Source organism: Artemia franciscana, chromosome 14, assembly GCF_032884065.1.
Source record: "Artemia franciscana chromosome 14, ASM3288406v1, whole genome shotgun sequence".
Lineage (NCBI taxonomy): Eukaryota > Metazoa > Arthropoda > Branchiopoda > Anostraca > Artemiidae > Artemia > Artemia franciscana.
In genome coordinates this window covers 32,242,132-32,303,079 of record NC_088876.1, presented here as the reverse complement: position 1 = coordinate 32,303,079, position 60,948 = coordinate 32,242,132, and the positions used below count along the sequence as shown (strand labels likewise).

Here is a 60,948-nt window from a genome sequence, read left to right as displayed (position 1 = left end):
TTTATAGTAGTATTTGTCTTTTGCTACTTTTTCAGCAAAGCTAATTCTAGAGCTCCATGATGATATATCTTTTTCGGTCTTTTTTTCTGATTTTTCAAATAGGTTCCTTATTTTCAAACTTGGTGCCCGCTAAGCGTAAGACTACATAACTACATATGGAGGCCTTTTTCACTAAAAAATTAAGTATCTGGTTTTTCGAATTTTTAAAGGCGTATATGGTTGTATAATTTTCCACTAAACCAATTTGAATCAGATTCATTTCCTTGGTAAAGGAAATGTTGTATTACGCAGACAATAGGCTAGTTACCGACATTTATAAATAATATAAACCGTGACAGAGGCGGTTTTAGGGAGGGGAGAGGGCACTTGCCCCGGATGCAGAAAATGAGGGACGCAAAATTTCAAATAATAATCTAACGGTTATGATGATTTTGCAATTTTTGGAATTTATTTCTCTTAAAACCAAGCATTCGTTGAAAATGAAAGTAAGTAGAGATTTAATAAATTTATTTTTTTTTCATATTTGAATTCAAACCTGTTCGTATTTTACAGGATGTCGAGATAATTAATAATTTTGCACAGGCTAAAATAAAAAGTCAGATTTAAATAAATGGAAAATATTGTTAATAAATGAAAATTTTGTTAAAATTTGTCTTGGAAATTTCTGGGAGATAGAGGGGGGGGGGGCTAATAAAAACCCTGTCCCGGGCACAAAAGAGGCCAGAACAGCCACTGTTACCGTGACTGATACTGAATTATTAAGAATGCGAAGAAACACATGCCCCCCCCTAATATGAAGCATCAGCAAAAGAAAAAAAACAACAATATAATGAGTTGCCATAAAAAATGTTAATAAACAAGAATCAATTTATTTTCACTGAAACAAAATTAAATTCAAAAATCCAGAAACCCAGCTAAAAGCAATAGTAATTGAATTAAGACTGATCGGAAGGGGAGAACATCCTGGAAAGACGATCAAATTCACGTTCCTTGGCGTCCAAATCGGAAAGAAACCAGTGTTCAGGATGGGCATCCCTTAACAACCGTTGGTATCGCTGAGATTCCTGGAATAAACGTATGTCATATTTCAAATAAACTAATCCATAAAAACAGGGCTTAATTAAAAACCAAAAAAAGCGTTTCTGAAATAGTGTACCTCTACTACTACTGCTACTAGCAACTCACTGCAGGACCAAGCCACCTGAGGCCAACACAGCTACGCACGCCCTTCCATCCCAATTTATTCAAAGCCTCCCTCTTTACACCCTACCAAAATGTCACGTAGGAGTTATTCATGTAAGTTGCAAATAACGCGTGAAATTATTGCGTGAAAAAAAAAACAGAAGAAAAAAAAAAATCATCATATCAAAAATAAATAATTTATACATAAAAAACTAACGACTTAACGCTACTAAAAATAAAGCGAAACGTCATTTTGGAAGCCTCACTAATAATTAAAACCCTAAGTGATTGGCACAGAACGCACTCTTTCCCCTCGGCAACTTATTATTTTTAAGATTTTATTATAATTCATTCAATTTGCTTAGTTCTGCAACCTCGAAGAATTTTTCCTAGAATCTATTCAAGGAAAATCGAAGTCTTTAATTAAGATCTTGGAAAAGGAGTGCCCTTCACAGCTTTCACGAGCATTTATATTATCCAGACCAACTGCAGTTCACTATCACGAAGTCCCACAATATTTCTTTTTGTATTATTATTTCGACACGATGGATTTTCCCATAGAAATTAAGAAATTAATACACGATTTAAGCCTAAAAATAACTGCATTACTGAAAATCTTAAGATACTAATGATAAGAACAATTTTTTTTTGTTCCCTGTGCCTATTTTGGGCGTATTCATGCCTGAAAACCGTCATTTAAAAGATCTATTTTGATTACTTCAAAATTACGAAGAAATTACCACATTTTTTTCTTTCTTCGAAATTACCACATTTTTGTCTTTCTTACGACGTTGAGCCGTGAAAACAGATTAAATCATTTAAACTCGAATCCGGCACTTGCCAAACAAATCAAATTACCAATAAAGAATCTGTCACTTGCCAAACAAGACAATTTCTTGTAACTGACAGCAAAAATAACTAACGTTGATACTTTTTAATCCTTTTATGTTACCGAAGAAGTTATTGCTTGATAATTTTTTTTTTCTTCCTTTTTTTTACTAACTCAACATTTACTCTTCTGAAACAGTCTTGATTTTGACACTGACAAAAAGTTAGTCAGTGTCGATCAATTATTTAAATTTGGCAACGCTTTTCGGCCGTAAAAAATTCAAACGTTGACAATTTTTTTAATTTCCAAAGACAACTACGCCTTCGCAAAAAAAAAAGCTTCTTAAGCTTTTACTGCGTTAGGTTTTTAGCTTATTTTTGTTAAATTGTCACCCACGTTTCTTTTTGGCACCTTTCCAGGCACCAGTGCTACCAAAAACTGGATAGCTGAAAAAGGGAGGTCTTTTTCATTGAAAGTCGAATTCCCGATTTCTCTAGAATTTTTTTTTTATTTACGATTTTGTAAGTATCCACTTAACCAATTTAAACAGTCGGATTCATTTTCATTGTCCTTGGTATTTAAATGATTTGAGATCATAAATTTATGCTTAGAGAATTAACAACCTTCACTCTATGTGTGTCAATGGCAAAACCTATTTATCATATATGTAGCACAAAGTAACCAAAGGGCTTTGTTGAAATTTAATCCCAGATTATAAACCAGGACGTGAATGGTCTAAACAAAATGTAATAGGGCTGTTTAACGTTAAATTTAACCTACTTTGTTGGATTTACAATAAGTAGTTTGGTGATAAGAATAAATGGGGCCATTTATTGTTGAAGAGGACACGCCCTAGTTTCCCAGTTTCACATCAGGAGAAGAAACTTATGCAAGAAGGGTTACATTCAAATCATTAAAATTTCTGGAAACAACAGTAAGGCCTTATTCGGGATTTTTTTTTGAGGAGGAGGATTGAAAAAAAGAAATCCAAAATGCAACAAAAAATTGTGTATTTTTATTCCTTTTTACGAGTCAGGCTAAAATTTCCAGGTACCCTCCTCCCTTGATACGGCCCTGACAAAAGTGCTTCTATAACAAGATGCGTTTCTATAACTTGATTGCAAAATTTGATTTTGCAATCTTTCTTTATTGGATATATTCCCTTTGAATAACGTGAGAACAACTTGAATAAGTAACAAAATATTAGCTTAAAAAGTATAGCAGATAAGTAAAAACTTGCAGCAAAGACTGAAGTAGACAAAATAGCTGTAAAGCAGAAAAGAGAGCCTAGTTTTTTGTTGAATTTCAGGGAACCAGAAAGATTAGGTTACATTCACATTAAAGGGGACTAGCCGCTAAAGTCTTTAAAATAATTTCCTATTCATTTTACGATTCTAAAGTATTTGACAGTTTTGCAGATTCTAAACTTCTAGGCACGAGTATACTATCGTGCCTTTGATTACGTTTATACATAATATAAAAATTTAAACGCATTTCACAAAAAAAAAATTCAACATTACAAGTTGAATGTTGAAAAAATTCAACAATTCACAAAAATTTCAACATTATGTCAGTTTAGTAATATATATCATATTAATCGAGCCCTGTTCATGGGGCAAATCTTCTTTTTATGTTTTTGATTGAATCTTTAAATAAAAACAAAAAGATCTTTAAGATAACTCGAAATTTTTATTAACTAGTAAATTTGTAAGAATTTTTTTTAATACTAAAATTTAGCGATTTTTGGGAAACTGGATCATTTCTATTCAAAAACTCACGGTGAGTATCAAAAACTCACTCGTGAGTATCAAAAACTCACCAGCTAGCGTTCCTAATGACAATCACTGAAGGAAAAATTTAGAAGCCTAATGCACACTAATTTCAAGGTTAGTGAATATTTAATACAATAAGAATAAGTGATTGAGTCACAGCCTAATTCTTTCTCAGAATCTATATCCATTAATATTCTTTCTGTTTATTTTAAGTTTAGCTTAGGATGAGGTCAGTGACGATTCAAGGCCTAGGCAGAGGGGAAGCTCCCCCTCCCTCCTCAAGTTTTTTAACATCTGACGTTGAATTCATTTAATTTTATATTTTACACTCATGTGGCATACCCCACCCCCCCAGGTTATGAGGTCTAAAGCGGCTACTCGATGAGCTTCAAACCACTTCCAGACAATAGAATAACCTTATATTACACTTGTGTTCCCATTTCTTTCTTTCTCCTGTTGCTTATAAATATGTATTTTGGGCTGAAACATTTTTTCCACATGTAAGCGTTGTTAATTATTCCACATCCCTCATAGTTCAGAAGTAGTAATCCAGTAATCCAGAATTTGGATAAAACAAACAAAATTCAACGAGTACTTATTTCTATTTAAAATGTTACTGACACCTTATATGTCTCAAATAATATCTTTTAGGTATTATCAATTTATACCTGAAATAAATACTTAAAATATTTATTGTTCCACTTTTATTGCAATTCTCAAAGTAGGCTTTTTGACGGTGTCAATATGCCCTATATAGATGCAATTCTTTTAGTAATTTAAAGAAAATATTTGAAATAGGTGAATAAAATAGCATAATAAAATCCAGGAAAATAATAGATTTTATAAATTCTATAATAATAAAATTCTAAATAAAATAATTAAATTAGGTAAATAAAATGCCATAATAAAATCCTGGAAAATAATAGATTCCATGAAATTCTATAATGGTAAAATTCTAAAGAAAATAATTGGAATAGGTGAGCGAAATAACACAAAAAAAAATCCTATAAAATAACCGATTCTATAAAATTCTATAATAATAGAATTCTAAGAAAATAACTGAAATATATATTAAATACCATAGTAAAACCCCAGAAAATAATAGATTTAAAATTCTGCAATAATAAAATTCTACAGAAAATAGTTAAAATAGGTGAATGAATACCATAATACAATTCTAAAGAAAATAATTGAAATAGGTAAATAAATAGCATAATAAAACCCCGAAAAACATTAGATTCTATGAAATTCTGCAATAATAAAATTCATAAGAAAATAGTTGAAACAGGTGAATGAAATACCATAATAGAATTCTAAAGAAAACAATTGAAATAGGCAAATAAAAGCATAATAAAACCCCGGAAAATAATATTCTATAAAATTCTGCAATAATAAAATTCAAAAGAAAACAGTTGAAATAGGTGAATGAAATACCATAATATAAAAAGCAATTGGAATGGGTGAATGAAAAAGCATAATAAAATCTTGGATCAGCTCAAATATTGATTCCTGGAAATTTCTTCTCGTTAAACCGCCTTTTTACAATATAAATATCTGAACATCCACGTTTTCAAGATAGAAACTTACAAAGTTCAAATACCTGTAAAGCAGTGGAGAATCCAGGTGGGGGCCTGCGACTCCCCCTAACGTTTGGGATAATATCATGTTCCCATATTAAATACTATATTTTTCGCAGAGGGCGAACAGCATTTCATTTTTTTATGGCCGGATGGTTTCTATAACTTACAGTTTTTTGTATCAATATTTTTACATCATTTTAATTTCAACAGATTTATTAGAACTTTAATCTTCAGCAGATTTTAAATTAAATTTACAATCATTTCTACAAATTACCTACGGCGTGTAATCGTTGAGGTTCCCTTTAAATTGCTGGTATTTCTTTGTTCGTAGGTTTATGGGAGTAAAATATTTTGCGCTCCCCGCTAAAAAAAAATCTTGGATCCGCCCCTGCTGTAAAGTCTATGTCCTTACCTCCCGGCTTACAAAGCTTAACTTATTAAAAATATTAGGTTTGAGTCAAATAGTAATTTATACGCATGCCTTCCCCTCTCCCCTTTGAGTTGTAGTCTTAATAATGAGGAAGATAACCAAAAAAAACATCATTGGGAGGTTACCAACAGGGCCGGATTTAAATTTTTGACGCCCCTAGGCCCAAGCTTTTTGGCACCCCCAGACCAAAGCATTTTTTCAGGGTGACACAGAGATTTAAGAGGAAATCACAAAAATTCAGGAATAGCGGAAGCCCTAAGGAGAAGGCACCCGATGAGTAATGAGCCAAAAGTAATGCAAGAGAGAGGTGATACCGAACTCTCAGCTGTCATTTTTGGGATACACCGAACAGTTTATAAGCGACTACAGAATTCCTGTGTTCTTTTAAAATCACTTTTCTGAGAATAGGCAGCGCAGCACCAAAGTTCACTTGACATTTTGACGACAAATCACGTCGGTCAAGTTTTTGTTATGCGTAAATCCTGACTTGATTAACAATCACATATTATAAATTAGTTACGCTTATTACGTATACTCAAATAGAAACATTGTCAAGGCACTTATTAAATCTTCATGCTGAGTTGTTATTAAAGAAACAGTTCCTAAAAAGCGCTTTTTATCTTATCAAACTTTGACACAATTAAAAATTATACGCAAATTCAGTAACTGAGGTTTCAGTATTGACGATCTAATGCCTGAAAGAGTTTGGTAAAAGCTAGTTTTAAAAGCATAAGTGTAATCCTTCCATCGCCAAAGGTGTAATGAAACATATCAAAATATATTAAAGGATATTTACTAAATTATTTAATATTGTAATTTAAAATTAAATAAACTAAAATTACCTAAATTATTTAGAATTTAATGAATTATTTAGCCCTGGTATTTAGGCAGAAAATTTAAAATTTACCAAGCCAGAAAACTAAGAAAACTAACTCGAAATCCACAAAATAAGGAGTGCAACTTCTGCTTCCAAACAGCTCACACGCAAAAAAAGTTAATCTTTCAAATATGGAGAAGTACACTTACTTTTAACCGGTCGCTCCTTTAGCCCTTTATATCAGTAGTACTTTCACAAGAAGCAATTTTGTCGAATTTTGCCAAATTTCGCCTTAAGACGATTGGATTCGTCGAAATATCCCAGAAAATTAAGGCTTCAAAGAATCAACGATTTTATATTTCGCTTTAAAATTCACGAGTTCACAAACGTTGAGGGAGATTGCACGGAAAATAATTTTTATAAAGCTTAATTCGGGAAGCCTTGAATAGTCGTGAGATAGTGAAAGCACTGTATGAAGGTATGTCTCAAAATGACAGTTGGGACAAGGTAGTGCTCAAGGACAAGGTGGTACACAAGGTCAAGGTGGGATAATGCACTCAGGTGGTTTTTACCAACCATCTGTGATGTAAAAAAATAAATAAAAAACTGAGATTCAACAAAGAAACTAATAAAGGGTAAATTATTTGATAAGAATAACAAAATAGAAAATTGAAAAAGCAATACATCAAAATTACGATGCTATATATTAGATTAACTCTATCCTTTTTTATGGGATAACAGGGGAAGGAATATTCGCAATCGCAATTTTTAAAATTATTAGTTGTGACAAAAACTCAACGCAATGCATTGTTTTGCATCCCATATCGGCTTTAAGTTTCTATTGTGCGTTTATTGTGTATCTGTTTTGTTCATTGTGCTTTATGTTTTTTGTTGTACTAAATCCAAACAATAGTCAAATATACGCATTTTGCCCGGCCTCATAAACAGGCTTATCAGACATAAGAGGCTAAGCCGGCTCTCGGACTTTCCGGCCCCATAAACAGGCTTATCAGACATAACAGGCTAAACAGGCTTTCGGACTTTCCGGCCCCATAAACAGGCTTATCAGACATAACAGGCTAAACAGGCTTTCGGACTTTCCGGCCCCATTAACAGGCATATCAGACATAAAAGGCTAAACAGGCTTTCGGACTTTCCGGCCCCATAAACAGGCTTATCAGACATAAAAGGCTAAACAGGCTTTCGGACTTTCCGGCTCCATAAACAGGCTATACAGGCTTTCGGACTTCCCGGCCCCATAAACAGGCTTATCAGACATAACAAGCTAAACAGGCTTTCGGACTTTCCGGCCCCATAAACAGGCTTATCAGACATAACAGGCTTTCGAACTTTCCGGCCCCATAAACAGGCTTGTCAGACATAACAGGCTTTCGGACTTTCCGGCCCCATAAACAGGCTTATCAGACATAACAGGCTTTCGGACTTTCCGGCCCCAAAAACAGGCTTATCAGACATAACAGGCTAAACAGGCTTTCGGACTTTTCGGCCCCAGAAACAGGCTTTAAAGATCACTACAGTGAAGCAATAATTTGTTAAGAAACCTAAGAATTATCAAAGGACTGCTCGAGTAAATATGTAGAATAAAAATTAAGGTAGCTCTAGGCCTCTAGCCCTGAAACACTTTTTCTCACAGGAATTCGAGCAGGACTAGTGGTTTCCACTTATAGGCAGAACCTAAGAGTCCTTCGAAATACTAAGAAATAGAAGTTGCTTCCGTCCTACTGCCGCTTAAAAAATTAAAATAAAAATTAAAAAAAACTCACTTAATCTCCTAAAAAATTAGTGATTCTACTAATTTTTAAGATTTTGTAAATTTACCTTGAAAATTTGTAAATTTACTATGAATATTAGAAAATGCTATGATCAAAATTAATAATTCGGTTTAAAAAATAAAATTATTACGTAAAAATGTACTGATTTACCTCAACTCACTGAAATCATTCTAACCAAACTTCTAGTAAGTTTACAAAATTTTGGTCATTATACTAAATTTACACTAGAAATGTTACTAAATTTGTGAGCTTTTCTACGATTTTTGGATGTTCACAGGTTTTTAATAAAATTTTAAAATGATTAGGCCTCAATTTGACGTTAATTTAAAAAAATTAATAAGTAAAAAAATCTTGAAGTGTACCAGGCTAGTATATAGCTACTAATAATAATGCGAAAATTAACTGGAAAGACGAACCGTCCAAGAAAATGTAACTTCCAACTACTATAATGACAACCTCCTTTAACAGGCAGAAGTCGTCAAGTTCTTTTAGATATGCCCCGTGCACGCCAGCCGGTTTACCCTAGACTGCCATATGACCTTACCAAGCTCGACTTGCCATTATGCTAGGCCTACCCCAACAACATAAAGATTTAAAGACAAATCATTTTAATTATAATCCTAGGCTTAAAACATATACGAAGGAAATGGCTCAGCCATCAATATCGATAATATTCAAAATTCAAACTTATTTAGTGCACACTTTTCCAACCAAAAACTCTCTCTGAATTTAAAAAGAACAACAGATCGGGTATTCATTTCAAATGAAATAAGGCGTATTTGCACGGGGCGGTAGGGAGAGTCAGGCAGTGGCGGAATCACAATCTTGGGAAAAATTAAACAGAAATGTAAAAGGGGAAAATTACAACAACAAAAAAGGAAAAATTACATCTTCATTATAAAACTATAACAAATTCAGAATTGGTTAATCAAAAGAATTCTAGGATTTCCTGCTATACAGATATGACCCTGATAGAAGTACGGCCTGAAGGGCCTGGAAAATACGGTCCTAAAACCGAAATATGGTTATATAGCCTGATTGCAGGATTTGATTTACAGTCTTTCTTTGTTGGACATGTTCCCTTTTAACAACGTAAAACTAAGTTGAAAAAGCTAAAATATTAGTTTAAAAACACAGTGGATAAGTAAAAACTCAATCAAAATAGTATAGACATAATTTTAGCGAAGAAAAGTGAATTTAGGCTACCTGTGCTGACTTGCCGGTAAGCTGAGAAAGAACACTCAAATTTAAAAACGTTTCAGCATGACTGGAATCAACATGCTCTGCCTCTTGGAGAGCAGACTCTGCTTCAGGATATCTCTCTTGACAAATATGGACAGCGGCCAGACCATTCAAGATTAAAGGAGTGATGACCTCTTTGTCAACCAGCTCTTGGAAAACGTAGAAAGCGTCTTGGAGTTTTTCACCACCCTAAGAGAATACAAACTGAAAATATTTCGTCTTTCTTTCTTTAGTTGTCACATTGAATTTTTGAATCTTTTTTATTTTCGGGCGTTTTGTTTAAAAATCCCTTCCAATCCTCCCAGTTACGAACTATGTAGCCCTTCGAGATACGTTTTTTGCTCATTTGATGGAACTCCGAGTAAGTAAAAAAAAAAGAAGTATGTATGATGGCACTAGATCCTCGAGGTCCAAACTGCCAGTGATGATCTCCATTTTGTGGCCCTTCAGCCACGAAGTGCAATGGGGGGTTAAGGGACCAGCCATCCTGTGCTTTCGCACACCCTTCCGGCTTACCTTCTCCAGGTTTCTCCAGGTATCTATTTAGAGCTGGTTCGATTCTGGCTGAGCTTACAGTCACACCAATGACCCCCATCACAACCAAAATAGCCGACCACGCCAGGAATCAAACCCATACCCCTCAGACAAAGGATCACCAACCCAGTTTTCCTTTTTTTCCCATGGTGCACTTGTTTTCAGTATTTCTTTTTCATATTGTTCATAATTATGGATAGAGAAATTAAACTTAAGTAAAGTCTGTGTCTGTACCTTCGAGACATCGCAATTTTTCGCATAATTTTTAAAACGTTACCTCATAACCTATGTATTTTATGCAATTTTGACGAGGCACGGCGAGCCCTTTTCTCTCAAATTAATTGCTGCGGATGTCATTACCCCAAATCATTTTACTAAGCTATCAGCTGTTTAATTTTAAGATCGACGGTCAAGTCCATTAAATCATTTTCAAAGTGCTGACACTACAACATCGAAAGATTTTCAATGTTTTCTTAAACTTATTTTTAACAGATCCATTTCCTAAGATATCCCTGTAGTGTCTAAAGTCCTTTAAAAATATATGAATTCCTCTCATAGCAACAGGGAATAAAATCTACTAGGCTATGTTTTGGCTTTTTTTGGTCAGAAAGTTTTCATACTTAACTTTGGAAAATGGGTTTACAATTCAGTAATGGTTCTTGGAAGACACCAAAGGGGATTCAGTTTTGGTGATTTAACTGGCGACAGTGGCGTCAATTGAGAAGGCAGGAGCCTCATGTGCTCCTAACTAGATTTTTAAAAACTGTTTTTGGGACATTTTCGTTGGAAAAATTGAAAAAACGACACCCCCCCCCGAGATATTAAAAAACGAATTGTACCCCTCCCCCTAAATTTTCGAGAATTGACGCCACTGACTGGTGGGAGCCAAGTGTTGAAAGCTGTACATTTTTTGGACTCGATCTGCTTTTATGTAGTCTTCTATACGAAACTTGTACAACGAACAGACTATGTGAGCTTTTCATGTAAAGTTCTCAATATGTACCAATTTTTTAAGGCTATTTCATGTTAGCTTATATATTTCGTCTCGACCTACTTTCATAAACGTGTACCAATATCCTTGTTTTCTAAATTTAAGTACCAGAAAAAAAAAATTATTTTCGTCAATAGAATTTTGGGCACATGATAAAAAAATTGACACGGTTATCTCTGCAATATATGACAGCTAAGGTTGAATTAACAATAATATTAATTGGAAACTAATAATACATCTGCAAATAAATTAACTGTTTAATGAAGTTGCATCATAACTTGTACTATCTTTACTATTGTAATGAGAAAGAATACAAACAATTGGGTGGAAATATAATGGGAAACATTCTGGCTAATTGCGACCACACCTCTTTTGGATGATATCGCGGTTCTTATATGCATACCTTGTATATGAGAATTTTGGTGGAATTTATTTGAGAGGAAAAAAGTCAAGTAAATAAAATAAACCTCAATAACTGAAAAAAAAACTAAAATAGAAAAAAAAATCGAATGGTACAATTCAAACATTCGTCTTCACTCTATAACAGTAATGAAAAAAAAATATTTTGCATTAAATGCGGGGAAGGAGATATGTATTACGTACTTTCAAATGAAGGGAGATTCAACAATAAGTCTCCCTATCATACTGATTTTAAAGACCTTCCACGACAATTTTGGCCCCCAAATCACTTTTTGAGGCCTCAGGAAACCAAATATTATTGACCCCCCCCTACAAATTGATGTGCAACAGTATTTTCAAACTAGAAGTAGCTATTATAGGATCAAACCAAACCCAGCATAAGGCAGTCACCCTAAGTTGATGCTATATCCCTAAGATAGTATATATGGGCATTGGCAAAGAGACAAAGGAGTTGAACCCCTTAAGAGAAATTATTTACATTTTGAACAAACACTTTTAAATGTTACTAGTTTATATTTTATACCCCTATAATCCGTAGAAAAACTCTACCAACATCCTTTTCAATGCTCGGAGCCTATCAGTTTTGACCATTCTCAAAACTGATAATAATTAGTTTCTTCAGACATCAGAGACATCTGTGCTACGATGCCCTCATCCTCTGAAAATGTCCCTAAGTGAATCTGTTAGTTTAGGTTTACAAGTTAATTAAGTTAATTGCGATAGTTAGTTTAATTTCATTAAAGGTTTAGGTCAATAAAAGTTTTGCTTAGTTAGGTGAAAAGATTAAGAAAGGTGTACTGGTTAGTTGGATAAATGAAAAAGGACACTTTTCCTTCTTTTTTTTTTTTTTTTTTTTTTTTATAGAATGAAAGGCAAATTCTACGCAATTAAGGAGCTGAAATCATGGTTTAGTGGTAACTGCAATCTAGTAAGGAATGAACCATGGCCTATAGTAGCCAAAAATTAAAAAACAGGTTTAAAAAAACCGTAAGTGAGAAAAAATTGTCATTTCCAGCTGATACAGGAACGGTATTAAGGTAATACTATTATCTAAATTAGTCTTTGAGTAAAATGTTAGCTTGAAAACAAATTTAAGAAAATTTCAAAAATAGCCTGAAAACTCTTTAAAATGGCGTCAGATCGAAACGAAAAGTACATCATTGGAATCACCATGGCCGAAAAACCCATTCAGGAGACTTACAAATCCCTGGCTTGAACAAAAATGCTCTTCAAGAAGCGATAGGTCACTCATGAATGTAAAATTGAATATCCAACAAAATGAAAATGAAACCATAATGAAAATATAGCTACCATTGCTAAATGAAGCCACGCTTGAGACAGATTGGTTAGAACACTATCATCGTCTATCTCTTGCATCTTCTTCAATACTTTAGTCGCCATGTCCATTCTGTCCATTTTTATGTAAACTTGAAGCATCAGTGCATGACTGGAACAAAGATATTACTATTTAAAACCAGGGTTGCCACCTGTAGCACGCAAGTGCTATTATGAAACTATTTCATTAGGTGTAGCACTGTAGCACGTGCTCAGGATTGCCATTTTTAGCCCGAAAGTGCTATTTTAGCACAATAACAGTCAATTGTTTTACAAAATATATATTTTTGTAATTTGTGCAATGCTTATGCAGTGTAAACTAAGTAAATCTGAAAATTTTCATTTTATACTGCCAGGGCCCTAAGGCTTTAAGATCAATGATAAATAATAATTATGTATAGTTTTTATCTTTTTATGCTGTTTTAATATGTGTTTTAGTTTTTCTTCTTTTTCATCACCCGATAAATGTTTTCGGATATAAAACAAAAAGTACCGGGCTATTTTTTGTCTTATTTATTTGCAGAAAAAGTCTATAAGTTGCTACTTCAGGTTCATCAAACTTTATTTAATAATATTTTATTTAATAATTAAAAAAATTAAATAATTCCAAACTTTCTAACCTGTAAATTTTTTTTCAATAATGAGTTTTTACGGCCTTATCATACCTTGGAGTCGTGTTTGTCAGAACAACATCGATTTAGCCACTTTAATCTATATATTTTTTTTCAATACTACAACTACTAACAACTAACCCCAGAACCAAGCCCCCTGAGGCCAACACAACTACTCATGCTCCTCTTCCATCCCAATCTATTGAAAACCTCACTGTTTACACCCTCTAGGGAAGTTCCAATTCCCCAGAAATCTTTCTTTATAACATCCCCCACCCCAATCGCGGACGACCTGCTTTCTGTTTAGCCCTTGAATGTTGGTCAAAAGGGACAATCTTCGGTAATATGTCATCATTCATCCACAGAACCCGCACAAGCCTTCTCAACCTTTCTCTCATTATAGCCCTAGAAAGCGGGGTAGAACCACGTTTTTCGCACAGCCTACTGTTTGAAATACGGTCATTCAGCCAGATACCAAGAACAATCCGTAAGCGATTTCTCTGGTAAACATCTAGCAAATCTGTATCCGCTATTTTTTTTCTATCATACATTTTAAAAGCCTTTTGAACACTTAAGCCCTATAGTTCTGATATAATTCAAAGCTGCCCATGGTGCAACTTTGGGGCATTAGGCAGATCGTGACTTTGGGGTTAAATATATCAACATTACCAGCAAGGACCACATGCCCTCTTCTCACAATTAAGAGGAAAACAAATATAACATGCTACATCATTAGAGTCGGTTATAAAAATAAGCATGTTTTGTCTGAGAAATATTATAATCAAAAGTTTTTTGTGTTTAAGGCTTATGATATTCTAATCTGAATTCTGAATTTTAACCTGATATAGTGAAATTTTAGATTTAAATATTCTGATCAAAAGTTTTTATTTTATTTAGTGTTTATTTTAATTCAAGCCGCTGATTTTGAATTAAAATCGAATAGTTGTGGGCATCAAGCCATAGCTAATTGTAGAAAAAGCCAACACAGATAGTCCGATTGAGTGAGAGGCAAATCTGGCATTAACCCCCTTATTAGGATTGTATACAAATGAAGTTAGTTCATTTGTTAATAAATAAGTCTATTTATCAACTAAACTGTATTTTGACATTTGTTTTACATAGTTTTTTAGATAGAAAATACGTTGAATATTAGTTGAAAAGTATTGAAAAAAAGGACAAGTTTCCCAGTTTTTAAACAAGTTTAATTCCTTCTCCAAGAAAAAGTCGAAATAATATCATAGTTCTGATGCAGTGAAAGGATAGATATGAGACTATTAAATAAAACTGTGAAAGTACTGTTTCTTTTTTGTTTTGTTTTTATGCAAGTTACAGTGCAGGGTTGTCACAAGCTCGTTTTTTGTTTTGTTTTCTTCTTTTCTATTTTGTTATTACACGAAGTGCAGGGTTGTCACAAGCTCGTTTTTTGTTTTGTTTTCCTCTTTTTTGTTTTGTTTTCTTCTTTTTTGTTTTGTTTTTACGCAAAGTGCAGGGTTGTCACAAGCTCGGTTGTTTCAGAGGCAAGACATACCTTAAACTTTAGGTAAATATACACCCAAAATATAGTAAATACAAGCTGTATAAGCAAATAACTGGAAAAAATATCCATAAAATTATACGAAGCAAAAATACAGATATAATTGCACAGACTATAAAATAGGCCTTTTCTAGTACTTGTATAATATAGCCCCACCGCTCAAAATGTTTATTCATTGACGCATTATATAACCGGTTTTTTTTCGTTATTTTCTTTCAGCTTAGCTTGAGACAGGACAAATAGAAGCGACAGAATAAATGGAAAATATATAATTTGGGCCATATATTTACACATCAGGGGGGAGATGAAATTATTTGGACAGTGTGAAGTTAGAAAAGTATTCTTACTTCATAATATGCAGAATAATTATACCTAACACATTAGGGATGCAGACACGCTACACTTTACCCCATCCCCCTAATGTGCAAATATATGGCCCAAATTAGTTTCTAAAGTACTATATTTTTATCATACTTAGGTACATTTCATTAGGAGTGAGCATCAGAGAAACATATCAGAAGAATATTAGGTAGGGGCTATATAGTAAAAGTGACCCTTTTCTTGATCCAAACTCTAATCCACAGTAGAATCCTTAAAATCATAATTCAGCAAAAAACTCTGGTATCTAAGCTATCAAATACTTGAGTAGCTTGATTCCTTCCTCTCCAGTGCTCCACTTAAGAGACATTAAAAAGAGATACAAGGAAAAGGACATAAGCTTTGGGTTTAAGTAAGAATAATAAGTATACCAATAAGAATAAAACAATAATAATAATTTTAATTAGAATAATTATTGTAATTTTTTTAATTTTATTTTTATTAAAATTAAGTAAATGAAAAATTTCATTAAATGAAAAATTTCACCAAAATTTGTCCGGAAAATAAGAATATTAATAAGTATATAAGAATAATAAGTATAACTATAAAAAGTATGAATAAAAAGTAAGAATACCATTCTAGCAGCTTGGAGCCATGCAAAAGTCTTAAGGCAGCCTCATAATTCTGCTGCCATATAAAGATAGTCGCTCCAACAATGATTACTCCATAATTATCAGGATCAATGGGAGCATTCATTTGACTATTCAAGGCTTCCACAACAGTTGTCCTAAAAAAATTATTATTTTATTTTGGGGAATATGGCTGAAAATAGAACTCCTCATTCCGTCATGGACGTTAGAGGTCTTCTGCTAACTCTAATAACTGTTACTCATGGTCCTATACTTAAATAGAGAATCCGCTTTTTTTTTTTTTTAACTCCTTGAGAAACCAAAAAATATCATGATAGAAAACTATCATTTCGGTTGACATATTTTTTTTTCTAGAATTACTACTTTAAAACTTCAACAGCATAAATACTTTATAAACCACTACTGCAAGTGACCACTCATTGAAAACCGAGCCATCTGAGGCCAAAGCAGCTACACACGCTTCTCCTCCACCCTAACCCGTCGAAGCCTTTTCTCTTTAATCCCTCCCAAAAAGCTCCAGTTTTCTTCAAATCCTGTATATGACCTCTCCTATGCTTCAAATTGAGTCTTGGGGTAAAAAATGCATTACTTTTAGGGCGTAGATAGAGGGGGTACTTTCCCGGGCGCAGCAGAAATTTTAGGGACGCAAAATTTCAAACAAATTGTAATCATTATCGTAATTTTTTAAATTTTATTTTTATTAAAATTAAGTAGAGGGCAGAGTTGATAAAATTCTGTCAATAAATGAAAATAAATCGCTAAAATTTGGTCAGAAAATTTCGTGTAAATTTCTCATCAAATTTTGTCCTGGGCACAAGGGAGGGGTGCGAACTCCCACTGGGAGCAGATGCATGGGGTATCTCATGCAAGACATGATTTAGTCTCCATGGATAATTATAACTTTTATCTGTTGTATTTATGTCGACATAATTTGAATTTTTTAAGCCTAATGGTTGCTAATGATTTTTTTTTCTTTATCATCTATTCCTGTGCGTATAGCTAAATCATTCGGCGACTCTAATCTATAGCGTATTGTCGACTCGAAATTTTTGAGGCAGAGTTATGTTGATTTGGCTCTCTACTCTTCCTCAGATAATTTGCCAGTCGTAATTTTAGTAAAAAATCTTTCATTTTGAGTAGCGAAAACCGAGTGCGACAAAAAAGGTGAAGATCCGTGAGCTAAAAAAAAAAAAACAATAAAGGTTTTGGTATGATTTAAGTTGTATTTTAAAGATTACGCTTTCACAACTACTATATTTTGGAAATCATTTAGCTAGTGTATTATGAGGCGTACCCATTCAAACTTGTAAAGCTTAAAAAGTTTAGGCCAAGGTAAAATTTGATCACCGATAAAATAATTGAAGCGTCTTTTTTTTTAAATAAATATTATATGTAGAGTGTCCCAATACTTGACGTAAGACTAAATTCGAGGAGTTAAAGGGACTCGGATGGTACTTCCTGAGCTCACTGAAAAAAAAAAAATGACAAGTCCAGTTCTTTATCAATCATTGCCGAGAATATGAATGAGAGAACGTTAATCGCGAGCTATTAACTAAATGTTTCGCTAGTATTGCAAAGAACGCTCAAGTTAAGAGGTTATTAAATTAATTTGACGATTTTTTGGATGAGGATTTAGTCGCTAATTGTGGAAATATCTGTGAGATAAAATTTTAACGTTGCAATACTGAAGAAAATCTAAAGGTGGTAAAATCCATTAAGTCTAACTCAGGAGGTACTAATGGCATCAACCTAAGGAACTTAAAAGCACTGGAGTACGATTTATTGTCTTGTACAAGTTATCAATTTATTACTTCAAACGGGAGTTTCTCCCGATTCACTGAAAAGATTCAAAGTAATTCTCTCAAATAAAGGAGGCCCCAAGTCAAAACAAGATTACAGACCCATATCTATTTATAGTTATTATCTTATTTGTTGATATTGCATTATCACAATTAATATTAAAATAATTTAGCTTGCTGTCATACCTATGGCGATTGTACTATCCTTGAGAAGGCAAGGATTAGAGTTCAAATCGTGTCATGACAATGTTCCAAATCCTGATGATAGTTTTGATGGATGATTTTCCTTTGATTGTTTTCATCTTGGTCTAGCGTGTTTTGAGATACAGGCTCAGTTTGAGGTTGTGAGGTTATCAATCAATATTTATTAATTCAAATTAAAAATATACAAAAACAATATTATGCCCCAACAGAGAGCAGAGCTCGTAAGGCTGTGGCAGTACAAATGCATAGAAAAAAAACACAATGTCTCGTCACACTAATAATTCCAAAAAGAGAAAAAAAAACTAAGACAATAAAAACATACAAGGTAGGAGATAAGAGAGGAGACCACCCCAGCGTGAGAACACCACAGCAAAATACATACTAAAATCTAATATTAATCAATCCCGACATCCAGGCAAAGAACTATTTTTGAAATATGCTTTTTCAAAGAAAATCGACTTGTGAAACTCGGGACATTTCTATTAAGTTAAGTTTATTTACAATATGAGGAATTTGGTATCTGATTGAGAATCTTGCTCTTTCTGATTTGATTGGCGGAAGGCGATACCTCTAGGAGCGGATGCAGTGGGCAGGAGAAGTGGGAGTCCCAATTATACCCAAATCATGGAAATAATTTGTTGAGGATTGGATATCATAATACCACATTGCTGTATGCACGTCCTTCAATTGTTTGAGATTAAGTATATTGAGAAAAATATACAAAGTTTGGGTTTCTGACAGATTATTAAGTCTCACAGGGCGATGAACAAAAGTACCCAGAATTCTAATTACCTTATTTTGAATTATCCGAAGAGGTTGCAGATGGACCATAAATGTGTTGAGATAAACTATGGGGCAATAATTAAGATATGATTCAATTAGAGAATGGTATAAAATTTTAAGGATGGAAAAAGGACACACCTCTTTCAATCTATGAAGACAACCTAAGTGATGGGCAAGCTTAAATCTCAAATAATCAGAATGCTTACGGAAAGATAAAAGCTCATCGAGAATAATCCCAAGGTAACGAAATGAATTTACTCTTTTTACCCTACTTTGATATACAATTAACTCATCTATGGTAATTTTATTTATCGCCCGCTGTGACCACCCGAAAATCATGAATTCAGTTTTAGAAAAGTTCGGAGCTAGGCAGTTACACGCAAACCATTTATTCAAAGATTTCATTGCTGTCACCATTTTCTCAGCCAACAAAGATGGGGTTTTAGCTTTTACTGTCACAGCCGTATCATCTGCTAAAACTACTGCTAAGCTATTATCTTGGGGTAAATACCTTTGGAGATCATTTATATAGATCAAAAATAGTAATGGCCCCAATACAGATCCCTGGGGGACTCCAATATCATCAATAACGATATGGCTTGACAGATGTCCATTTATTTCTACCTAAATTTTTCGATCATGCAGGTAAGATTTTATTAGATACAGGTAGCCTTTACCTCTAATACCGTTGTTATTAATTTTTTCCATCAAGATTTCATGGTTTAACGTATTAAATGCCTTTTTTATATCATAGAAGAGAGCAGACACATGATTATCATCATTTAGTGAATCATTAATCTCTAAGATTAGCGCAGCAATAGTTTGTTCAATGGAATGACCCGACCTGAATCCAAAACTGATTTTTAGTAAATAAATTCCTTTTATTAAAATACGATACAATTCTTTCTTGAATAATTTTTTCTAGAACCTTAGATATTGGAGAAAGCATAGCTATTGGGCGATAGTTGCCTACATCTGTCTTATCACCTTTCTTATGAATTGGAATTACTCGTTCAGGTTTCCATACTTCTGGAAAGATCCCTGATGATATAGATGCGTTTAAAATATGAAGCAATGGGACATGGATTACACAAGCAAGTTCTTTCAGAATATTTGAGGAGAGCCCATCCAGACTAGGGAAGTACCACGTTTCAAATTCGTAATTACTTTCTGGAATTCACCGATAGTAACAGGGGCCAGGAACATACTAAAATTTTCGGATGACGGTAGATAATCTTTATATGAACCAAATAAAGATTCAGGGGATTCCAGATCAATAGTAGCACTAAAATGGGAAAAGTAATTACAAAAATAATCTGCAACAACATCCTTCCCCTTCAATTCAACACCACTTTCATTTATGATCACTTCAGGGTGTGATGTCTTAGTATTATTCCAATTTTTTCCTTGATTAATTTCCATGTAGTCTGAGGTGAATCCGATTCTTTAAATGAATTTCCATAATAAGTTTGTTCACTTGTTCTAAGAATTTTAACCAGCAAATTTTTGTAATTTTTGAATCGCTGTACATTATGAGCTGAGGGGTATTTCATTTTTATCTTATAGAGTCAATTTTTTTCCTTGATAGATTTTAGAAGCGATAAACTTATCCAAGGTTTTTTGGGCTAGTTTCTTTTACGGTATGTAGCTCTAAATGGGCAATGAAGATACAGTTTTTCGTTCAGAATTCGGTAAAATACATCCAAGGATGTATTTGGATCATTCTCGTTAGTAACTTCACTCCAATCTATATCGCTAAGATTAGATTTCAGTTCATTCATATTTACTTTTGAGAAATTTCTCCTTTTCATATGATTTTCTTATTGGCTATCTTTTGCGCTCTGAAGTCAGACATTAAAACACAATGATCGGACGTATCTTCCATAACCACGAATGTAGCCTCGCATGGATAAGGTGCAAAAATTTATCAATCAGAGAAAAAGATGAGCTTGTAATTCGTGTCGGATCAAAACATACTGGGCTCATACCATGTAAAAGATTACATTCTAAAAACTAACATTCTAGTAATATTCTAATAACAGTTTCATTTCTAACTAGTTAGAATAACAACAATCCACTTTTTTGTAAATTGCGCTTTAGCCGTGTTTATGCCAAATCATGCTTGCAATGTCACATTAAACAAGTAAAGAACGAACTCTAGCCCATGTTAACGAAAAATTATAAACGCACTTAAAAAAAATGCAAAGTGAGAAGAATCATCACTTGAAGCTGATTCACATTGCCGGCCTTTGGGGGTGGTAAGAGGTGCGACTGCACTGGATCCCGCTCTAACAGGGCCGAATATGATACGAATTGAAATCACGTGAGTAATTTTGTGACTTCACGAGGGGCCTCACATAAAAAGTCGGTAATGTACGGCTGGGGTTTCCCATTAAATTATTATTGTTTCCACTACATTATGACCACGACGCCAGGCCCCGTGCAGTGGCGGCTACACAAGGTCCGCGCATCAACCTCTGCTGATTCAGCAAAAAACATCGATTAAAAGTATTTCTAATGGCACACTTGTATCTTTACCTTGACGATGGAGAGCCTAGGTATTGTGCAAGTAGTTTCAGAGGTTGCAAGATAGCACTACTCGAGGATTTTACTTCGTCATTAACGAGGCCATACTTCCTTTGGGCCAAGTAAGACCTGTATAAATACCAATCTCTTTCAATATTAACAGCAGGTTCTGAGGACTAAAATAAGACAAAAATAGATATATTAGCACATATATTACAAATAATAATATATAAAGTAACAGTAATATACAATGAACATATGTAACAAATCAATAATATATAGAAAATAAATAATATGTAATAAATAAAAGTATAATAAATATATTGTGTGTAAAGTGAAAATAACTACATATTTATATATACAGATATATATATATATATATATATATATATATATATATATATATATATATATATATATATATATATATATCTATATATATAAAAATAAGTTGTCTGTGTGTGGATCTGTGGATGGATCAGGTGACGTCACCTGAAAAAACTGGATCAGGTGACAAAACTGAAAACTGAAAAAACTAAAAAAAGGCAAAAACTACAAAAAAAAACTAAAAACTAATAAAAAAAAATAAAAAAGCTAAAAAACTAAAAAAACTAAAAAAAGGCAAAAACTACAAAAAAAACTAAAAACTAATAAAAAAGCTAAAAAACTAAAAAAAACTAAAAAAAGGCAAAAACTACAAAAAAAAACTAAAAACTAATAAAAAAAAATAAAAAACTAAAAAAAAAGCTGAAAAAACTAAAAAATGGCAAAAACTACAAAAAAAACTAAAAACTAATAAAAAAAAGTAAAAAAGCTAAAAAAACTAAAAAAACTAAAAAAAAGGTAAAAAACTAAAAAAAAATAAAAAATAAAAAAAACTAAAAAAAGGAAAAAACTGAAAAATAAGCTAAAATAAAGGTAAAAACCAATAAAAAACTAAAAAGAAAAAAAGGAAAAAACTAAAAAAAAAATTCATCTAAAAAACTAAAAAAAACTAAAAAAGGTAAAAACTAAAAGAACTAAAAAATAAAAAAATAAATGACGACACTCAAAGAGAAAGCGACCAGGACAAAAGGAATGTTCGATTAGCAATCAACAAAGCACCGGGACACAGGGAGTATAAATGACGACCAGGACATAAGTAAAAAAAAACTAACAAAACTAAAAAGAAGGTAAAAACTACAAAAAACTAAAAAGAAAAAAACTAAAAAAAGGCAAAAACTACAAAAAAACTAAAAACTAATAAAAAAGCTAAAAAACTAAAAAAACTAAAAAAAGGCAAAAACTACAAAAAAAACTAAAAACTAATAAAAAAAAATAAAAAAGCTAAAAAACTAAAAAAACTAAAAAACTAAAAAAAGGTAAAAAATTAAAAAAACTAAAAAAAACTAAAAAAAAGGAAAAAACTGAAAAATAAGCTAAAATAAAGGTAAAAACCAATAAAAAACTAAAAAAAAACTGAAAAAACTAAAAAAAGGCAAAAACTACAAAAAAAACCAAAAACTAATAAAAAAAAGTAAAAAAGCTAAAAAACTAAAAAAACTAAAAAAACTAAAAAAAGGTAAAAAACTAAAAAAAATAAAAAATAAAAAACAACTAAAAAAAGGAAAAAACTGAAAAATAAGCTAAAATAAAGGTAAAAACCAATAAAAAACTAAAAAGAAAAAAAGGAAAAAACAAAAAAAAATTTTCATCTAACAAACTAAAAAAAACTAAAAAAGGTAAAAACTAAAAGAACTAAAAAAGAAAAAAAATAAATGACGACACTCAAAGAGAAAGCGACCAGGACAAAAGGAATGTTCGATTAGCAATCAACAAAGCACCGGGACACAGGGAGTATAAATGACGACCAGGACATAAGTAAAAAAAAAAAACTAACAAAACTAAAAAGAAGGTAAAAACTACAAAAAAACTAAAAAGAAAAAAAAACTAAAAACTAATAAAAAAAACTAAAAAATCTAAAAATCTAAATAAACTAAAAAAGAAAAAAAAGGAAAAAAATAAAGGAGAAAAATAAAACTAAAAAACGAATGTATATACAGACCGGGACACCGGGATACAAATGACGACCGGGACAGAGGGAATATAAATGACGACCGGGACACAGGGACACAACTACAACGGGGACACCGGGGGAAACAGGGGGATATAAATGACGACCGGGACACCGGGACAGGGAATGGTCGATTAGCAATCACCATCAACAAAGCTCAAGGGCAATCATTAGAATCATGAGGTATAGATCTGAATACAGATTGTTTTCCCATGGACCATTATATGTTGCATGTTCAAGAGTCGGTAAACCTGACAATCTATTTATATGCAAAGACAATGGGACAGCAAAGAATGTTGTATATTCGCAATTTATATATATAAAATATATATATATATATATATATATATATATATATATATATATATCTATATTCACAGGTGGGACATAGGGACACAACTACAATGGCGCGTAACTATTATGGCGCGTAACGACTTACGCGCGCGGGGGGGCTTGGGGGGGGGCACGAAGCGCCCCCACCAACTAGGTGTTGGGGTGGCGCGAAGCGCCACCCCAACAGCTAGTATATGTATATATATATTTGATATAAATTTATATGTGATAGTCATAATAAAACGAGTGATTCGATCAGGTTAGTAAGGATTTCACCAAATTGCAAACAGTCATCCTAGTTGATTTGATAAATGTTTTTTTTTTTTTTTTTTTTTTTTTTAGTAGTTCTAAGTATTTAAGTTTAATCACTAACAAAACCATAGGGACTTAACGGTATCAGTGATTTTTATCTAATCACTACAACACATTTACAAATTTATAACTGTATTATTCAACCTAAACTCTACTGCTAAAACAAGAATTGAGTCAATTAAATTTAGGTATTTATTACGAGGCAAGCTTACGCTATAGACAAGTTTGTTATAAAAAGTCTACTGCGCCGGTTAAGAATTTCATTGTGGTGTCCTTGCCAAATGCAATAAAAGTATAACTTAATATACTAGCTATACATAAAAACTACAACTATTATTAAAAAAAAATCAACTACTGCATTAATAACAAAATATACTGAGCCTTTTAAAATAATTTTCCCACATAAAATACACCAAACAACAAAAAAAAAAACATTTTACTTTTGTATGGAGACAGAGACAGAGGCCTTGACTAGCATGTTCTACTGATAGTCCAATAGCTACAAAAGAAAGGGCCGAACCTGGGCATTTGAGCAACAAAAATGTCTTGGGCCCCAACTTGTTGAAAAAATTCGCTTAACAACATATCAAAAATTGAGCGTGCAGAAATACCAGATTTTTCACGGAAAGGGGGATCTCGAATTTAAATTTCAACAACACTTTATGGATTTAAAGGTCATTTCGTATCAGTTCAAGTCTAGAGAGAAAATGACATTGGAATTGAAAAATTACATCACTTGGTACCCCATTTTCCATCCTAGAAGAGGCCAGAAAGGGTAAAAATACCATTTCTGGTACCATAATAATATAATACATAACTGAAAAAATGTATAATTGAAAGGTTGTTTCATATTAATTCAAGTCCGGAAAGACCAAAAATGACATCAGAATTGGAAAATTCGATGACTTAGTACCCTATTTCCAACAAAGGTGAGGTCAGAAGAGGTAAAAATACCATTTGTGGTAGTATAATAATATAATACGTAATTGGAAGAATATGTAATTGAAAGGTCGTTTCCTATTAATTCAATTCCAGAAAGACCGAAAATGACAAGACGAACGGTTCAAGACTAACTTGAGTTTCCTAACGTTACACTGTTTACAACGTTAACGTTACCTTAAGTTTCCTAAAACTAAATAACGTTGTTTTTCTCTTAGTTGTTTCAAGACAAAATTGAGTATCCTAACGTTACACTGTTTACAACGTTAACGTTATACTGAGTTCCCTAGCACTAAATAACTTTGTTTTTTCTTAGTTATTTCAAGACAATTTGAGTTTACTAATGTTACACTGTTTACAACGTTAACGTTACACTGAGTTTCCTAACACTAAATAACGTTGTTTTTTCTTAGTTGTTTCAAGACCAAATTGCGCATCCTAACGTTACACTGTTTACAACGTTAACGTTATACTGAGTTCCCTAGCACTAAAAAGCTTTGTTTTTTCTTAGTTGTTTCAAGACAATTTGAGTTTACTAATGTTACACTGTTTACAACGTTAACGTTACACTGAGTTTCCTAACACTAAATAACGTTGTTTTTTCTTAGTTGTTTCAAGACCAACTTTAGTTTCCTAACGTTACATTGTTTACAACGTTGACGTTAGGGGGAGATGGGACAAGAAGGAGATGGGACATTTTACCTTTGTGAAGACAATGTCTGCCTTAATAACATTCATTGCGCCATCTGTCAGGTAGTATACACGTGTTTTTCTTGAAGACATCGTAAAATATTTTTATCAGAGATTTTAGGTAAGAAGTTATTCTTGGTTGTTTGAGTAAGAAAGAGGATCTGGTTTTTGTAAAGTAGCTTCTGAACGATTTGTTTTATGACAATGAGTGTTTCTTGTCAGAAGCTGCGTTCTTTTGGCTCCAGAACACCGTCCAGTGATTGATTTACGATGCCATCTAGTGATATAAAATTGAGCCTTTGTGAAAAATTTCCTGCTTGGGTACTCTGAGATGTGTGTTCCTGGGCACCCTGGGACACTTTTTATCCATTGTGACCTAGGGTACCCTCATATCTACACCAGGCAACTTCAGACAAAGGTCAAGCTGTGAGATGGAATAAAGTGGTATATATCAGACCGTAATTCAAGCAGTATCTGTAGTTGCCCTGTTGCTTTCATTTTCCCTAACATTCTCAATTTTGTCAGAATGCCCAAGAAGAGGAAAGTTGATCCATGTCTCTGTGCCTGGGATGAACAGAACATGAAGTATGCATTAATTGCCTATTTGAAAGATGGGATGCCACTCAGATCTGCAGCTACACTGTGTAATGTTGAAAATTCGCATTTTGTTGGTACTGTAAGTCATTTTCTGCATCATTGGAAGAAGAAAAATAATGTTTTCTTTCTCAACTGGCTATGACATAAATAAAGTATTCACTTCTGAAATGGAAGATTTCTTTGAGTCTTGTCTTCTGCTATCATTGGAAATGAACAATAAACTTATGAAAAACACAAAAAGAAATTAGCCTGGGAATTTGCCAAGGCAAACCAAGTAAAATCCCCCGAATCATAGAGAATTATAATGAAGCAGCAGGAGAAGACTGGTGTAAGGGGTTCATGAAAAGACACACTAGAATTTCCCTGCACAGATCAGAAACCAGTAGCCTTCAATGCAATCTTGATTTCAGCCGTGATGCAGTTGCTACATTCTATGAACAGCTAGAAAAGCTATACCCAAAGTAACATTTCCCAGCTAACCGCGTTTACATCATGGTAAAACAGGCTTATTGAATGTTCAACAGAAACACCCAAAGGTTCTGGACCCTAAAGGTGCCAAGCAGCTAGAAGCAACTACGTCACAGGAAAAAGTTACTTTACATTTTATAGACAATAGTAGAGATGGTACTTCTGTGTTCTTTGTGCTGGCTCTGGTGATTCAGTAGGCTACACTTGAGTGACCTGGAAGAGCCTATAAGAGAAGCTACAGAGGAGATAAAGTCTGGTGATTTTGTACTAGTTCTATATGCTACAAAAAAAAAGTATTATGCTGGCGAGGTCTTTGAAATTGAAATGGAAGGATATAATGTGAACTTCCTGAAAGAAAAGATCCCAACTTGGAAGTTCATATTTCCAGAGACAATGCATGAGGCCTTTGTGATGGCAAGCGAACTTGCCTTACGCCTGCCAAAACCTAATCTGAGTGGTGGCTCAGAACGTGATTGTAGATTCTTTTAAAAATTTATATTTGGCAAAAAGAGCTTTATGTCCCAGAGTACCCTCTGGAATGTCCCAGAGTACCCAGAGGCTTGGGTACTCTGGAACAATAGAAGGGGGCTAGGAAAATTGTTGGTACCAAAGAAGTTTATCAAGGGCATAATCTGCAAAAAGAAGGGGAGAAGGCTCAATCAATTCCTTTTAAGCAAGAAGCAAAATCAAGTAACTTGACCAAGGCATTCTCCAGATACCTGCCATATACTTGAACATGTCCCAGGGTACCGACATCTCACCCACAGAGTTTCCTAACACTAAATAATGTTTTGTTTTTTTTTTCAATATCTCAACTTGAGTTTCCATATTTGACAGTTTCCTATACTCTTTCCTCAAAACTCATCGGCAAAGTTCTTGCAAAGTTCACAAATTTCTCAGAAATCAATCCATTTCTGAAAAAAGAAGAATTACGAAAGAAGTCCTTTAGAGATACAACTAAACCGTTCCTGTTAGTGAACATATTGTCAATAAAAAACAAAATTCAATAAAAGTAATCAACAAGAGGCAGGAGATCATATGGCACTTGTGACAAGGCCAGAAGAGCCAAGAGACTTGGTATGAAATTTACATCAAGCATCCGGTTCTAGAGTCCAGTGCTTTGTCTATAGATTTTTAAATTCTGAAAATCCAAAAATTTCTTTGTCACTGTATTTATCATATGTGCTTAAAAGTACTGTTCACATGTTTGCTCAGCAAGACTTCTATACCAAAAAACTGCCTAATCAGACACGCATGAGTCTAGGTAGACCTGCAAATGGCCGCTGCCTAAGGGAAACAAGGAGACGATATAAACCTTAGCTAGTACTGGTTTTAGCTAATCAGAATTTTCAGAAAATCAAAAGATTCAACAGTAAACCTGATTGGGTTAAATTAGCACTTCCCAAATCTTGGGGTTAGTAAAATGTCATTGAGAACAGGCCTTTAGATGGAAAAAAAAGACAGCACCATTTAACATTACCAAGCATAACCAAAAAAAACATCAATCAATTTTGCTTTTCTCATTGACTATTTTTACTTTTGCTATAAAAGAGGCTAAAAAAAGTACTACTATTTCCAAAAGTACAGAATAAGTATGTTCAGGTAAAACTGTTTGTAACTAGCCTATTTTCTATAAACCAACGAAATTGAAACTATTTCATAATTGAAAAAAAAAGATTACATAAAAAAGAATATGCCTATTTCAGAAAATTTCAGGTTGAATATAAATAAACAAAAACCTTTATTTGATTGTCAATTTTAATTGATTAAAATTCCAAGTAACCCTCTCCCTACAGCCACACCCCAGAAACTACACAAAGACCCTACAGTTCCCATATCCAATATGTGTCCATTACTCATAGAGTTGACAAATATAGTTATAGTTCTCAAGATGGTTCTTATTTAATGAAAAAAACAGTTTAAGTATTTTAATGCTTGAATCTACAGGAGAATTCTATATTTCTTAGCTGAGGCAAGCTTAGTCTGCCAGGGTAAATCTGTTCTAAAATACTTACCTCAAGTTTTCTGACTTCATTTATACATTTTTGATAGTTTCCAACATAAAAAGCATATTTGATGTCATACAGTACATCCACATCTGTGTCATGACGGGCCATTTATTTCAATCTACAACATAAAAAATATAAATAATGTTTTATTGTATTGACAACCATATCTGCGCACAAAGGTAAGGGGTAAGGGGGCATTGCTTTAACCTCAGGCCTTTCAATCTCAGATCAAGAAATATCCTAATGTGTGTTATATGACTATTATATGTTGTCTTTAAAAATGAATTATTCAGAATATATTTATTCATACTTTCGATATAGGACATACTAAAAGGGTTTTATGGAAACAAAACAAAGCACTTTGTTGCCCAAAACAGTTTTGTAATAGACAAAAACCTAACCTTGCTCCTTGTAATTATGTATATAGCCTGGTGACCAGCATTTACACCCCCCCCCCTCCACGGATAATATCTTCCCCGCAGAAAATACCCCCTGGTAGATACCCCAGTGGAAAATAAGACTTTCCAAATTTGAGAATTTTAATTGAGCTTTGTTTTTTTTTAATTTTCATAGGGGGAAGGAATTTTGGTACTTGTGTATTATGCGCCACTCACTTAAGATTACGCTGTGTAAAACTCGAGAACAAACCGGTTTTTTTAATTAGTTTCTTCATTACTTTAGAAACAAATCTGGGTTATAGATTTGCACATTAGCGGAGGGGGGGGGGGGAGTTTAGCGGTTCTGCATGCAACATGTGTTAGGTACAATTATTCTACATATTATGAAGCTTTAATTTTGAGCTTAAGCTTGGAAAATGCTGACAAAATCTTTGACATGCGATCATGAAGTTAGAAATAAATCTGGGGTTCCTGTACCAAGCAGATTTTTACCCTTATGATTAACAGTGTCATAGATATGGTTTGCTTCTAATTGTCATTTTTGTTGATTTCATAGCAGCCTTCAATAGAGTCAAGCAAGAAGTTCTGTAGTGTTTCCTAAAAGAGGATGGAAAGGCCTTACATCTTGTATAGTGTTTGAAACCATATTACAAGGGTAGACAGTTGGGGGTATAGGAATATAGTGGAAAATGTGACAACTTTGCTGTGAATTCAGGGCAAAAATGCAGTGATGTCCTATCCCCCATCCTTTTCAATTGCATAAGAAATTGGGTTATAGACAGTTGTAAGCACACACAAAGGAGTGTTGGTTGGAAAAGGTGTTCATCTCACTGATCTGGACTATGTTGATGGTAGGCTTATTACCCTCACAGAGGATTACCCACTGAAAGCCAAAATGCTGTTGAACACTGCTCTGTACTAATCTGCCATGATGAGATTAAGAATTAATCTGCCAGAGACTAAAGTTATGTCTAACAATTCTCAGAGTCCCCTTTCTATATCCCTGGATGGCAACAATATTCAGCAAGTTGGAGAATCCTCCTACCTTAGATCCTGTGTCAATTTGGAGGAAGGCCCATCCATGAAGTTAAAAGGCACATTCAATTAGCCCCTGCCAGCTTTACTCAGCTCATTGAATCACTATGGAAGGTGTCACAGCCACTACAAAAATTAGAACCAACAAAGTGATTATCAGAAACAATCTCCTATATGGGTGTGAAACAGGGGTTGTCAGAGTTGAAAATGGGAGGAACCTAGATGTCTTTGATCACAATTGCCTCTATTGCATTCTACACGTTCAACACCATGAAAAAATATTCAGTAATTAGATTTATCAGCACTGTAAACAACCATGCACAGTTCTGGAAATTGAAAAAGACAACAGCTCATGTGGCTGGGCCATTGTCTAAAGCATGAAGACCCCCTATGCATCTCAAAGTACCCTGGAAACCAGAAGACAGATTGGGGGTCAATGGTAAAAAAAAACAATGTAGAACTGCTGGGAGACTTCTACATCTTCAGTCAGCTCTGGGACATATATTGGTCCCATGACCATGTCAAAGCTATTGTACATAACCATGTCACATGGAAGACTTCTTTTAGTGAAATTATGGATTCCAGGCAAAGCAGATTAACATCTAGTTCCCATCAGAAGTAAAGTAGAAGTTGGAAAAAAGTATCTAGGCCTAAATCATAGACAGACTCTATCTGGATACATTCAATCTAAAGTAGGTGTCAGAACAATTGTAACTGAATGTGCAAGGATATAAGGGCAACTTTTGTTAAGGTTAAATGTAACAAAAAGGATTCCCCTAATTGTAGTCTGCTAATCCTAACTAAATCATTCCCAACTCTACATTTCAAATCATGGCCAATATTAGTAACCTCATAAAATATGCCCAGAGGATGACAAAAAAAAAAAAAAAAAAAAAAAAAAAAAAAAAAAAAAAAAAAAAAAAAAAAAACAAGCTAATAGCCTTTTATGCTTCCTTCAGGCAAAGACAAAATTTTAAATAGCAAAATTTAAATGTCATTAGGGTAAGGGGGGCATAAAGATTTTAGAAATGCCAAAGTGAGGCACGGTGAGAAATCAGTTGGGAACCACTGAAGTAGAGCAAATGAAAAAGAGACCCAAAATTAAAATAAAACATTCTACATTAAAATTTAGATAGTTAAGCCTACATACTTTTCTTCTATACAATCTTTGGTATCAGTTTAGTGATTGACCACTTCTAAAGGAAACAAACTAATAAAATAAAAGAAGTAGGACAACCAATTAATTTCTAGTTTTACAAATATCATAGTGACTTCTCTGGCAATGCACCCCTCCCCCTACCCTCTGATAATCCCAGAATTAACCCTAATAATGTTTTCCAATTTTTTTTATCACATGATGCATCATGTTTCTTTATTAATGGGCTTCTGCAACCTCAACTTGATGGAATCTAGTTTTGCCTGAGTGATAATAATGGGATTGTGGATATTTCAGAAAACATGATAAGTTTTCTCAACCTCAACCCTCAAGAGAGAGAAGGAGTAGAGATAGGCACTTCCAAAATACCTTCCCATGGTATACTTTAATCTGTAGATCTATACCTGACAATTTAATTTTCCTATCCTGTCCCCATTCCCAAGATAGCAAAAAGTAGCTTGTCTAGAAGTTTAATTTTATTCACTTCTTTTTATAAAAAAGAACTAGAAAAAAAAACTTTTATAACCAGTTTTCCTGAGGCTGACTCACATCTTAACCAAATAAAAGTACCATTAGATTCACTATTTTATGCTCCTTTTCAATACAATAGTTGTTACTCTGACAATACACCCCCCCCCCTCTCCTGAATGTCCTGTAAAAAGTCCTACTAATGTAGCCTATTTGTTTATTAAGCTACTTTGATCTAGTTCTATGTCATAGCTAATTTATAAAATAAGCTAATCTCTCAGTGTAGAATTTATTAAACCAGTTATTTTCTCTATGTAGAATGTCAGTATAGAAAACATCCTGCATATTATAGAGTAAAAATCTCATTTTCTAACCTATTTCTACATTAGGAAACTTGAATCTAGTTCTATGTCACAGCTAAAATATCAAACAAGTTATTCTCTCAGTGTAGAATCTTAGTATAAAAAAAAAATACTACTGCTACTAACAACTGACTGCAGCACCAAGCCACCTGAGGCTAACAAAGCTAGGCACACTCTTCCATCTGAACATATTCAAAGCCTCCCTTTTTACACCCTTCTGGAAAGTTCCCATTTTCCTTAAATCTTTCTTTACAACATCCTTCCATCCCAGCCACAGATGAACTGCTTTCTGTTTAGCCCTAAAGGCCTAAACAGTAGGCCAAAAAGGACAATCTTTGCTAATCTGCATCCTTTGTCTGCAGAACATGCTGTAGCCATCTAAACCTTTCTTTTGTTATAGCCCTAGCAATTGGGATAGAACCAAACTTTTTGTACAACCTGCTGTTTGAAATGTGGTTAGTCAAGTGGGTATCCAATACAATTCATAGGTAAGCCAAAAAGTCAATCAACTAGAGTTTTACCCATGCTTTAGTCTGTAGATCTATCCCTGAAAGTGTCACTTTCCTAACCTAGCCCCTTACCAACAAATCAAAAAGCAGCTTAACTAGAATTTTGCCCCCTTTCCAAGATAGCCAAAAGTCACCAAACTAGAATTTTACCACATCTTCAAAACAAAAGCCTCCTTCCTTGGTAGGAAGGAGGCAAAAACACCTTCCTTGGACATGTTTAATTATAATTCCTGAAAGTTTCATAAACCTAATTTACATCAACTAGGTCCACTTTATAAGATGTCAAAAATCATCCTCAATTAAATCTTTAAAAATGACTGCCTCAGAAAAATCCAAATTACCAATAAGTGGCTCTTAGCTTCAAATTAGTAGCGTGTTCCAGCTGAGACAAAAAGTAACTAAAAGTTACAGAAAAGTTACTTTGAAGTAACTTTTTCTGTTCCAACTGACGTTATTTAGCAGCTGGAACGACAGAAAAGTTACTTCAAAGTAACTTTTTCAGTAACTTTTACTAAAGACTTGTCCAGCTGTTTGTAGAATGTAGCAACTGCATCACGGCTGAAATCAAGATTGCATTGAAGGCTACTGCTTTCTGGTCTGCGCGGGGAAATTCTATTGTGTCTTCTAATGAACCCCTTACACTAGTCTTCTCCTGCTGCTTCATTATAATTCTACGATTTGGGGGATTTTACTTGGCTTGCCTTGGCAAATTCCCCGACTAATTTCTTTTTCTGTTTTTCACAAGTTTATTGTTCATTTCCAATGATAGCAGAAGATAAGACTCAAAGAAATCTTCCATTTCAGAAGTGAATACTTTATTTATGTCATAGCCAGTTGAGAAAGAAAACATCCTTTTTCTACTTCCAATGATGCAGAAAATGACTTAAAGTACCAACAAAATGCTGAATTTTTAACATTCACAGTGTAGCTGCAGATCTGAGTGGCATCCCATCTTTCAAGTGGGCAATTAATGGAGCCTTCATGTTCTCTTCATCCCAGGCAAAGAGAGATGGATCAACTTTCCTCTTCTTAGGCATTCTGACAAAACTGAGAATGTTAGGGAAATTGAAAGCAACAGGGCAACTGCAGATACTGCTTGAATTACAGTCTGATATATACCACTTTATTCCATCTCACAGCTTCACCTTTGGCTGAAGCCTGGTATAGATATGAGGGTACCCTAGGCCACAATTGATAAAAAGTGCCCCAGAGTGCCCAGGAACACACATCCCAGAATACCCAAGCAGGAAATTTTTCACAAAGGTTCAATTTATATCACTAGATGGCATCATAAATCAATCACTGGATGGTGTTCTGGAGCCAAAAGAATGTAGCTTCTGACAAGAAATACTCATTGTCATCAAACAAATTGTTCAAAAGCTACTTTACAAAAACTAGATCCTCTTTCTTACTCTTACAACAAAGAAAAACTTCCTACCTAAAATCTCTGATAAAAATATTTTATGATGTCTTCAAGAAAAACACATGTATACTACCTGACAGATGGCGCAAATGAATGTTATTAAGGCAGACATTGTCTTCACAAAGGTAAAATGTCCCATCTCCCCCTAACGTCAACGTTGTAAACAATGTAATGTTAGGAAACCAAAGTTGGTCTTGAAACAACTAAGAAAAAACAATGTTATTTAGTGTTAGGAAACTTAGTGTAACGTTAACGTTGTAAACAGTGTAACATTAGTAAACTCAAATTGTCTTGAAATAACTAAGAAAAAACAATGTTATTTAGTGTTAGGAAACTCAGTGTAACAATAACGTCATAAACAGTGTAATGTTAGGAAACTCAATTTGGTCTTGAAACAAATATGAAAAAACAACGTTATTTAGTGTTAGGAAACTTAATGTAATGTTAATGTTGTAAACAGTGTAACATTAGGAAACTCAAGTTAGTCTTGAACTGTTTGTCTTGTCATTTTTGTTCTTTCCGGACTTGAATTAATAGGAAACAACCTTTCAATTACATATTCTTCCAATTACATATTATATTATTATACTACCACAAATGGTATTTTTACCTCTTCTGACCTCACCTTTGTTGGAAATAGGGTACTAAGCCATGGAACTTTCCAATTGTGATGTCATTTTTGGTCAATTTTTGATATGTTGTTAAGCAAATTTTTTCAACATTTTGGAGCCCAAGACATTTTTGTTGCTCAAATGCCCAAGTTTGGCCCTTTCTTTTGTAGTTATCAGACTATCAGCAGAACATCCTAGTCAAGGCCTCTGCCTCTGTCTCCATAAAAAAGTAAAATGTTTTTCTTTTTGTTGTTTGGTGTATTTTATATGTTAAAGTTATTTTTAAAAGCTGAGTATATTTTGTTGTTAATGCAGTAGTTGATTTTTTTAAATGTACATAACCATGTCACATGGAAGACTTCTTTTAGTGAAATTATGGATTCCAGGCAAAGCAGATTAACATCTAGTTCCCATCAGAAGTAAAGTAGAAGTTGGAAAGCACCCAAGCTTGATAATCTTGGTTTACAAACTTATATTCCTATTCTTCTAAACTTTTTTTAATTATGAAAAAACACCCTAAGTCTTGGCTATTATACTTTTAACATCTTCACTGCACCCACAATTTTTACTAATAATCCTACCAAGGTAAGTAAAATTTGATCAATCTTTTTGTTACTCAACATCACTTTTTCATTTTCACTTATTCTTAGTCTTAGTTACTCAGTCTTCTTAACATTAAATTTCAAACCTATTCTAGCACCTTGAACTTATTTTACTGGAAAACAAAAACAAAAAAACACCATACAAAATGCCACATTTATGCAGACAGGAGCCTGAAACCTCTACAGTAAGGTTCTCTGATATGCTGAATCTGATGTTGAGATTTTCATTAATTACAGTTCATTACCATAAACTGTTTAATATTCAGGATGTTTCTAATAATCTTATTATCATGTTCCTGGGAAGGTATTTTGAAGTGCCTATCTCTACTCATTCTCCCTCTAGAAAAAGAAACCAACCTTTGACAAGAAAAAGAAACTGAAAACTAAGTCAAAATGTTGTTTAGTCAAAATTTTGATAGGTAACATAGAAGATTGGCAATACTCCTCAGGGTATGTTTTTGGCCCTGGATTCATTAGTAAAATTTTCATTTTCCTGACCAAACCCCTTTCCAAGATAGCAAAATGTAGCTTGTCTAGAATTTTACCAAAACTAATCTGTGAAGGTATTGTCAAGCTTCTATGTTAACCCTCTTCTGATTTTCTAAGTCTTAGAAATGTTCCTGCTTGACAGGCCTATAACTATTAGAATTTTGAAAAAAAAACATTTAACTTAATTTTCAGCCTTCAGTTTTTTTTTCTCTGGTTTTAGGCTAGTCTTGAAAATATAATTCCTGTTATTTGAGTAGATTTTTAAGCCACATCAATGGCTTTTGATAAATTTATTTATCAAATTTATCAATCATAAAAATTATTCTAGCCCAAACATTCTTGTATTTACACATATAGAATTGTAATCATTTCTGATTTCATTGATTGGATATTTGAAATTGGAAATCTGTAATAGTTTAGAAACACATTTGGGCTATATATTTGCACATTAGGGGGGCGGGGTAAAGCATATGATATATTAAATACATAAACTAACCATTGTTGCATTTAACATATGCTAAGCTTTACCCCTCCCACCCCACCCCCATAATGTGCAAATAGATAATAACTCCATAATAGTGAGTTTGCAGTTAGTTTTGCAAGAGATAAAAGATGTTCAAAAAGTCAAAATGTATCTATTAACAATAGTTTCATGACCCAAAAAAATTTATTCAGGTAATATCAATATTGACCCAGAATTCTACTCAAATAACAGGAATTGCATTTTTAGAACTAAAGGCAGAGAAAAGGCAACTGGTAACTTAAAATTAAGGTAAAATGCTGTATTGTCAAAATTTCAATGTCAATGTCTACCTGTCATGTAGGCAAATTTCAGGGCCCTCTAGAGGGAGAAGGAGTTGAGGTGGGTACTTCAAAATATGTCCTAAGACATACTTTAGCCTTTAGACCAATCCCTGAAAGTTTCAATTTCTTAACCTAACCCCTTTCTGAGATAGCCAAAAGCCTATCAACTAGAATTTTACCCATGCTTTAGTCTGTAGATCTATCCCTGAAAGTGTCACTTTCCTAACCTAGCCCCTTACCAACAAATCAAAAAGCAGCTTAACTAGAATTTTGCCCCCTTTCCGAGATAGGCAAAAGTCACGAAACTAGAATTTTACCACATCTTCAAAAGAAAGCCTCCTCCCTTGGTAGGAACGAGGCAATAACAGCTTCCTTGGACATGTTTAATTATAATTCCTAAAAGTTTCATAACCCTAATTCACATCAACTAGGTCCACTTTATAAGATGTCAAAAATCATCCTCAATTAAATCTTTAAAAAGGACTGCCTCAGAAAAATCCAAATTACCAATAAGTTGCTCTTAGCTTCAAATTAGGCAGTTCTTCGAACTTCTATCTTCCCTTTCTTCTTTATTTGGAAGATGAAAATATATCAATGTTTTCATTTCGTTTGCAAAGCCACCTAAAAGGCAAATGCGAAATCACTAAAGTGACTCTTTTATATACTAATGCCAAGTTTACACGCATAGGATTTTGGAAAAATCCTTTAAGGATTTGGTCATAATGGCCAAATACTTAAGCCGTTTCCTTAAGGGACGAAAGGATTTTTATCTTGAAATTATTTCAAGATCTGAGCAAAATCCTTATAAGTAATAAGCTAAAGCTTTAATGTTTTGTCTAATGCATACGCTTTTTTAAGAAGAAATAGTTTTAAATCACCTTTGGGTAGGTTAGTTGTAATCTTCAGTAACTCTAAAAAGGTAAGTTTTGTTGGGTGCTTCACTTTTTTCTGCCTGGGCATTGTTTTAGAGTTTGGACATATTCCTTTACGAGCCATGGGGAAAAATTTCAGTGTAGGGACTTCTTTGTGCCTAGGAAATTAGCTAGTTGAGTTTGCTGAATCCAATTATCAGAAACAAATTTAGTTTCTATAATGCATATAATGCTTATATTTAGTTTCGTAAATGCAATATTGAATTTTATTCCAAGGCTAGGCTACTATGTATACCCTTTTCTTATTTTCAGGGCTTAAAGATTATATTAATGATAGAATTGTACTTAGGCCTATCTTAGGTTAATCCTGACCAAATATTTTTTCTTAATTTTGAGTTTCTGTTCATGTCCACATTTGCTTTGATTCTCAAAATGCAATTTCTACAGATCAATGTATATGGAGAACATACACACACACACACATATATATTCATATATAAATATATAAATATATATATATATATATTATATATATATATATATATATATATATATATATATATATATATATATATATGCTCAAATCAAGAGGTTCTATGCTCAACCTTTATCCATTTTCATATTAAACCATAAACCTATATGAAAATTTATGAGTGTTTTGTCTAATCATTCAGAAGTCTAGTTTAAGAACAAATGCTGTATAATATTGGTTAATAGCCTAGCTTTATTTTACATTTGAATCTGGCATAAAATTGACTGAAGTTATGGCACAACAAGGAAAGAGGCTCATTGCTCTTACCTAGTAAGAGATTCAGTGTGTTTCAAACAAATAAAATTGCATTCATTATCCTGCTTTGACTTATTATAAATATCCTGTTTTTGCATCAGATTCAGAGTATTTATTTCACAGCTACCAGTGTTATTTTAAATCCCGACCAGATCTGGTGACATTAGGGGGGATATGGGAGGGGGAAACCTAAAATCTTGGAAAACACTTAGAGTGGAGGGATTGGGATGAAACTTGGTGGGAAAAATAAGCACAAGTCCTAGATACATGATTGAAATAATCAGAACGGATCCTCTCTCTTTGGGGTGGCTGGGGGGGGGGGGTAAATCTGAAAAATTAAAAAAATGAGGTATTTTTAACTTACAAATGGGCAATTGGATCTCAATGAAATATGATATTTAGAAGGATATGATGTCTTAGAGCTCTTATTTTAAATCCCAACCAGATTTGGTGACATTGGGGGGGGGGAGTTGGGAGAGGGAAACCTAAAACTTGGAAAAAACTTCGAGTGGAGGGATCAGGATGAAACTTGGTGAGAATATGATGCACAAGTCCTAGATACGTGATTGACATACTGGAACGCATCCGCTCATTTTGGGGAAGTTGGGGGGGGGGTAATTCTGAAAGATTAGAAAAAATGAGGTATTTTTAACTTACAAACAGGTGATTGGATCTCAATGAAATTTGATATTTAGAAGGATATCATGTCTCAAAGCTCTTATTTTAAACCTTTTTTTTAGTCTTGCTGATTCATGGACATCCCAGTATTATTTTGACTACTTGGTCTATGCATTAAATTCCCCTATAGTTTGTTGCAAAATTATCAGAAGAGCTGTTCCATAATCTTATCAAGTATGTTTTTTGATGTTCCCTTGTTACCAAATTATTTGTCATATCATAACAAAATTAATTTGTTTTTCATTTTGTTTGTTATGTTTCAATAAGAAAAATTTAGCTTGAAATTATTTCAAGTTCTGAGCAAAATCCTTACAAGTAATAAGCTAAAGCCTTAAAGTTTTTTCTAATGCATACGCTTTTTTAAGAAGAAATAGTTTTAAATCGCCTTTGGATAGGTTGGTTGTAATCCTCAGTAACTCTAAAAAGGTTAGCTTAGTTGGGTGCTTCACTTTTTTTCTGCTAGGGCATTGTTTTAGAGTTTGGACATATTCCTTTACAAGCCCTGGGGTAAAATTTCAGTGTAAGGACTTCTTTGTACCTAGGAAAGTAGCTAGTTAAGTTTGCTGAATCCAATTATCAGAAACAAATTTAGTTTCTAAAATGCAATCTTGAATTTTATTCCCAAACTAGGCTACTATGTATACCCTTTTCTTATTTTCAGGGCTTGAAGATTGCATTAATGATAGAACTGTACTTAGGTCTATCTTAGGTTAATTTTGACCATTCAAGAAGTTTAGGAACTTCTTTGTACCTTTGAACATAGCCTAATTGAGTTTTGTGAATCCAATTATCAGAAATAAATCCTGTTTCTAAAATGTAATCTTGAATATTTTTCCCCCTACTGTTTATATCTTTTCTTATCAGGCTACTGTTTATATCCTTTTCTTATTCCCAGGGCTTGAAGGTTGCATTAATGAGATTTATTATTCCTATATCAAACTAAAAAAAGAAAAACATCATGCAAGATTTATATTACCATATCAAACAGGCTTGGCATCTAAACCACACTATATTTTCAGTTGGAGAAAATTCTACTTTAGCTGCTTTTGATTATCTTGGAAAGAGGTTAGATTAGGAAAATGAAACTTTCAGGGATATGTCTACAGGCTAAAGTATGTCCCAGAAAGGTATTGCAAAGTACCTATCTCCACTCCATCTCCCTATAGAGGGTCCTAAAATTTGCCTACATGACATGTCTATATCTTTTGAAACTTTGAAAAAACAACATATTACCATAATTTTCAGTTTTTTTTTCTCTGGCCTTAGTTCTTAAATTACAATTCCTGTTATTGATTAGAACTTTAAGTTGTAACACTGGGTTTTTCTAACTTGAGAAACAATATTTTATGCCACCTTCTATAAGATAAATATATAGCTGATATTCTTTAATCTCAGTTAATTTTGTTTTGATTAATTTCATTAATGTCACTTGCTTTCTGTTAAAGATATATCTATTTTTTTAATCAAGCTTCTTCTTTTGTAAAAATTGGGAAGGAATGCCTTGCCCTTTAATTCATAGATTTGGTCAAAACTCTCTGAAGTATCTTATATCAAAATACATTAAAGTTTTGCATTTGCTTTGCTAAAAAATTGTCTTAAACAGTACCAAGTTTAGAGAGTTATGGTAACATTCTTTTTTCTCATCAGTATATTTTGTTTTTAAAGTTCCATCTATTTTAAAGCATTTAGAGAGATTTTAAGCCAACCATAAGCATATTGCTATCACAAATGAGCTGGTAGAAAAGAAACATAGAACATATAATTCTTCTTTTTTTATTATTTCAAGACTAGAATATCACAAAGCTAAGCATTAATATTGCTGGTTGTATCTTGAGTAAATACAATCCCTGATGGAGTTTTGTTGATACCTGTCTTAAAATTAATTTGTCTAAATAAAATATATATTGTTTATAGGAGAGTAGAGAAAATGGCAGCAAGGCATCCTGGCAACTATGACTTTATTTTTTTTTAATATTTTCTTTTTTCAAGTAATTGTTGTTTTCTGGTCATATTTGTGTTCATTGCTAAGTGGTTGGCAATTTGGGTTGAGAATCTATTGTCTAAGGAGCACAGGTTTAATTACTGGCATTGCCAGTTTATTTGGTTTAGGAAAGGGGTCAGTGATGTGACTCTCTAAGCTAAGCAAGAATTGGCCAAAATTTAAATGAGTACCTAGAGCAATCTGGGGACAGTAAGCAGGAAGGACATGCAAAAGCATAGGATGCCTGGGCCCTAGGTTCCAATTGCACTTCCTTTTCAGTCCTTCCTTTTCCCTGAATTGTTGATGTATAGATAAGAGTGGGGGTCATGAATGATGGCTGGTGAATGTAATGGGGGTGAATATTTTGCAAGCTTTAAAAATGTAGGACAATTGTTCAGGTTGGCAACAGAGCAGAGAAGTAAAATTTTGTGATTTGTTTTTCTTTGTGACTGTTATAATTATGTGATGTCAAGTATTTTAAAGTTAATCTTCATTGTTTTGTTTTAATTGCCATGACCCTAGGGCTTTAGTGTAATAAAACCTACTTATGTCTATCCATTTTCTTTCAACAGACAGTATTTCTATGTGTCCTAGCTTCAACAAATTTATATGAAATTTTGAGACCAGGGATTACAAAGTAGGTCAAAAACTCATAAATAGAACTCTGGTATGACTAATTAATTTGTAAGAAATGCATATCAATTTAAAGATTAAAAAACAATCTTGTAGAAAACAGACAAGACAAATGAATAAATAAAAGTATCCCTTTACAAACATTTAATGAAGTGTCACAAACATAGGTTACCTTTAAGATTGAAATGAACAAAGCTTCAATTATGAATTTGTTTTCTTTAAACAGACTGAAGGGGCAAACCTCCAAGCTTTGACAATTCAATCTCAATTTTGGGCTCTTTTCTTTTCAATAGGAACTTTCTTTGTTTTTTTTTCTATCCAACTAATAACAGTAGAAACACAATCAGGTACAAGTGACCATCCACTTAGTCTATGTACCCAGGGGAAAAATCATGCAGCTCTATACTATAAATTGGTAAATTTTTTGTTGTTCATATTTTTTACTTACAAATAAAGTGAACATTCCACTTGATGCTTTTTTATGTTCTTTATGAATATAATAATTGCTTCTATTGCAAATTTAAGCAGTTTTTAGCTTTTGAAAATGACCAAATATTTTAGTTTTTGGGCATAAAAAGAATTAACACATTGGTCTCAAACTTTAAAACATTGGGTTCAAACTTACTGTTTCATCATAAATCCATTTTTTTAAATGTCATATAATCCAAAAGCACTGATTATCCACAATTAAGTTGATAAATAAATTTTACAATATTATACTGTTTTCTTCTTTCTTGGTGTTGAATTTTCAACTAAAGTATGCATATTTGCTTGTTTTTGACAAAATAATTTACTATGTTTTGTCAGTTCCAAAATTATTTAGGTTAGGTTAAAAAGTATTTAAATTTGAATTTACAATAGAAGCAATTATTATATTTGGAAAGAGCATAAAAAGGTGTTGGTGGCGTGTTCACTTTAGTTGTATGTGAAAAATATGAAGAAGAAAAAATTACCCCCAACCTGTCTAATGTGCAAATATATTGCCCAAATTACATATTTCCAGGGTACTGTGCCACCTGTTACTTTTTTCCCAGTTCTTGTTTTTTCACAGTTGCTTCAATTGACAGGAACTAGGGTCAAGGGATTGATTGGAAGAATCAATGGAAAATATGTAATTTCAGCAATATATTTCTATATTAGGAAGGTTGAGTGTAAAGTAAAGTAGGGCTACATGTAGAATGTATTAGCTATAATTATTAAGTAAATTATAAAGAATCCTTTTTTACAATAATTTCTTCAATAGGCCTACAGGTCCTTCTTTTGGCTTAGAACACATCAAACATTGTATACTTAGAAATTCTAGTTAATTGCAACAAGCTATATATACTTAAGCACAAGATATTTAACAATGACTTCTCTAGTGCTTAGCTATGACCCCTCAGTAATATGGATAAGAAATGAGTAACAGACAAAATGAAATTTAAATGGCAATCAGGAACTGGAAACAGGCTAAAGGAGGCAAAAAAGATAGATGGTGATTTTTTTACTGGAATAAACACTTCCCTGGGTAAAATTCTAGTCAATTGACTTCTTGCTATCTCAGAAAGGGTTTAGGTTAGGAAAATGAAACTTTCAGGGATAAATCTACAGGCTAAAGTATGTCCCGGGAAGGTATTTTAAAGTACCCACCTCCACTCCTTCTCCCTCTAGAGGGTCCTGAAATTTGCCTAAATGACAGGTCTATGCCTATTGAAATTTTGGCAAAACAACATTTTACCTTAATTTTTCAGTTACCAGTTGCTTTTTCTCTGCCTTTAGTTCTGAAAATGCAATTCCTGTTATCTGAGTAGAATTTTGAGCCATACCAATGTTTTTTTTCAAAATTTAGGAAATATATTTGCATATCTTTAAAACCTTATAAAACAAAATTGAGCAAAGTTATGATGCTGAAAACAATTTTGTTGTGCTTCAATTAAGCAGAAGATCTATTTTGCAACCGTTTCACTTTTATAAAACACATATTTTCAAAGGTCATCAAAGGTCAAGGCCCTCTAGAGGGAGAAGGAGCAGAGGTAGTTGCTTCAAAATACCTTCCCGGGACATACTTTAGTCTGTAAATTTATCCCTGAAAGTTTCATTTTCCTTACCTAAACCCTTTCTGAGATAGCAAGAAGTCAAATAACTAGAATTTTACCCTTCCCCGGCTAGTTTAAGACTTTTAACTGATTAGCCTACTGAAATTTTCTTATCCTATGTAATTAAAATATTTTTCCTCTTTCAGCAGAGCATTACAACAATCTGTCACAATGAAAAACATCCAGGGTAACCTGAATGGAATGACTATAAAAAGACAAATGGAAACCACAATATAGAATCTTGAAATTATACATCTGGCCACACAAATTGAATCAGGCTACCCAATCGCCAATTCTTCCAGATTTGAATACGGATCCATGTTTGAACTTTTCAAATATTACCCTCAAAAATATTTTCGGCACTAATTACGTGCTTACCCTATGCATATAGACGCTTCTTTACGTGTGAACACTTTTCTTTGGAACCTTTAAGGATTTCGCTATAGGATTTTTATAAAATCCTATGCGTGTAAACTTGGCATAAAGCCTTAAAAAGCCACCCCGCTTTTCTGACCATCCTAAATCACTAATAAATTCTTGTTATAAAAACTTGTAAGAGTAGTGGCTTAAGACGACTGAGTCTATCACTAAAGGTTAGTCGCTTTTGTTTTTCCTAGTCTTCTTTTGACGTTTAAAAAAGGCTTTGTCGATCGAATAGTCAACTTTAGCCTTAATTGATGTATTTCTGCCCCAGATTTCGGATCAGGATTTTATGAAGGCGAGTTATCTGTCGAGAGATCTATGTAACGTTTACAAAACGGTATACTTACACCGTTTGATGAAAAAATACGCTTGATAGACTTTGGGGATGGGGTCTACAATATATAACACAGACACAGTAAAAGAACAACGTAAAACGGCAAAGTTTTGACAATATCATGCTTAACTTTTGGGCTATTTTGATTCTAAATGCCGGAAAGTGCGAACACATAGATCCAAGCGTAATATTTCCATGTCTCACACGCTGATTCACAAAAAAGCTGCAGTTTTTCAATTAGACACCAACGCCATGTCAATTTATCGGCGGTATGTCGCCGATGTACCAGGGTGAAGAAAATTTTGGCTGGCACGCTGATTCAGCTCTGTCCGGAAAATGGGAAAAATAACGAATTCAAAGGGAGAATTTTTTCAAAGACTAATTTCTCTTACTGTCAGCAGTCCTTTTGATTTCTCGCACCATCGTATGATAATTTTGTTCGTAGTAACGTACAATTAATAAGGAGCGACTCGTTCAAATAGTTACCAAAACTCTAAAAGACAGAAATTTGTTAACAATATACACATAAAAAAATTTGTTTTTTATCGCGGTTCCACAATATGAAGAATTTCCAAACATTCTTAGAAATGTCTTTTTGTATCTTCATAAGGAAATTCTTGCCCCTTCCCCTATATTTTTGTGAATTGGCTACGAAGAAAAAGTCAAACTTACTTCATAAGGGATCTAGTTTTTATTAACAATATGTTGAACTGTATACTATTTCCTAAGTCCCAGCCTCAACAGACCACTCTATTTTCGTTCAATTGACGTGTTTCAGAGTAAGGCGGCTAATGAATCATTAATTTGTGATGCTCTACGTGAGCTGGAACATTAAAGAATAGTAATGTCATGATTGATGTTCATCCTAAAACCGAAGAATACCATCGAAGCAAATACTAAATAAAGAACCAACGACGTGAATGACACTCACTATTTGGGAATCATAAATCCTAAAATCCCTAAGAAATCCAAAAGACATGTAAAAATCCATGGAAAATTCCCACGTCTCGAATAACTTATACTTACAGTTCAGACACCAAATAGGATCGAAGAGAATATGTTTTATTTCTGACTGGTCACATCTTATTTTCCAAGATGCATTGCCACTCCCTATTTATATAGATATGTCCTTAAAATCACATATTTATTTTGTTTTTTGTAAAAGCAAAGGTAGTGGCTGATCGATTTTTGAGCGTTCCTTTATGCGTGTGTACTATTAACCTCCGGAAGACCAAAAAATAAAAACCTAGAAGACTAATAGCCTATCTGACATGTCCTCGTCTACTACTCTGCAGGAATTTCAACGGAAACCAATGCTTCTTATGTTTGGCTTCAATTTACGTTTGTGATTCACCGCTGAAAACTTTGCTTGGGTTTTAAAGAGTGGAGAATTGAAGAAAACATACCGAAATGAATGTTTAGAGACATAGCAGGATCTACAGAATGCAGTATTTCTTACACAGTGAAGTTTTTCCTTGAGGACAAATGCATAATATTTTATTTCCTCAGATCAATTTCGAGGTGATAAAAGACGCATTTGGTTGAGAACTCTAACGATTTCTAGTAGAATTTTTTTTAAATATTATTTAAGGAATTTTTGACAAGATGGCTTAGCGGAGCCATTATGTTTTCCGTTCAAAACTTTGTAATTTGGATGCTGAAGTAAGGGTTGAGGCTCGACAGTTTTTTCTAAAGAGTTACTGAAATAAATATGTAGTCTAAGATTCTACTTTACAAAATTAGATTTATCCACGATTTTTGGTATTAAATGAGAAAAAGCAATTTTATCTAGACTAAGGCATTTCACATGCGGCCACGGTCAACTACCCTTGAGATAGTAGTAGTACTACCAGCCTTGTCTGTTGTTTTTACAACTAATTTGCTTAACAGTTCGACAACATGTACCTTAGCATCCAGAATGATAGAGGTTTTTCATCTAAATCAAAGTTAATCATAGGAGAGGCTTATTCCGCTTTTAAAACGTGTTTATAATGCACAATCTAAAAGTATAGCTGCTGGCAATGAGTTCTGATATTTATCAATAAAAACAAGGCTATATTTTGTTTACTCCTTACTTTCTTCCAAATCTCCCATTATATCTAAGATGGTAATCTCTCAGGATGGAATTACATTTTACGTGGTTAACCAGTATTCCTAGCAAGCGCATCATGATCTTGGAGGACAGGGCTAAATACGGTGTAATAAATTCAATTCTTAACCAAAAATGGAATTTTTTTTCCCAATCATATTCAGAAAAATATTCTTGGTACTTGTGTATTACACCGAACACACTCAAGAAGTGAAGCAATGTTAATCATAATGAACTATACCAAAATATGATGAAAATATAAGACTTCAGTAGCACACTTATGGAAACTACAACGGAGAATTATGGAAAGCAGGCCACACAGAACGCATTATATTAAATACCTAGTCTCAGCACCTCTATATGTTAAATATTTAATTAAAATATACCTGCATGGTAGTTTTTCTCAATAAGACTAAGCTAATTGTACCGATTACAGAGCGAAAGATCGTGTTTTCTCAGATCAAACAAAGCAAAATTCTTAAGCGTGTTCGCGATAATACATAAGTAACTATAAACTGTTGATTCAAAACACAAAATCATCGGAAATCAAATAAAATAATGTCCGATTTTTGCAACTTCAAAAATTTTTAGTCTAAGGACGACGTGGGTTGCCATAGCCACCACAACCACGTGATTCTCCACCATGATTTTCGCCACGAACACCTGAAACAAACATTGCATCATGTTATAAGATTTAAATCATTTGCGACTATTTTGCAATTACCATAAAACAAATTGCCACAACTTACAAAAACATAACGGCGGGCTTATTTAAGAGCAACATGGTTTTACGGTAAATTTCTCACTTATTCATTGACACTTTCACACATGAATTTTTAGTGAAGGAGTATAAAAAAAAGAAGCAAAAGCTATAATATTTCCGGTACTTGCGTTTTATCCACAACAAACTCAACAGGTGAAGTTAGATAATTCTAACGAAATATGCCAAAATATTACGAAAAAATAATGCTTCAGTAACAAAATTATAGAAACTATAACAAAGAATTATGGAGAACAAAGCTGCCCAAAACGCATTATATTAAACAGCTAATATAACCGTCTCTGTTTATTATATATTTAATTAAAATATACCTGTATTGTAGTTAATTTCACGAAAGAATAAGCTTATTATAACCGAATGTGAGAGAAAAGCCAGTTTATTCAGATCAAACAAAGTAAACTTCTCGATTGTTTTCTGGATAATATGTTCCTTTTATTATAAATATACATCCATTTATAAAAAAAAATATATCCCAAAGGGCTCAATGGCCCGTTATTTGGGGAAAAAAAAACAACAAAACAAAACATAAATAACCATTAAATACATTCACACTTAAAATATATTTAGAGTCTACTCACCAATCCCCACCCGAATACAACTGATCGCCGCACCACATACTTAAAAAAATATATATATATACATACATCGAGGATCCGACACTCACACCACCCAAATCTAAATAATTAAATTCAATCTAAATAATTAATTAAATAAAATAAATCTTGATAACAAAACAATATAAATAACTGATCAATATTATAATTTAATTTATTTTTTTTTTAATTAAAAAATTCTTCAACCGTTTCTTGAAGGAGCCTATGGTACAGGACTGTCGAATCCCAACAGGAATGGAATTCCAGGCATGTCCGACAGCAACTATCAGACCAAAGTCCGAGCGCACTGCAGGGGTGGATGGCACTTGCACATCATCCTTGTTTCTAGTTTCATAAGGACTGACATTTCGAACAATTTCAAGAAGCTCGGAAAAACTTGATGGAAGGTCTCCACGGAAATACTGAAATGCAATGAAAGAGAGGTGTAATGTATGAATATCTTTAATCTTCAGAAGTTCAACAGAAATATGGGTGGTAGACTGAAGGATTTTTGCTGGCTTCAGTTGGAGATTATGTAAAGGTGTAAGTACAGATGGAAATGTTGACATCCACACTGACGAGCAGTAGCATAAATAAGGGTAAATAAGAGAGAAGTATAATAGACGAAGGATAGAAAAAGGAAAGACTCGTTTCAGCTTACGAATAACTCCAAGGCCTCGAGAAACCTTTAATCTCATTGACTCAGCATGCCGTTTGAAAGATAGATTTTCTTCCAGAAGTATCCCAAGGAATCGAATAAACCGGTCAGCTGGGCGGGATATGGATCCCTTAGATGTTAGATGAGTATGGGTAGGCTACACCAACTAGCAAAAGTTACAAACCCCCCTTCACTGAAGATGATTGTAGCCTAACAGACGATTATTACTTACAAGTCCCCTGTATGTCTTACCACTGGAACCAAATTGGTCCTACCATCAAATACACCGCAAACAAATAATAGGTAAACCGATTAGTCACAGTTGCAAACCCCTTATTGCCGAAGATGATTATGGTCTAACAGGCGACTTTTGCTTACAAGTCCTCTACTTGTCTCACAATTGGTATCAGCCTATTTTTGGTTTCAGTGTGTACCCTACTACTGAAGTTGTCCACCCCTTAAAACTTTCAAACTAGTATATCTTATGTAAGGATTTTGTGCCAAAAATTAGATGACATACACTTTGATGAGCTCATAAAGAGCTATCGATTGCAGTCAAAAAAAATTCCATCTGTCTTAGTTGAAAAAACTCTAGTTTCTTTTGCAGTGAGAGAACTTTTAAAGTTTAAAAGACACATCTGATACCATTTCTCTACTGCAATCCCAAGTGCGAAAAACCGAATTATAAACTCAGCTGAAATCACGAACAGAAATAGGTAGAAACAATAGATGGTAGCACTTTCGGACCCGTGGGGAAATACCACTTTTTTGTGTCTGTAAATTTTTCTATTTATCACTCAAAGAAGATATATCGGCTGTGGGGTCGGTTAACTGCCGAATATATTTAACACTCATAGATTTTAGTCCATCTTCAATTTGAAACTGTTGCCTGCCTGCTTGTCTGCTAGAACGGAACTTTCAAATCGAAAGCAGAAACAAGGTTTGATGAAACGAAAGTTTGACTGCATAACTTAAAATTGTTCTCTCTGACATAGGCTATAAAACTCCATTTCACTTCACCATCTATAGGCTCTGACTCAAGGACAAGTAAAAACCATCTTATTTGGCCCCAGGCAAGAGCTCTACGAAGCTTTCCAAAATGCAAAGTCATATTTATCAATCCGACCTAAGGTCCACACTTTCCGTAAAAACCGCAGAGGTTGGACCCTTACCACTTTCTAGGAATAAGCTGAAATCGGGGTGCTAGGAAAAAAAAAAACAAAAAAAAAAAAACACCCGATAAAACCAAAGTGTTGCTCTAGCAACACAAATACGAGATGAATTCCGAATAGTTTTAATTTCTAAATCTGGTGTTAAGCTCTAAGTGTATATCGTAATAGTTAAATGCCTTGAATCCAAGGAGCTACTAAAGACATTTTAGCTGCAGTAAATTGTAAAAAATCAGTATTTATATACATTTATATAATTATTTCTTTAGTTAATTAGAACTGATTGTAACAGTAGTTTCAGTATTTGTATGCCGAATCTTACAATATATACAAAGACTTTGTAAAAAATTACTTGGGAACAAATTAATATTGGGTTTTATAAATCAAGCTGTGTCGTTTAGTCTAGGGCTATAATGAAAGAAAGGATGAGATGGCTAAGCCACGTTTTGCAGATGAAGGATCACAGATTGCTGAAAATTGTCCTTTTTGGCCAATCGTCTGGGGCGACAAAGAAGGCAGGCCGTCCTCGTCTGGGTTGGGAGGATGTCATGAATAAAGATTTAAAGGAGAAGGGAACTTCCTGGGAGGGTGTAAAGAGGGAGGCTTAGAATAGATCGGGATGAAGGAGGAGCGTACATAGCTGTGTTGGCCTCAGGCGACTTGGTGCTGCGGTGCGATATTAGTAGTAGTAGTAGTACTAAATAGCAATAAGAATTATAACTATGTTCAGTTATTTAAAAAAAAAACAGCACAAATAACGCATAAAATAATAACAAAACAATATAGAATAAGAATTTAAAAAAAGTTACATCAAAATATATTTACATTCTTTAATTTATGTACAATAAATTTTGGAGCACACTTTGTGCTTAAAGCACAAACGAAAAGATGGTCGTCCCTCCAATGAGATGGGAGGATGTCTTTAAGGAAAATTTCTTGAATTGGTTAAGAGACTGGATGGAGGAGGAGCGTGCATATTTTGGCCTCAGGAGCTGGAGCTGCCGTGAGTTGTTAGTGGTAGCAGTAGTGGTATTTACACAATTTAGGGTGGATATTTACACATTTATTTACATTCTTTTAGTTAGGTATAATGACTGTGGGGACCCAATTTGTGCTTGAAGCACAAACGAAATAAAGGTCACTCCCGATTGAGGTGGGAGGATGTCGTTTGGGGAAACTGGAACTTCGTTGAAAAGGTTAATAACAGTATTATGAAGTCTCTTTAGTTACGAAGTCTATTAGTTACTAAGAATCCGTTTGTAGAAAACAAAACGTTCACAATTAACTGAAAATTGCAAAGAAAACGGCAATTTTTATACTTATTAGTTGACTAATCAAGAAAATCGAACGAGACTTAGAGTTAGAAATGATAAATATTAATAAGGCTATTGGAGTTAGAAGTTAAATGAAACGAAAATGGACTGGAAAGATGTAAAAAGTCTACTTAAAATACTTTTCATCTTTCAAAATGTAATTTTAGAATGAATTTACACTTGTTGTGATTCTTATTGAAGGTGACTTTAATTGCGTCTACTTTAATTGCAAATTCGAACTAGTAGGAAGTTTTAAAATTGGTAAATCTTATTTGAAAACTATCGTAATTGATTGTAAATTATTTTTAAGAACACACTTTCTTTCCATAATAAACATAGAAAGACAAAAGAAAAACAATAGGACCTTTGTGTCATGAAATTTTTGAGTGTGCGGTTTTGTACCGGGAACTATTAAGTTGCACCAAAAGTAGTACAATTATACCACGTTGGCAACGCTGGTCTTGAACCCATGGGTGATTGATATCTTCTGGTAGGATTCAATTAGACACGAACCTTAACTATTATTTAATTTTTAGGTACACTCCTGCATTGTCTCCTAGCCCGAGCGCGCCACCTGACGACATAGAAATCCTGCCAGAAGAGTCTACTATTGGCTGGAAGCGATCTGCCCAGTAAACCTGCGTTCTTCTTTTCAATTTAGTGTGTACTTAAAACAGGGGATCTCCCAATTGTATGGCTGGATGGCCCTCATGATAGGTTCGTTTGTTAGAATTTCGGGGGGGGGGGTAAAGTTTAAAAAAGCCAAAATTGGGCAGACTGTATGCAAAAATCAAAAATAAAAAGCTGTCAAGAGGCCTTTATTGTGCATAAAGCTTATTTTTGTATTGATTGTGCTTTTGATAATCTTGGACGCGTTCTAGAAACCAGTTATCAATGCTCATAAATTCGTCATCTCTTATTGCCTATATTCTAAAATGGCTCACAACTATAAATCCAACTTCTAATTTGCTCACAGTAAGCAAAAGGGGGTAACATTTTAGTTAATATTGCAAATATACTCTAAAGAATTGGATGTTTTTTTAGTTTGCCGGTGTTTTTGAACTCTAATAAAACGAAATAACTATTTTTGTTAATTATAATTGATTTGTGAGATAAGCCCCTTATCTTGAGCTAAGTGATATTTCGGGGTATATATATATATATATATATATATATATATATATATATATATATATATATATATATATATATATATATATATATATATATATATATATATATATATATATATATATATATATATATGGTACCTGGTTCGATGTGTTTTTTAAAGTTTGGCTGAAACTGTTCCAATGGAAGATGTGTTATTTTGGCAAAGTTATTTTTGTACTAAAAATTTACTGAAGGCAGTTTGTAGGTTATCAATACATTTAAGCTATTGTTTCTCTATACTTGTATAAATATGGGTATTTTTGAGTGTACATTTTGTGTTTGAGTCTATCCTTTGTCATGTGTCTTAAATTTCAGTCTCACGGATTCAGAGGGGTAAAAACTTATGAAAACATTGGGTTAAGAAGCAAAAATATTTTAGAAAAAAATATTTTTAAGAATATAGGAGTGGGGGGGGGGTTATTCTGAGCTCTTTTTATGAAATTAGAAAAAGTTACTTTTCAAAAATTAGGGGGTGCAATATTTTTACTCAAACAGTATCCTGTCCGTTCCGTCATTTCTAGTATTCCTATCCATATAATTCTGTACAAGTCCGTATCTAGGGTGGTATGGGGTTTATACCCCCGAAATGTTTGTCCAGCTCGTAAGAACTTAATAAAAATTTATGTAAACGAATTTTGTTAGTTTTTCAATAGTTTTTTTTTGGTAACCCGACCCCCTCCCTATCAAAACATGGACATGGCCTATATTCTATGTTTCAAAGTTCCCCCTCCTGAAAAATCCTATGTGCGTACCTGTATAATGACCTTCCTATTGAGAGCAGTATTGCAATCGGTTTTGGGAATTATCTCAAAACTGTGAAAATGATAGATACAAGCTTAAGGTGTGACAGCGACAAATTTTATCGTTCATATTTTTTTGTACCATATTGTCAAAGTTAAGTATTAAGTAAATAGTTGATGTCAAGTGACACCAAAAATACTATAGGTCACTAGTCAATTTTGAGCCGTGGGCCCAAATTATGCCTATGTTGATCAACTTCAGACAGTTTTCAATTAAATAGACTGTAAAACTGTCTCATTGTAGGCTCTGGCTCAAGGACAAGCGAAAACCATCCTATTTGGTCCCAGGCAAGAATTATACAGATCTTCCCAGAATGTAAGGCTTGGGGTTTTGTATATAGATATGTATATACATATACATCTATATTTGTTCTGCATTTTATACCTTGCAAATTCTATAATCCGCTTTTCAATAAGCCTCCTTCTTTGCTCCCTGGAATTTTAATAGATGAAAATGATTGGAGCGTCCCAATCATGGGACGCTCCAATCCAAGAAAACACCTAGCCAAAATTTTGAGAAAGCTTTTTGATTCAGCATGGTTAAAAGGTCCAACAACTATGCGTTAGGGAATGACATACCCCCCCCCTCCACTGTTTCTGGGGAAAGGGTTGTAAGTTACACAGTTTTCCTGTTGTTCACATAAATTGGAAAACATGCTGAATTTTTCTTTTGGTGGGGAGGGGGGATTTTACACGAGGAGAATTTTCTGCGAGGAGTAAAGCTTCCGGGCAAATTTTTCGCTGAAAGCTGTAAAGGGGTTTCCTAGCAGGATTCAGAAAACGATAAAAAAAATTCAACTGAAAGTAGGGAGCAATAAAACCTAAAAAAAAACAGATATTATTACGTTCCTGTGGATGGGGGCGGTCTGCCCTCTCGGACTTTAATTCTAGTTTAAATTTTGTTCGCGTCTCTTTAATAAAGACTGCTCAAACATTACTGCTGTTGAATTTGTATGAGTAGTATCGTTAAAGAACTATAATACTTTAGCTTCAAGTGCGAGGGATCGAGGAGACGCGGCTACCCTCACAAAAGGAATAATAACTGTTCATTTTAATGTTAAATTTTACTTAGTGAATATTGAAAAACTTTTATCTTTTATTAAATAACCACGAAAAAACAATTTAGCTTATAATACCAAATTCATGTATTCTTTACATTGCATCGACAATTTAAAATCGTTCCCTCATTTCCTATGACTCGTTTGCTCTTTGTTTCCTTTATCTTTTATAAAATATAAAACCATTTTAGGTATTAATAACTCATGTTAATTTCAGTCTTTTTTTAATTTGACTCGGCTATTTATTGTAATTTCTGTTCGTTATGAGTTTCTATTATTGATAGTGATATTATCACTATTATTCTATTATTGATATTATTGATTTGTGGTAGTTTTATGCTTGGAAAATTACTTCAATTTATTTTTGCTTATACTTGGCTCAATGGAGCTCTTTACGTTTCTTTGAAAAACTTGTCTTGTTGCAAAAGTTCTTTAGATTAATTTCTGTTCATTTTTTATTGATATAGTCTTTTCTATGGAAAAAAAATATTGAATGTTTTTTCGGATTTCATCTATAAGAATCCATATTATGGGTTGCTATTTGTATTTTGGTGAAACTTTTTCAACAATTTTTAATCCTGGTACAAACAGTATTTTTTAATTTAATTTTACAGCTTCTGAAGTTGACTTGAAAAATAAAACTTTATTATCATTCCCAAAAGGTTCTATCTATAATCTTTGATAACCTGGATATACTAACAGAGGTAGTGAAAGAAGTATACCTAAAAGTTTCAACTTAATACCCCAGCTGTTCTCGACATATTGCTAAAGAGTCTTATTGGCAACTATTGTACAAAATACCTTTTGATTTATTTTTAGAGCAACATTTAGTATTAATATATAATAAGCCAATTGTATAATTAGGAGGGGGGATTGACATGTCTTATATTCCTGTATAAATTGTTGCTGAACCGTTCTACTATGCTGAACCAATTGGCTGTCTCAAAATTTTGACTAGATAAGCTTGGAAAATGAATGGGCTTGAGAGAAGGGCTACTTGCCTCTTAAAAAAGGGCGTTATTCTTAGAAAGGGCAGAAGACACTTGCGCTGTAATTGAAGGGCAAAAGGGAGGACTTCTTCCTTGGTACATCCAGTAAAAACAATTTGAATAAGTAAAAACGAAGTGAAAACATTTTAAATATATTTTGTTTTCAGTGAAGTGCAAATTGTGTTCTGTCTTGAGAAGGCATGGGGGTGATCAGCCCTACTCATGTTAATTTTTGTTCGTTTTGATATTGACTCGGTTATTTGTTGTATGATTTAAATAAATAAAATACGTTTAAACTGTTTTAACTTTTTTATCTTTAATAAATTAAATTAGTAAAACTTTAAGGAATAAATATCAGTAGGTGTATACTAAAATGACAATCCATAGCCATTTTTTTTTTCATTTAAGTGCAAATTAGGGTCTGGTCTTGAGGAGGTATGGGGGTTGTCAAAGACAATTTCCAGACATTTTAATTATACTGAAGGTAATGGTTATCTCAAAATTTTGATTAAATGTATTGGGAATTGATGGGCGTAGGGGGGCTTGTTACCCTTCAATCACTTTTGACTAATAAAAGGGATACTAACCCTTTCAATTTCCAATCAAAAGAGCCTTTTTTGAAGTTTCTACGACGGCAAACGGCCATCTCAAAATTTCTATCAGATGCTTTACGGGAAAATACAAGGTTTGGAGGGGTGGGGGTTATCCACCCTCCGATCACTCTGAATCTTTAAAAAATGCACCAGAACTTCTGATTACCAATCCAACAGGTCCCCTCGGAAGTTTATAGAATCACCCTTTCTATACACACCTTATATACCCCGGGGCATAACTTACCTTGCCCCGAGGGCTGGTTGGTGGGGGTGTCATCTTCAAAGATATAATTTCTGGCCCTTTCAATAACATTAAATAAAATGAATATCTCAAAATTTAGATTGGATGTGTTTGGGAAAATGAAAGGCAAGGGAGGGGGTAAGTTTCCCTCCTATCAAATTATACTATTAAAAAGGGCACTGGCCATTTCCAGTCGAATGAGCTGTTTTCGAAGTTTCTATGACAGCAAATGTTAATCTCAAAATTTCAATCAGAGGCATTACAGTAAAATACGAGGTGTGGGGGGGGGGGTATCCACCTTCCGATCACTCTAAGTCTTAAATAAGGCACTAAAACTTCTGATTACGAATCAAATGAGCCCCCTCCAAGATTTATACGATCACCTTTTCTATATATACCCTATATGTCCCCAGGTCATTACGTACAACTCATGCCCTGAAGGATGTGGGGGGGGGGGCTCTCATCCTCAAAGACAAATTTTCTGGACCTCTTAATTTCGTTGAACAAAATGGCTATCTCAAAATTTTTATTGGATATATTTGGGGAGATGATTGGCTTGGGAGGGGGATTAGTTGCCCTCCAATCACTTTCGACTATCAAACAGGGCCCTAGCTCTTTCAATTTTCAATCGAATGGGCTCTTTTAAGTTTCTAAGACAACAAATGGTAATCTTACAATTTATATCAGATGAATTTCGGGCCAATAAATGGCGTGGGGGGGGGTATTTATCCTCTGATTACTCTGAATCTTAAGAAAAGGCACTATAACTTTAACTACCAATCGAATGATCCCTCTCCGAAGTTTATACGATCATCCTTTCTATATATACCTTATATGCCCCCAGGGTATAGCTTATAACCCTTGCCCTTATAACCCTAAGGGCTATAGAGGGGTTATCATCCGCAAAGAGATAATTTGCCGTCCAATCACTTTCGACTATTAAAGAGCACTAGCCCTTTCAATTTTCAATCGTCTGAACTCTTTTCGAAGTTTCTACGGCAACAAATGGCCATATCAGAATTTCTATCTGATGCATTTCAAAAAATACGAGTTTTTTGGGGGGGACCCAACCTCTGATCACTCTGAATCTTCAAAATAGAACTAGAATTTTTTTTTTGTAAGTAGTTGGTGCGGAGACCGGTTGTACTCGGATGAGGATTGGTGAGTAGACTCTAAATATATTTGAAATGTGAATGTATTTAATAGTTATTTATGTTTTGTTTTGTTGTTTTTATCCCAAATAACGGGCCATTGTTCCCTTTGGGATATTTTTGTTTATAAATGGATGGATATTGAATATAAAAGGAACTTGAACTTGAACCCTTTCTAATAATAATTTATTGACACCCTCTGCACAAAAATGCATCATGGAGATAGAAAGAAGGAAAAAAGAAAAGCACACAGGAAAAATCTGAATATTTTGGTCAGATCTATAGTGGCCGTCATCATTACATAAACTCAAAAAGTACAAATAAGACATCGCCATTCATGCACAACAACGAATTAATTAAATTTTGTATACCGCTCTTATTTTCTTCAAAGCAGTTACAGATTCTGACAACTTTGATTTTCCAGTTTCTGGTCCATTGACTTGATTTTTATGTGAAGGTTCATTATTAGGTAAATAAAGGCCATTGGTATTGAGAGGCAAAGTTTATTTTATTTGACTGTAGTAAATTATTATAAATAGAATTTAAGCCAAATTTCTGTAATATTACCGTAAAAACGTATTGATGAAATAATGGCCATAGAGTTTCTTTTATTACCACCCGGTAGGGAAAACAGCATTAGTTTAATTATCGAATATATTTAATTTGTGTATTCTACAAATTTTTTTCTTCTCTGTGACTATCCTCTCTAATAATGTGACTTGTACATCTCTCTCCTGCTTTACAAGCCAATGAGCCTTTGGATACCAGTATAGCATATATTTGTATGTATATTTCATCATGAATAAATCTTATTTTAAATCTGTTGCAGATCCTAGAAAATGTTATCCAGTACCGTCGCGTTGGAAAGAATGTATTTTCTTCTACTAGTAGTAAAGATAATATTTCTAATTCCTTCCTAGCTAAGAGCCGCAAAATCATCCGCATATAAAACATATATTGCTAGCCAAGGTTTTGTGGAAGGTACAATTTTCACTATGACTCTATGCATGGGAGATGAGACTACTCACAATTGGTGTAATTATTATGATAATTTCGTGCAGGGTAGGGAATCCCTACTGCACTGTTTCACGAATTCTTCAAATTTTATATGGGCAAATATGTACAAGGCACTAAAAACTTAGCTTAAACCATGAAATGGCTTAAGATTTAGCTTAGGCTCACACACAAGAAGTTACTGCGATAGGCAATTTTCGTCAATCGTGGCAACTGGCAATTTTCGTTACCTTGTTGTTCACACAGGATTTTCGCATCGGTCAATTTTTATCCTCAAAAAATTTGACATTAAAGCACGTGAGAAGAATGAATCAAGAACATTTATTCTTTACCTAATAATCCTGTAGTCCTGGATACCTGCTCCCATATTTTAGCAGCAACACTGAGTTTCTGTGACCTTTTACTTTCTTTATATATATTATAGAATTTAACTGAACAGCCATTATCAGCTTTCAATATCTATATATATAAAAATAAGTTGTCTGTCTGTGGATCAGGTGACGTCATGTTTCTGTGTCCACTGACGTCATGAAATTAGTTGTCGTCATTTTTGCTTTGACGGTGACGTCATTCAAGATATTTAAGACATATGTTCACGTAGAAATCTATTAATGTTTAAGTTTACAATGACTGATGAACTTACCATGGCAAAAGCCGATGAAGATGCTCAAAGAGTCTATGCCAAAGAACTTGCTGCTGATAGAGAAAGTCAGAAAAGAAAGCGTGCCGAGGAATCAAAAGAACAGCAAGAAAACAGGCTTGAGGCTAAAGAATGCAAAACCGCGCAGTTAGATGAAGATCCACCTGGACAGCGAGAGTCAAAACATATCAAAACTGAAAATGATAGCGATGATGATTGGGTTTGGGATTTTTACTTGGATAAGGTCATCAATGCCTACCAGATTTTAGTTAAAAAAAACAAAGGTTCGGCGATATGTATTTCATAGTGAAGCTGAAAAATAAAGAAGAAAAAGAAAACTGAAAAAAGAAAAAATGTAAAAAACTAAAAAATACTAAAAAGAAAAACACTCAAAGAGAAATTACAGACCGGGACACAAATGACGACCGGGACAGAGGGAATATAAGTAACGACCGGGACACTCAAATAGAAATTACAGACTGGGATACCGGGACACAAATGACGACCGGGACACAGGGAATATAAATGACGACCAGGACACAGGTATTTAAGAATATCGTTCAAAGACAAATTTTTAATTGTAAGAAGACCGTTGAAAGAGAAATTTCTAATTGTAAAATGACTGAAGAACCTACAATGGCAACGGTACCACCATCGACGTAGATAACCAGTGGGGTGTTCTATATTCCCCATTATTATCAAAAACATTTAATGCACACATAAACGTGGAATACTGTAACTCCGTAAAGGCAATCAAATACATATGTAAATACGTCAACAAAGGCAGTGACATGGCAGTTTTTGGCTTGCAGCCCAAAATCAAAGATTTCGACGAAATCGTACAATATCAGGCTGGAAGATACATAAGCAGTAATGAAGCTGTTTGGCGAATTCTTTCATTTCCGATACATGAACGTAGTCCAGCTGTTGTTCACTTAGCGGTACATTTACAGAATGGTCAACGTGTTTATTTCTCGGAAACCAACGTGCAACAAAGAGCCCTGAATCCACCGGATACAAAATTAACAGCTTTTTTTTCGCTTTGTAAAAATGATTCTTTTGCAAAAAAACTGCTGTATACTGAAGTGCCTTCGTATTACACGTGGAATACTAAAATTAAAGTATTTGAACGTCGAAAACAGGGTAAGTCAGTCGACGGCCAACCTACCATCTTCAAAGATACCACGATAGGAAGACTCTACACCGGTCACCCCAATCAACATGAATGCTTCTTTCTACGCCTGCTTTTAGTGAATGTACCCGGTCCGACATCCTTTGAGTATTTGAGAACTGTAAACGATACTATACATGAAACTTACCGTAGTGCATGCCAAGCTCTGAATTTATTGGAGAATGACCAACACTGGGATAACTGCATCAATGACGCGTGCGAAACGTCAACCCCAAGTGAAATTCGTGCATTGTTTGGCATCATTTTCACAACTTGCTCTCCATCAGCTCCTACAGAGTTATGGGGAAAATATAAGTCAAAAATGTCCGTAGATATACTCCATCGAAAACAGTTAGAGATGTCAGATATGACTTTTGATTTACATCAGAAATTTATAACTACACTTTAGTTATTATAGAAGATTTGTGCGTACGTATGGCAAACAAACCTCTTCAGGATTTGGGAATGCCTTCATCTAACCGCATCGCTGCTGTTTCGACATGTGTAGAATTGGATCGTGAACAAAGTTACAGTACGAGTGATCTATTGTCGTATGTATAAAATAACATTTCCAAGTTAACGTCGGAACAAAAAGACATTTATGAAACGATACTCAATTTCAGGACGTATACAACTACCTGCTGATTTCTGTAATTTAGTGACGTCCAAAAATGAAATGATTGAAAAAGTATTTCCGAATATTCTAAAAAATTATAAAAATAATAAATGGCTAAGTGAAAGAGCGATTCTCGCACCCAAAAATATAGACGTCCACGAAATAAACAATATTGTTTTGACCAAGATTCGAGACCAGGCAGTCCTTTACAAGTCAATCGACACAGTTTTGGAACCAAATGAAGCAGTTAAGTATGCATGTTTGTTTGTTTGTAAAAAGAGCGTTTGCATATGACGTCATTATTAGTACATACGGCTTTGTATATGCACAGACAATGGGAAAGCCAAGAATGTTGTATATTCGCAATTTTTACGTAGTTTAACTCCTGCAGACGAAATGAATACTTGCCTGAAAAATTCTAATTTATGGGCACACGTAAAAATATTAAAATTAACTACAAATATGCGTGTCCGATTGCAAAACGATGACTCTGGTCAAACATTTTCAG

General features: G+C 33.7%; 2 protein-coding genes across 2 annotated transcripts in view; both read right to left on the bottom strand.

The window, feature by feature from the left end:
- Nucleotides 1-849: 849 nt before the first annotated feature.
- LOC136035596 (coatomer subunit epsilon-like) lies at nt 850-37,244 on the bottom strand. The gene is made up of 7 exons (XM_065717477.1): nt 37,116-37,244; nt 28,758-28,869; nt 21,363-21,526; nt 16,023-16,175; nt 12,902-13,037; nt 9,610-9,834; nt 850-1,064 (listed from the first exon to the last, which is right to left on the bottom strand). Exons 2-7 carry the CDS (start codon nt 28,857-28,859, stop codon nt 936-938), a joined length of 909 nt encoding a protein of 302 aa, XP_065573549.1. The 5' UTR covers nt 28,860-28,869; nt 37,116-37,244; the 3' UTR covers nt 850-935.
- Nucleotides 37,245-46,579: 9,335 nt separating this feature from the next.
- LOC136035589 (synaptojanin-1-like) overlaps nt 46,580-60,948 on the bottom strand; it is a 43,334-nt gene continuing 28,965 nt past the window's right edge. The window contains exon 4 of the mRNA XM_065717467.1: nt 46,580-47,143. Coding sequence (XP_065573539.1) covers nt 47,027-47,143 — 117 coding nt within the window. The 3' untranslated portion in view covers nt 46,580-47,026. The remainder of the gene's footprint in view (nt 47,144-60,948) is intronic.

Bases quoted from the DNA above. Each gene is read 5' to 3' on its own strand.
- LOC136035596 (XM_065717477.1), bottom strand. From the start codon at position 28,859: ATGGCCCGTCATGACACAGATGTGGATGTACTGTATGACATCAAATAT. The intron at 16,176-21,362 runs GTAAAGATACAA...TAATTTTTTTAG, and splicing joins CTAGGCTCTCCATCGTCAAG to GACAACTGTTGTGGAAGCCT. The intron at 9,835-12,901 runs GTAGCTATATTT...GTATTCTCTTAG, and splicing joins CGTGGCTTCATTTAGCAATG to GGTGGTGAAAAACTCCAAGA.